The sequence below is a fragment of the Pleurodeles waltl genome, chromosome 8 (assembly GCF_031143425.1).
Source record: "Pleurodeles waltl isolate 20211129_DDA chromosome 8, aPleWal1.hap1.20221129, whole genome shotgun sequence".
Taxonomy (NCBI): Eukaryota; Metazoa; Chordata; class Amphibia; order Caudata; family Salamandridae; genus Pleurodeles; species Pleurodeles waltl.
This window is the reverse complement of record NC_090447.1, coordinates 51,848,878-51,920,966: the sequence shown is the minus strand read 5'-3', so window position 1 is coordinate 51,920,966 and position 72,089 is coordinate 51,848,878. Positions and strand designations below refer to the sequence as shown.

Genomic DNA, 72,089 nt, shown 5'->3' with positions numbered 1-72,089 from the left:
TACCCCATCAGCATCTGCTAATGTCATTATCGGGGAGTGTGAGTATCACTTGCGTGCCAGGGATGAGCATGTGTTCTTTACATTCAATGGGATCTTCATGGTACCATTTGTTGATATTTTTACTCTTGGTGTCTATTCCCTTTTAAGTGACATATGCTTAATTTATGATGAGTAGATATAGTGGATACATCTTCCTCTCTTACTCAGAAGGTGCTTGCCGGCTTCTAAAATGCACCATTACCTGTGAGTAGAAATTAAAAAAAAAACATTCGTTCATGTTTAGGCACATTCATAATTGAGTGGGTATTTACCACAAACACACGTGACAGAAATTAAGCTAAAGGTGCACTTGTATGTTCAGGGCCCTGACTGGACAAAGAATAGCACTAAACACACATGTAGATCAGGCAAAAGCATGATCCAAAGCTGGAGATGACATGGGGTTTCATTGCCAACTTAGGCATCCACACTTTGTAGTTGAAAAATGTATCTTCTCCTGTTGAGTGGATTTGCTGCCTATAATGTTAGGACAGAAGGTGTAGAAGAAAAGCCATTGTGCGTTGAATACTCTCCTTTCAAACCAATCTCTATGCATTTGTTGACCCTTGTTTACGGCTGTAATCATTCCACTACATCTACAGAGCAAAAGCCTAGCTGTCACAGCTACAGTTGGCGAGCTCTTTTGTTATTCTATGTTCATGCATGCATGCCTGTCAGGTGTTTCACCATGTAACTGTTGCAAGAAACAACTTTCAATAGAGCAATCTTGACAGGGATCCATCTCCCTGTCCCATCAGCTCTTGTGTGGATGCTCCTTAATTAACTTATAGATGGAGTTCAGGGCCTGCACATATTCCCAGCACCAATTCACAGTTAACTGTTGATGCAGACACTTATCACCCCATTTCTGTTTTGCTGTTAGCAGCAAAACCGCTTCAAAATGAAGCTACTACAGAATTGAAGGAGTTTGTTGAAATCCAACTTTTACTAAAAGGCAGGTTTATGCCCTTGTTATGGGACAGTGTCTGTGGTGACCTCAATTCTTCACAACTTAGAAGAATCATGGACAGCAGTGTGGAGTGCTGGTTTTGTTAGCACCATCAGCAGCTGTCAACATTGTCAATCACCAGACTCCCCTACGCCATCTTCATGAACTTTCCATCAAAGGTAGAGCAAATTCTATCTGAGAGATCCCAGGCAATTCAACTGGGAATTCCTCCTCCTTGCCCAGACAGGATCCTAGTAAGTTAGGACAATGGTCAGTGGTATCTTCCCTGTTGTTGAATCTTTATGTACCTCTTCTTGTGCATCTGCTGTTTGTTTTAGGTTTGTCCTTCTATGTGCATTCAGATGATACACAAATGCTACTAAGCCTGCCGGATTGTGGTGGTGGGAATGATGCTCTGCCGCTAGCCCTGGTGCCTGGCCTATATCTGATGTGTAGTCGGAGGAAGGTAAAATGTCTAAAACGCAATCTGTCTAAAGAAGAAATTCTACCTACCAAACGTTCCATTACACAGTAAAGTCTAAATATTTAACATGTTGCCATGAACAATTTGTTGTTCCCTCAAAAATACTATGAGATCTGGGGAAGTTTTAGTGAAGCCAGAAATCTTGCTGTCTCCTCATTTTGTACTAGTGTACAAAGCATGCTTCTGTCACCTCTGGGTGTTGTTATAAATAGCAGGATTCTTTCATTTCTACCAAAAGTGCATAGTGATAAATGTCTTCGCCAGCCGTGACTTGATATTTTACCTCAATCCACACCCGGCTCCAACAAAGTTAAGTTAAAGGCTGCAGCACATTCAAAATGCTGTCGTAGGCTTCTTTTTGGGCTAAAAATACTGGATTCAGTTTCTGGAAGCATGAAGACAACCCCTGGGTTGCCGGAGCATAAGAGTGACGATGCATCAGTTCTTCTCCCTAAATCATCATCCTTCTTGCTTAGCCAAGAAATTCTAAAAGTAGATGTTGAGGCCACATGTGCCTCTGCCTCAGACCTCTTCTTTGAGATTCCAGACTTGGGGGGTCATTCTGACCCCGGCGGGCGGCGGGAGCCGCCCGCCTGGAGGGAACCGCCGAATGACGGCACCGCGGTCAAAAGACCGCGGCGGCCATTCTGGCTTTCCCGCTGGGCCGGCGGGCGACCGCCAGAAGGCCGCCCGCCGGCCCAGCGGGAAACCCCCCCTCAACAATGAAGCCAGCTCCGAACGGAGTTGTAGGGGTGCGACGGGTGCAGTGGCACCCGTCGCGATTTTCAGTGTCTGCAAAGCAGACACTGAAAATCTTTATGGGGCCCTGTTAGGGGGCCCCTGCACTGCCCATGCCAGGAACAGGATGGCGGGAAGGGGGTCGGAATCCCCATGGCGGCGCTGCTTGAGGATTCCCTGGGCCAGGGGTAAACTGGCGGGAAACCGCTGGTTGCCCTTTTCCGACCGCGGCTTTACCGCCGCGGTCAGAATGGCCCAGGAAGCATCGCCAGCCTGTTGGCGGTGCTTCTGCGGTCCCCGGCCCTGGCGGTCATGGACCGCCAGGGTCAGAATGACCCCCTTGGTGGCAGATCTTTCAGTGACCCAGCTGCCATCATGTGGAGCACTCTCACTCTAGTAAAGCTAGGCATCCCTAAACCTTTCAGAAAATAGCTGAAAACATATTTATTCTTGCTGTTGTCTGTTTCTGGCAGCTTCGCCTTTGGTGACATGTGAGTTTACTTGTAGTGTCAAGAGAAGCTCTAGGATGTATCCTGCACTCTACATATAGAGCAGAATAGGCAACAGAAAGCCAGGGAGATACTTCCTGACGAGTGACTGGCATCATTTTATCTATATTTTTGCATCTGTCTAGTTCCTTTTACTAGTAGTCTGTTAGGTTGCAGTAGCTCATTTTGGGGCTCTAACTGGTGGGAAGTAAGGGGCCTGCAGGTGGGTTGCTATTCACATTAGGGGCTGTATTTATCAATTAGTTGCATCACCTTGCGCCATACAAGCAGGTGCAAGGGCAAAGCAGCTTCTAAGTCAGTTTTCCATCCATGATGGCCCTGAGTGGCTTGATAAATCTAGAGTAACACTTTGTGACGCAAATTGCTGCATTGCATTACTCTGTGAGACATTCCATAGGTGGAGCATAGGTGCTCCCACACATCTACCCATGGATTTAGGCACATATCCAGATTTACTAACACTGAAAAACCTGGGAATGCATCAAAATGTTACACCTTCCCAAGAGAGTCGCAACGAGGAGAAATATTTTCTTTCTTTCCACTGTTACATCTGCCTAAGTGTGAGGAAAATGCCTCTGAGGATTGTTTTTGTGCAGGAAGGCTGCCCTTCCTGCACAAAACAATCTTGGCTACAACTCAGGCATGGCGCTAGTGCAAGGAAAGAACAAGAATGTGCCACATAATTTTTAAATGCAGCGCATTCCTGCCCTTTGCCCTTGCTGTGCTGTACTGCATGAAATCTTGATAAATATGCCCCTAGATCTTTCCTGGCTCATGCAAGCTGACGGAAAGTCATCCTTTTTGCCCTGATCACCCCCATTTTTGACTGATACTGGTGATTTCTGGCTCTGACTGTGCCCTGGGATCTGCTAGCCAGACCGAGGGTCAATGCTCTGTTGAAAAGGTATATGGTAATTAGGCATAACTACAATTGGCATGACAACCTACCTGTAAGTCCATAGTATATGGTTGGGCATATAGGTTTAAATGCCCAGCAGTGGTGCCTTCTATCAATTTCAAAACCACTCCAACATTGCAGGCTGCTTTTAAATTAAATGTATATGCAAGTTCGACTTTGCAATTAAAGGTACTTCCAAAGTCTTAAACTACTTTTATTTACATATAAATCATCCCTAAGATAACCCCAGGTGCCTTAGGAGTGGGGTACCTTATAACTATATGCAAGGGCATTATAAAAGATGTTTTAGTTGCCCTGGTGAGAACTGCCAATTTAGTTTTTCCCCATTGTAGTGCATTACCATTAGCGCTATAGGCTAACATGGGAATACTTTATTAAAGTATAACTATAGCTAGGAAAGAGCTAGAAATTGCATTCTTGGACTTAAAATGATAGCATAAATCCAGCAACTTGCCACTGATAGTTATATTATAATTGTCACAGAAAAGGAGTTATGGAACTTGCTTTCCTGATGAGCCAAAATCCAGCAGCTCTTCTCTGATTGGCGAGCCTCTGCCAGGCTGAGCCAAGCTGCCTTAGTGAGGTGTAAAGTGGCCTGCTTTGAGACAATGGGGCATCTGGTGGGTGGAGATCTGCAAGCTGCAGAGCAAAGGCAGGAAGAGGGCTGGGTAGCCAAACTGGTCTTCAAAGGGGAAATGACCGTTAGGACAGGACACAGGCTCACCCACAATTCCTGCCATCCCAGTCAGATGGGAGCCCCAGTAATTAAATTAGCAGAAGGGCTGGAGGGGGAGTGTTAAGGAAACTTGGCCACACCAATGGGACTGGTTAGCCAGATCTTAACTCCTAGGAGAAAGTTTCTCCATATTGGATTTTGGAAGAATAGTGCTTTCTGGGAAAAGAATATACCACACTTTGGAGGAAGTGGTCATATTTCTATGTGGCACCCTGCACCCCATTGGTAAGGGATGTCCCTCTGTTTGTCACCCAGGAACACTGGATAAATATGGCAGAGTTGCTCAGCAACTCAGATCCCTGCCTGTAACTACAAGGAGAAGAAGGACTACCCTGCTGGATCCCTGGTCTGCATTCGAAATGACTGTACTCTGAATGACTGCACCTGCTGTACACTGAGGAACTACGGGGCTGATTTAAGAGCCCCTAGCTCCTCCTTGTGCCACATTAGCTTCATTATTTGACGATAATGTGGCCCTCTGATGCCAAAATTGCCACACCAAATTTACAAAATGGTGCAATGCATGCATTACGGGGGCACTAAGGGGTGCAAGAAAAGTGGCACTGCACTGGTGCAACACCACTTTTCTTAAATCTTGACCTACATCTCTAGGGACTTTATCTGGCTTCAAGAAAGTGAAGGTGTGGACTCCCTGAAAGCAACAGGTTAAAAGAGCTTCACCTGCATCATCTCCACTAAGAAGAACCCAGCAGACCATCTTCAACTGGATTTTTAAGTATTTGGCAGGTGCATTCTGTGAAGTGTAGTCCCAACATCTCAAGGACCATCTCAGACCCTTGGATTGGTGTTGTGAACCACTGCAGACCCAAAGGAGGACTTCTGGAAGGTGATCCAAAAGTTCAGAGAAGTATGGAGAAACTTTTGTATAAAGCTCCATAAGGTGACCAACCCATCGACAACAGACAAGGAGCCAACATCGAACCCAGCTGGAATTTCAGGTTCATCCCCCTGAAGGTCAGGAGCTTTTCCCTGATGATGAGACTTCCAGGAGTTGACCGGGAGCTCACACAGAGTCAAGCCACTGGCGTTAAACCACGACCCGGCCTAAATTTCAGGTTCATCCCGATGAAGCTACGGAGCTTTCCCCTGTCAATGAGATTCCCAGGAGATGACCAGGAGCTTGTGCGGAGCCCAGCTGCCAACGTTGCATCTCAAGCTGGCCTGATGGAGAGCCTCGTCCAACGACAAGAGAAAAAGCTTCAAAAAAATGACTTAGTCAGAGGGTAAAAACTTGACCAGGCCCTCTCACTAAGTGTGGCTCCATGACGGTCAACTAGAAACTTTGACTTTGTCCTGGTCAAGCACGACCAAATGTCCCAAGTGGCACTTTGGCTTTTAGGCACTAGAAAACATTTAGGAGCAGATTTAGTGCAGCATCACTTTTCTTGTGCCCCTTAGCGCCCCCTAATGCCACCACATGTGCACTGTATTTAAAATACGGTGCACCATGGTGGTAGTTAGGGAACTAGCGTCATAATTGTTATGCTAGTTCAGCGCTTTGAAGGATTGGCATAAAAAATGTTGACGCTAATTCTGCAATTTTTCATTGGTGTGGCTAAGCAGAGTTTTGGGGTGGGACTTAACATGTTGATTTATTGGGTTGAAACCATGAGAGAATGTAGGGCTAAGAAAATGATGGGAAGACAGCATCGTTTTTTTCCCCAAAATCTGTATGTTATATAACGAAAAGCCTCAGACCAGTGAAAAAGACTCCTGAAAAACAGGTCAAGCAGAGGTCTTTATTATTTTTGTTTATTTTTTCCATGAATAACAATTTATTCAGCTTATTCATGAAGCATTTCTCACAGTAGTACTGCCATTTAGGGCCAGCAGAGTATGCCTTGCCAACAGATGTCTGGGTGGTTAGAAAAGGTTACTGTTAGAAATGGGGCCTTTAGTTGGCAGTCAGGTTACCCCTTGTGCAAGCAAGGACCCTCACTCTAGTCAGGGTAAAGGAGAATCACACTAAATTAACCCCAATTCACCCCCTTGGTAGCTTGGCATGAGCAGGTAGGCTTAACTTCAGAGACAATGTGTTAAGTATTTGTACAAACACACACAGTAAGACAGTGAACCACTACAAAATGACAAAACACAGGTTTAGAAAAATTTTAAATATGACAAAACACAGGTTAAGAAAAATTTAAAATATTTTATCTAAATAAACAAGACCTAATACGATACAAATCCACAATATATAGTTAAAAATACAAATTTAGCACTTAAAAGCATGGAAACAGTGATCTGAGGTGAAAACACTGCAAGTTGATAAAACACAGCATTGTTCATGAAGTCGGTCGACCCCCAGGTACAGTGCCTTTAGAACAAGTAGAAAACAGGCCGGTGCAAGGAGTCGGGGAGAGCTGCTTTGCTGGATCCGGTGCGGTGTCGGATCTGGTGCCATGGGGTAGGAAGACTGCGGTGTCGTGCAGAGGCGTCGGGTCCTCTCTACAGGGCAGTGGAGGCAAGGCGGCGTCGGATGCAAAGTCAGTCCCTTGGTTCCAGCAGATGCAAAGTCCAGTGGAGTTACGATGCTTCAGGGTGACCTCACAGGGTCGCGATGAGGTCACAGGGCCGCAGGTGCTGCGATGGCGTCGGATCGTGTCGGACTTACGACACTCCGGTGTCAGCGAAGTCGCGCAGGATCAGTGGTTGCAGCGACGTAAGGCCTACAGGGTCGTTGGACTTCTACGAGGTCCATGACCTCGGGGCAGGCGGCGTCGCAGTTCCTAGGTAATGGCATCAGCTCACAGGGTCATCGGGTTTGCACTCAGCGAGGTCCACGGCCTCGGGGCAAGTGGCGTCACGGTTCCGGGCAGCGGCATCCTTTACGAAGTCGCAAGGTGTCGTCCAATGTCGGTAAATTGTTTTTTCTCCAGGAATTCACTTTCAGGGGTCCAGGAACTGGAATGGCATCCTCTGACAGGCTAGAGTCCACAGCCAGTAGACTGAGGTCTGGATGGTGAAGCCTTGGCTGTCTCTGAGGCTTCAAAACAGGAGGCAAGCTCTACTCCAAGCACTAAGTCAGTTCTCAAGCAGGAATGCAACAAAGTCCAGTCTCTGTCCCCTGGCACAGGCAGAAGCAGCAGCTGAAGGATAGCTCCACAAAGCACAGTCACAGGCAGGGCAGCACTTCTCCTCAGCTCTTCATCTCTTCTCCAGGCAGAGGTTCCTCTCTTGAATCCTTGAAGTAATCAAATGTCTGGGGTTTGGGATGCTTCTTATACCCCTTTCTGCCTTTGAAGTAGGCCTACTTCAAAGTAAAGTTTCAAGTGTCTGTGAAATCCTTTCTTGTCCAGGCCAGGCCCCAGCCACACACCAGAAGTTTGGAGACTGTATTGTGAGAGAGCAGGCACAGCCCAGGTAGGTGTGAATGCCCACTCCTCCCTTCCCCTCTAGCACAGATGGCTCATCAGAATATGCAGGCTACATACCAGCCTCCTTTGTGTCACTGTCTAGAGCAGAGGTCTTCAAACTGGGGGGCGGGACCCCTAGGGGGGCCTCAAGTGATCCCAAGGGGGGGGGGACATACTCTGGCCAAAATAAATATTATACAGATAACAGGCTTTGTTTTAAGAAGAAGCATGTTATTGAGTTTTAAAAAGGTAACAGTACTTAACTGAAATGTTTAAATAGGTTTAGACATATTTAAACATTGCCATGTTTATAAAATAATTTTGAAAAAGTATGAGGGGGGGCCCAATGATTTTTATTTTTCAACTGGGGGGCGCGGCATTAAAAAGTTTGGAGACCTCTGGTCTAGAGAGAGGTGCAAACAGCCAAACTGACCCAGACAGGGAATCCACAAAACACACAGTCACAGAATGGTTTAAGCAAAAACGTGCCTACTTTCTACAAGTGGCATTTTCCAACACACAATCTAAAAACCAACTTTACTAAAAGGCATATTTTTAAATTGTGAGTTCAGAGACCTTAAACTCCACATGTCTATCTGCTCCCAAAGGGAATCTACGCTTTATTCAGATTTAAAGGCAGCCCCCATGTTAACCTATGAGAGAGATAGGCCTTGCAACAGTGAAAACCGAATTTGACAGTATTTCACTATTAGGACATGTAAAACACATAAGTACATGGCCCACCTTTTACATACACTGCACCCTGTCCCTGGGGCTACCTAGGGCCTACCTTTGGGGGTGCCTTACATGTATGAAAAGGGAAGGTTTAGGCCTGGTAAGTGGGTACACTTGCCAAGTCGAATTGGCAGTTTAAAACTGCACACACAGACACTGCAGTGGCAGTTCTGAGCCATGTTTACAGAGCTACTAACGTGGGTGGCACAATCACTTCTGCAGGCCCTCTAGTAGCATTTGATTTACAGGCCCTAGGTACCTCTAGTGCACTATTCTAGGGACTTACTAGTAAATCAAATATGCCAATCATGGAATGCCAATTACATACACATTTTACATAGGAGCATTTGCACTCTAGCACCGGATAGCAGTGGTAAAGTGCCCAGAGTAACAAAACCAGCAAAAACAGAGTCCAGCACACATCAACAACCTGGAAAACAGCAGCATACAGTTAGGGGAGACCACACCAAGGATGCCAAGTCTAACAGTTACTTTTGAACTTACAAATTGTCTTGGAATTCATTTTTCCCCAGCAAGGACAGTTCACATGAAGTGGACATCCCAGAGCTTCAAATTAGCTTAAACAGATTAGTGAGGCAGAGGTTGGGTGGATAAAAAGCTACAGGATTCCAAAGGTGCCTGAAGAGATGGAAGCAGGCCATGTGATCAGTAGATCTTGAATGTAAGTTCTCAATGCATGGGTTCTCCTGCCCACCAACATCTGCAGTGGGCGAAGATCACCAGGCCTGTCCAAAGAAGTGTCTGAGTCTTAAGATCTTCGTCGCAGGAGTTTGTAGGCCAATGTCTTTGTGAGAATAAAATTACTCTGATAGAGGGGGATCAGGCAAGCATCATGAAGGTCTTCTCCTAGTGCCACCAAGAGCTGATCAGTTTAAAAAAAGTTTAACCCATGCCTTATACCTCCATTCATCTTATTATATTTCTGGCTTTTCAAAATGTTTGAACTACGGTCTATAGGTGAAGAAACAATGGGGCATATTTATACTCTGTTTGCACCGGAATTGAGTAGGGTTTTTTTACGCAATTCCGACGCAAAACTAACTCCATATTTATACTTTGGCGTTAGACGCGTCTAGCGCCAAAGTCCATGGAGTTTGCGTCATTTTTTTGCGTGGACACCTACTTTGCGTTAATGATATGCAAGGTAGGCGTTCCCGTCTAAAAAAGTGACTCGGAGGCATGTGCGCCGTATTTACACTCCCGGGCAAAATTCACGCCCGGGAGTGGGCGGGTCAAAAAAAATGACGTCCAGCCGCTTTTGCGCCGTTTTTTAGCACCTGGACAAGGCAGGCGTTAAGGGACCTGTGGGCTCGGAAGTAGCCCAGAGGTGCCCTCCCATGCCCCCAGGGACCCCCCTTGTCACCCTTGCCCACCCCAGGAGGACACCCAAGGATGGAGGGACCCATCCCAGGGACATTAAGGTAAGTTCAGGTAAGTATTTTTTTAAAAACAATTTGTGGCATAGAGGGGCCTGATTTGTGCCCCCCTACATGCCACTATGCCCAATGACCATGCCCAGGGGACAGAAGTCCCCTGGGCATGGCCATTGGGCAAGGGGGCATGACTCCTGTCTTTGCTAAGACAGGAGTCATTTTAATGGGGGTTGGGAGTCGAAATAAATGGCTCAAATCGGGTTGAGGTGATAATTTTGCCTCAGCCTGACTTGCCCCATTTTTTGGCGCCCAAGCTCCATATTCCCCTACGCCGGCGCTGCCTGGTGTACGTCATTTTTTTCCACGCACACTAGGCAGCGCTGGCGGCTAACGCCGGCTAACGTCATTGAATAAATACGGCGCCCGCATGGCGCTTCAGAATGGCGTTAGCCGGCGCTAATTTTTTTGACGCAAAACTGCGTTAGCGCAGTTTTGCGTCAAAAAGTATAAATATGGCCCAATACGTTTATATTTGGATTAAGATAAGGCAACAAGGAACCATGTGTAACCTACCATCCCTCTCTCCCCCACCTACATGTACAATCATTCATCACTCAATCCACTAGAAAAAAATCACACTGATCCCTGTAGTCTGACTCACATCATCACAGGTCTCCTACAAAGCAACATCAACCCAGTACAATGGTCTTGTTACCCACAATAACCTGGATATTCTGGGGCATATTTATCATGATTTTGTGTCACCCTTGAGCCACGCTTGGGGGAACAAGGGAAATGCAAAACCTAACTCAGATTTATCAAGAGACACAAGGCCACCTTGCCTGGCTCTGAGTGGCTTGACAAATTTAGAGCAATACAAGGCAGTGCAATTCTCTTCCTTGCGCAACTCTGCAGCAGGCAGGTGTTCCACGGGTGGAGCTTGGGTGTTCCCACGCATCAATCCATAGATTTTGGTGCAGTCCCAGATTTACCATTAGTGGTAGAACCAGGAACGCGTCAAAATAAAACACCTCCCAAGGTAAGGCGTAACTATGGAAATATCTCTATTTCTCCTTGTTGTTTCTCTTTCTATGTGTGCTGCATTCTACAGCACACATAGAAAGAGGAAATTGCCTTGCAGGATTGTTCTTGTGCAGGAAGGTGTCCATTCCTGCACAAAACCAATCCTGCCTACAACAAAGGCACCCTTGCAACATGACGCAAGGGTGCCTACGTTGGCACTAGACAGCCAAAAGTGCATCAGCACCAGGATATGACAGGAATAGGGTGCTTGCTCAGCTGCATGAAATAATGATAAATCTGACCCTCTGTTTATCACAGAAACCATGTTCAGTTTCAATTCTGTGACCGTCTTCGACATACTTATACCTAAGGGTTCATGATCATTCATCAATCTAGCAACAATGAAACAAGTAGGAAGCCATGCACAAATCCATGTTCCTTTTGAATGCATTTGCTGCCATGCACCATATCCTCAAAGTTCCTCTGCACATGCCTACTACTCACACCCTCCATCAGAATCAACATCTAAATGATTCATGGCACATTTCACAGGCAGTCAGTGGACTCAGTGGTGCACAGTCCATCCTGCACCAACATCCCTGCCCATCACAGCTGTGCTAAAAGGCAGACACATCCCCCAAAGTGCAGGACATATCAGGAGGGGGGATGAAGAGCCTGATGCACTACTTAGTCATCCAAAATCTGTGGCATACCCACAGTCCTGCCCATCACTGCCACACTAAAGGCGTATGCTTATCCTGTACTGGTGGATGCATGCAGATGCTTCTCCCACAGGTGCATCCAGTCTAAGCCCAGAAAAAGAAAGGTGAAGGCCCTTTGAAGCCCATCAGAAACTGAGAAGGCTAGGCCCCCACCTCTGGACTCTACATGTTGAATACTGGGGGGACTTTCAGTGCTTTTTATCAATATACGTAAACGGAGAACCATGCTACCCCTCTCCAAGAAGCAAACTGGTATAAAGTAACGTACTAGTGGAGACAATAAATGAGGAAATTACACATACCGATGAACAAATAAACAAGGAAAGTATCAATGTGCCAATTTGGTGAAGTTTTCCTAATGTGGCCATTAATCTACATTATTGTGCTGGGCTTGATAAGTCCTAAATTAACAGGAAATCTTTTGATGTTGTGGCTGGCGTGCATGTCTTCCATGATGTTTCAGAGCCTACCAATTTTGTAGCATTATCATATACATTGGAGGATACACACTACAGATTTAAGAAGGGTGATGTGTAGAAAGTCATTTTTTATCTGGTGAGATCCTTGATCATGTTTGATGACAGACCTTCTGCTATGATTTATGGATCCATATAAGAAGTGAGGGTTCCACTGTGAGATTATTTTTTGCAGCACTTCTAGTCACCCTCACAGCTGTGATCTGCTGTGGAAGGGAGTTTGAATTCTTCCACCCTCTGATATTGTGCGCACAGGAGTTGATTACAGTTTGTAACAAATCTCAAATTCCACTAAAAGTCTGTCACGCAAGTCACACTTTATGTTACATTGTTGTTGAATGTTCCTCCTTGTTCTCATTCTCAATAGGAAGGCTCGCCGAAGTTGAAACAGATGACTATGCATTGGTTATGTGTAAATTTGGGGGTGGGCGGGTGAATGTATTGCATTTGACGGGGTCACTAAGGTAAATTGTGTTTCACGGTTGGGTGACTCTTCAAATCAGTTTCTGGAAATTGTGTGGTTGCTAATTTCAGAAGATGCACCTTTTTGGGAGAGTTTTTGGATGTTTGTAACTGGGGCAGTTGCTCATAATCTTGGGTTAAGGTTGTCCACTTAGGTTACTTTTGTAGACCTTTGTTGACTTCTTTGATTACACATAATAGACACTGTACCCAAAGTTATTCTGATTTATGTTCTGTTTCCACCAGACTCTCTACTTTGGTATAGTTGGATTCATGAAATAGTCTTCTTGGCAAATCTTTACACCTAAATGTAATCAATGGGCCTGCCTCTTCTAGCTTTTCATCTATATAGAACTGCATCAAGGTCTTCTACATGGAGATATTAGTCATCTCGTTCATATTGCAGACATCTGCTAAAAAATAAATAATGAAGGGTGGTTTCAATTTGTTAGACAAATTATTATTATTCTGCTTCTGGAAACATGGCCAACCAATGAATATTATTTAGATGGGCATGCTCTTTTGATTTTTCCAGCTACACAACCTTTTTGAGGAAAATTTAGAGGTAGTTTAATCATTTGGATGACTGTTTCACTTACCTGTAAATGTATTACTTTGACAACAAGGACATACGCCCTTATTTTATAATTTAGGATTAGTCATAGGTGTCTAATTATCACCTTTATGCTACTTTAATCAAATGATATGGTTACTTTTTACAGGAGTTTAAGTTTTTTTATAGACGTTATGGTTGCTACTGATTTTAAGATGGATCTTTCAATAATCCTAGCTGGCAGTTTTAATATAAAAGTTGGCATGATTATTGTTGGACCTGAGCAATTGGATGAAATCTGTATGCATCCTGCAGATTGCCTGCCTTTTTGTACAATTGATTCCCAAGAAGCAGCGCATCTTGAGATGGCCACTAAGTGGAATTTACTGAATATATTTATTTAATTTACTGAATGTATTTATGCAAATGCTATGCAGCCAGTGCCCCTCCTCCTTGCTTTTACTGATAGAGGGTGCTCTAGTATTATTGATTACATTTTTTATTCTTGTGACTTGGTGGGACTATAGTGTCATATCAAGTGCTGTTAGTGATTGCAACTGTATAGATCTTGTCAAGTATAACTTGGACTTGATGGCCCTTGTTGTTCCTACAACCCTGCCAAAAATGAAGTTACTCCTACTGCATGACCTCAATTATTCTTATTCCCAGTATTTAAGATGGGTTATAAGGACGATCCCACATGTCATCACCCAACTGCCATTATAGTTTCTGTTGTTAATATGGTCGGCAGAGTTTTAATGAATAGACTTCAAACTTGAACACAAGAAAATACTATCTTTGCTGAAACTCATCATGGATTCAGAGCTAGTCTGTGGTCAGTTGAACAGCACATTAGTTTGCTTCTGTTGGTCATTAAATATGCTGTGGTCACCGGTGATCTTAACAGCTTGCCTTTATGGATATCAGCTTGGCGTTTGACCATGCAAAAGGTGCAAATGGCTCTTGGCCATGTAACAGATTCAAACTATATTCCAATTGAGTGTTTATTAGAGTGAAACCTGCCATCATCAACTTCTTCCATCGACTTTACTCCCACCGCCAGACTTAGATGTGAGACTCTAGAGTAATGCCATGAACATGCTGGGAGAGTGGAGGTAGAGAATCTATCATGGGTGTGTCTTGGCACCCTCCTTTTAACCTTACATAGAAATGATCTGGAAGTTTTAAAAGGGAGCAAGGACAGGATGCTCCTCGATTGGGTAGAAAACCTATCGCTCATTTGTTATACTTATTTTTACACTGTACTTATAGGCCAAAATGCTAATAGGCTAAAGAGTTTGATCGTTTTTTCATTTATGGATGACCTTGAGCTGGATACAAGTTTATCTAAGACCTTCATTTTAACCGTGGGTCAAAAAAACACAGCTTTAGGACTTTTTGCATTAAAAATTATAATTTTGAGGAAGTTGAGATCTTCTAAAAAACTTAGCATTATTTTTAACAATTCAGTGAGATGGACCCATTTTATTCACAAAAAGAGGCACTGATTTTTTTAGTCAAGGGACTATATTTAATTTTTTCTTTAGGTTAGGCAACAGATCATTTAGACACATTTTGGATGTAAACAGTTCTGCTGTTTCTTTTGATGATAGGTTCTCGGATTTCATCATCATCAGTTGTTTATAGGTTGAGGAAAGTTATTATCTGTGTAATATTTGGATTTATGACGAAGCAAATTCTTTTTTCATGTAACAAATCACAAAGTGCAAGTTACCTTGAAGATGCCATCAAGTTATCACATCTTCTTTTGTGGGTCTGTCTTTGGGTTAATTCTGCTACCCAGCTGAACTGTGAGATAGTACTGGATTATATGAATTTGGATGCCCTTGTTCAGACACAGTAGCTTAAATATATTAAAGATGTTTGCACTGATTTTGGAAGGCCTGAATTGTTTTTCACCTCTTGGAAACCTGAGATGAAAAATAAATTGTGTGCTATGAGTGCCTTTCTACTGGAAAAGCTTTGTTTCAGGGATACCACTGACCCTTGACTTTAGAAAGCAACCCATGAGATCTTTCATTATTCTAACAACTTTCAATGGTTGGACCCGTACTTGACTTTAGTATCTAACACCTATAGGCGGGATCCATTAGCAAGTTTAAGGATGGAGATTACTTACTATATGCTGACTTTTCCAAAAGATGTGGCTAATTCAATTCAGATGATTACACTTGAGTTCATAGTTCAACTCAAACAATGATGCACTTTCTGTTCTTTTCTAGTTTTTATAGATCTGCAGGGCTCAAATATTTTATATCCTTACTGCAATCTGAAATTGCACTGGCAGTAGATTTGCTTATGTATATTTGCTGATATCATCTGCTTCTTTGACCTACCATGCAGTGGGTTGTCTTCCACTCAATGCCGTTAAATTAAGGATAAGTATGGCCAACTGAGCAATTTGTGTGCATTTTAAAACGTGTTTTAGAGAGAATTAATTTGATGATTTCTTTTATGCTTTGATGTTTCTTTATGGCTTTACTATTTTAGCCAAAATAAACATTGACTTGACTTGGACTGATTTACAAACCACCAGTTGCAGCAATTACTGCAAAGAAAATATGCACCACCTATGCCTCTCAGCACCTCTTGACCTGCCAATGCTCTATCTCACTATACAAGTGTAATACTACAATCATATTTAGCATTATCAGCATCAATACCCCTGCACATTTGGCAACCAAAAAAACATAAATCATAACATTCTCATTGAAGAAACTCCCATCAGGAACACCCCACAAAACACCTAATTTCCAGCCCACACTATCACTGTTGCTGTTTAAAAACTTGTTTATTTAGGCCATGGCTTGAAAACACTGCTAAAACACGTTATCACACAAAAACACTACTAAGACACTTTGTCAAAAACTTCAATACGCACAATTGAATACTGTACCATAAAATACAATAAAACATGTCCCAACTATATAAATCCACAATATACAAAACCCTGCTATATGAAATAATTTTTCTCCTTCAACCTGGTAAATAAATCACATTTTTGTCTTTCAATGATGTACCCACGGAAAATAAAAATCACACACATCTAAAAATCTCATGTCCATCAATAGGTCAATCGCTTGTCCCCTATCTCTAATATCATATTTTTTTTAAATAGGCTTTAGGTACTTCATCCGTTGGGGTAAAAACCAGAAACAGTCAACCAGGATAAGGAGAGAATTCATATTCACATTAAGACCACATTGGCAGATTTCCTCTTCATTTTGCAGAACCTCCTGATTCCCTGACAGAAAAACTAAGTTTTTTCCAAACTGAAACCTTAGTACACTTTAGCGCATCTTAATGTTTGGGATCTTTTCCAAATAGGGGTAAATTTCATACTTCTTCCAGGAATTTCACAATTCCTGCCCTATCAATTCTCGTCCAGAATTTTAATATCTATACACAAGCAATCTGTGTCCACCCTTATAAACCTGTCTCTACTCTAACCACCTGCGCCAATGGTAGAGGATGGGAGGCAGAGTCGCCTTTTTAGGGAACTTCCTTCTTCCAGGTCCCAGCTCTTTATACCTCTCTAGATCCATCACCACCAACCCATACATGAACTGCAATCTTACCATAACTTGATAAGCCCGCAGTGGCAGTCGAAGAGATGGCCCCACATATCATTTGTCACATTTACTTAGCCCACAATTGATACCAGTGCCTTATCTTGTGAAGAGGCGATATGGTCCTTCCACCCTAAATTATGTGAAAATCAGCTTATTCCTTGTAAAACCATAGAGTGTACATGAAGCCCTAATAGATATACCCCTCATGTCTCAAAAAGGCAAGCCTAAACCATGACCTCCCTGGTACATAAATTAACTTAACACTAACAAGCAATGCATGCATAAAATCAAATAAGGTGGATTCTGTTCCTGAAGCCCTGATGTCTACTTAATACTCTAACAATGTGCAAGGACAGGAAACACAGCACCACCCCTGCCAACTCCATCTGCTCTCTGAAACCTACACTTCAGATGCATGAAGAAAGCAAATCCCTTTTCCAGGTTGTCAAGTACTGCACAAATCTATGTTCATCTCATCGCAACTATCACATTTCTTACAGAAGTCACCAAAATCAACCAGTAAACAAACTCAACACAATAAGATAACACACAAATAATAAAATATCTCTGTGTCACCAAATCCTTAATAGCCACTGCCTATGATAAGTACATCATCTCCTCCTTCATCATCAGAACCCATCCAGAACATTGTCAGTTTTTCCTTCCTGATGCTTTTATTTTAACCCTGCCTTTGGGATTCCACCGTCGAGCATTTGCAGGATCCCTTGAAGTTGTTTAGCTTGCCTTGCTACTGCAGCTCTAGACTTAAAATAACCCATGCACTGACAATATCCATTTATTCTACTTTCTGGTGTACCACTGCACTGCAGTACTATTGGAAGTCAATTGGCTCCCTTGCTATCACTCATTGAACACTCGCATTGGGGCATTTTTGAGTATTTATTCTGCCTAATACAGCAACTACCCTACTAATGTCCTGCCCGGCACCTGGCTTTTTAACACATGTTTGGAGTGCAGGCCTCTCATCACGATTGTAAAACTTCTCCATTACTTCCATTGGTACTCCTCACTTGTCCTTAGAAAAGGGACTACCCTACCTCAAGAGGACTGCCCTGTGTTACTGGTGGACTGGCCTGCTCCTTGGAGACTGTCTTGCTGACTGAGGAGGAAGACTGGACCTGCTTCCTTCATCCCTTCACCCCTTCATCCCAGGCTAAACTGAGTTTGTTTTATCCCTGTAGCGCAGACAGGAGACCAGCCAGCTGACCCTTAGAGTCACTCAGTTTAGCCTAGGATGAAGGGTTGAAAGGATGATCTGCTGTACTGGACCTGCCTGGACCTGCAACTGGACCTGCCTGAGCCCTGCTGGACTATGATGGAGTGAGTTCCTGATCGCTAGGTCCTGGACAGTTGGTTGGCAACAGCTGAGCTCCTCCTAGGATAAAAGGTGAAATCTTGAAGTTTTGGGATCTTCATGACAGCAAACAGGCTCATTCCTGCTAAGTCTCTACCACCCACAATGACCACCACCACAAAGCTCTGGCAAACTCAACTCTTCACGCTATAGTGCCAGGGATGACCAGCAACGTGAGATCTTCACTTCGTGCTACAACTATGACAGCCAACAGTGACCTCCAACGTGAAGCTCCAGCAACGACTGTTCATGACACCCAACCGGCTCTTTGCTCTGCAGTGATGACAGGCTGTGCCGATCTGCCTGCTCGTCGCGCTACAGAAATGATCATCCACAATGCTCTCCCTTCTCCTTGCTGCCTCCTCCACCCTAAACGGAACTCTTCGCGCCGGACTTTCAGAAGGTAACTATTTCACCAGGACTAACCTGATCCCTGTATCTGGCCTGCGTTCCGTCACAATCTGCCTAAACAGTTGACTTTTTCCCGATCTAGCGCAGCTAGACCGACAGTGACACTGTGCTTTTAGGCAGCATTTCTTTCAAAGATTTTAAACTTGTATATCTCCAGACCTACTGATTAGATTATTGCCGTTCTGGTATAATTTTATTTCATACAATGTACTCTATGTTCCTAAATAGGTTTGGGATTTTTCTTGTCTTGTGTTTTTACTTTATTACTGTTTGTGTGCTGCATAAATATTTTACACATTGCTTTTAAGTTAAGCCTGACAGCTTTTTGTGCCAAGCTACCAGAGGGTTAAGCAAGAGGTAACTTGGTGGCTTTTGTGGTTCACCCTGACAAGGCTTATGGCTGTTGCCTGACTGGAGCTTTCACCTCCCTCAACCAGTAACCCTATTTCTTACAGACCACATGGTTCTTCTATTCAAAATTCCACTTACTGAAAGATTTGAAAGTAAACAAGCTACTGAGACAGGGGCAGGCCACCCGAATTGATTGTTGACATGATGGCTCAGATTTATATCCCTGTCAATCAGGTGCAGACAGCAGCCACTCCAGAGGAATAGCTCGACAATCTAAATGCATCCTTAACTAAAATCCAAGATATATTCCTCTCTAGAACTTATGTTCAAGACTAAAGTTCACCAACTTTGGTATACAGAGAACTTACAGGAAACTAAATTGCATTTAAGGAAATTAGAACGTACTTGGAGGAGAAACTACAACCAGGTTCTTAAGACAGAATGCTGGTGTTTGATGAAATTTTGTCTCGGAAAGAGATCATATTGTTCTGAGCAGAGAATAAACGTTTGTAGACTTTCCATATAAAATTTTACATTATTATAAGATGTCAATCGCCTGTAATGTGCACTCCAGCCAGTCCATGAAAAATTTGCATCATTTTTTTAAGAGCAAAATGCACAAAATTAGAGCATAGATGGATACTGAAAGTATAGCTAAGCCCGATTGTTTAACAAATACTTCTATAATAGCTGATCTTCTCTGTAAACTCACCAAAGTGCAATCAATCACTGATCAATGACATCTTACAGTCATACATTCAATGCGTGCTTCTGGCACTCTAGACTAGGGGCTTCATTTACAAGGGGCTTGCGCTGCTGTTGCGTCATTTTTTTGACACAGAGGTGGAACAATCGGTTCTCCCCACTTCGTAGAGGCCTGCATCACATTATACCTGCACCAAGTATAATGTATGCAGGGTAAGCGATCCTACGTTAAAAGCCACACAGAGTTGGTGTAGTGAAATTTACAACTTTTCACTGCGTAACTCTGCACCTTGACTGCGTCAAAATCCTTATGCCTGCTCAGACCAGGCATAAGGATTGATGAACAGATTTCAACATAGGACTCTCCTCTGTGTTCTGAAGCATTGCTGCAGTTTAATCGGTTTTAAAATGCAACTCCAGCAATGCGTCACTTTAGCGGCAACAGATGCGTCAGCATTTCAGATGCATTTGTGAAAATGTGTGCCATGGATCTCTGTATTGTAAATACAGCACATCTACCGCTTCGTTAGGGCATTTTTAGCCAGGGCAAGAAATCTGACGCAACAATGCCGATGTGTCAGTTCTTGTAAATTAGGCCCTATGTATGTCAGGCCAGGTGGATGAAAAAGCGTATGCTAATGAGACAAAATGTATTTTTAATAGTTGTAATACCTTGTTAGAACAAAGGACTTGTCTCTTTGAGCTAAGAAACGGGGGCAGATTTATGGAAAGTGGCGCTGCACCAAGTGCAGCGCCACTTTCCCTGCGCCCCTTACCTCCCCCTTGCCGCCACCATGTGTGCGCCGTATTTAAAATACGGCGCACCATGGTGCAGGGTAGGGAGCAATAGCGTCATTCAATGTGATACTATTGATGTACTCTGCAGGAGTAGTACCAAACTGTTGGAGCTACTCCTGTAGAGTACATAGAGGCCCATTCTGAATAATGGAAGCCCCCTTCTAATGCCTGCTCTGAGCAGGCATTAAAAGTGCTGTAAAAAATGGCACAAGGAAAATCTCTTAGATTTCCTTGTGCCATTTTTCCAGCTCCCCTAATGGGGGAATGACCCTTTGCATACATTATGCCTGGTGCAGGCATAATGTAGAACAAAGGGTTACAGAGTGGTGCAATGCATGCATTGCGCCACTTTGTAAATATGACGCAGGGATTTCGGCCTCGTTGGGCCTCACGTAAACGTAAACAATAATGACGTTAACGTGGTGCAAGGTGGCACTAGGGGATTATAAATATGCCCCATACATTGTTAAGGCTCTACTAAAAAAGGTTAATTTTGATCCTGAAAGTTGATTATTTACAGACCCTTTCCCTTGCGCTCCTTTCTTGGCAAAATTCAAGAGAAGATTTCCTATTTGTAGATTTCAGAAGATGTGTAATTCAATTTTATTTTGAGTATTTTCTGGGCAGATTTCTGCCTGGGTAGGTTCCATGAACTGGTTGTGCTCTCTGCCAATGATGATTTCTGCCTAATTGGGGTTGGCACACTGGTCCTTATTCAATATCCTACAAAATGCAATCATGTTTTCTTGATTTTCTGACATAGGTATTATGGGCAAAGTTGCTGATTGGCTAGCCTCATTTTTAAAAGATCAAAAATAGACCATAGCTTTTTCTCCATTAAGAGCATAGCCAGGAAATCCCAGCCACACCATTCTGCAAGATTACATACTCTTGCCACGTCTGTTTCATGGACTTCTTAAGTATTTTGGTGGCCCTGGGCCAATTGTATTTTGGGGGCCCCTGTATGGAACAGTTTTGAATTTATAATCCATTTTCAGCTCTTTCATGCCCTCTTTGGCTAGGTCACTGACAGCGCACAGGCACGCTGTCCAAATTCTAAATGTGTTAACATCTAATATTGAGTAAAATTTACCTATGTTTTCAATATTTAACACAGCAACAGCTCACTAATATTACTGCAAATAAACTCTGTGACAGTCTCCCACTTGCCATATTTGAGATCCTGTTTTGATCTAAAAGAAACTTATTTTATGGATGTTGCATGAAACATTAACACAGTATTTCTCTGCACAATGTAACAGACTCTCACACATCACAGCACAGCCCGGGAGGCGGCAGGAGGCGGAGGCAGTTTCCTTCGGGCAGGAGCCCTTTAAAACTTTGGCAGCGCTCCCGCCTCGCGGGACGCGCACAGCACAGCGCGGGAGGCGGCAGGAGGCGGAGGCAGTTTCCTTCGGGCAGGAGCCCTTTAAAACTTTGGCAGCACTCCCGCCTCGCGGGACGCGCACAGCACAGCGCGGGAAGCAGCAGGAGGCGGAGGCAGTTTCCTTCGGGCAGGAGCCCTTTAAAACTTTGGCAGCGCTCCCGCCTCGCGGGACGCGTGCGGGCGGCGCCCGGGCCAACGGCGGGCCCGTCCTGCGCCCTTCTTCGTCCGAAAGAGGCTGGGCTGGGCCACCCCTCTTCCGTTTACAGTAAGGAGTAACTGCTCAATTCTACTTTTAATTTCTGGTACATATTTTGGAGTTTCTCTTTGCTTTTAGTGAACTTTTAAAAGCCTATTGAGTACTATCTTGTTTGTTGCCATGCTCCTGCATTGTTCTCAGCATTTTTAATATGGGCAGGAAAAAAGGAGCCCTATCTGGGCCACAGGGGAGGGGTGGTGGCAGTAGCAGACAGGGTTATGGCGCCACCACATTAGACTCCTTTCTGGCAAGAGCCATTGGGGTTGTTACAAAAGAAATTGATTTGGCAGAGAGGAGGCTATCCATGGAATTGGAAGATTGGCACCAGGCCCCAACAGATAATGGCCCTTGTGAGGCCGCGGATGTGGAGGTAGACTATCTGGGGTTGGGACAAGGTGCTGGTATGGCTGATGCTGAGCCTCTCCAGGCTGAGCCAATAGAGTCAACAGAGGATCCTGAGGGCCATGGCCCCTCCAGAAGAAGTAAAAGACTTCTATTGCCTTCTCCCCCGGCCTGTCCTGTGGAAAATTGTAGCCCTCCCCCGAGGAAAAAAAAAGCCTTAAAAAAACTGATACCAAAGACTAAAACACCTCTCCTGGAGCTCCCTAAGGATGCAAGCAGTGATTTTTCACCCTGTCAGCACTTGGGGCACGATACAACTAATATACTGCCAAAATCTCGGGAGATTATTCAGGAGCTTTTGTCTCCCGTGGTGGCGAAACTATCTGCCATAGAAAAAACAGTATCCCTGTTTTGTGCGCAAGAAGGTCAAGGAAGCCAGGGTGTAGGTAGAGGTGTGGCTTCGTCGAGGCATCCCTGCGCCAGTAAGGAGTTGTCCTTCCCAGAGGTAGCCGCAGGACCCTTAGGGCCCATGGAAAAATCTTCTTACCTTTTGGTGAATACTGTAAATACTGAGGGTCAGGGTGCCTGTGCTGAAACTGCTCCGACTGTACCAACCTCTTCATCGAGAACAGAGAGGTCAGTCAATATGGTTAGCTGCAGCAGACAGACTTATACGGTTTCTGTGGCAGCTGGAGGGGGTGGCCAACTGCTGTTTGGAAATGACAATCTGAACCAGCCAATGGCCAGGCCGACCCCGGCCTGTTTGGATCTCCCCCCTGCGTGTGTCCCTTATGTGGTAGTGCTGACGAATGTGCCTGCTCCAGGGGGCAACTGAGTCTACAAACCAACTCATAAATAAGGCTGGACATTGGCTGAGCAAAAATTGTGATTTTTCATGTAAGGACTTCAAGGATATTCTGTTTGCCAGAAGAATTGGGTGGGTCGGTCCTAAAAATAAGATGGGGAAGGGCGACTGTATTATTATAAATGTCAGATATCCCGCCCTGACTAAAGGACTTCTCTCTAGCTATTGCTCTCCTGTCTCTAGTGCCAGTTCTATGGGTATGGTTCCCTTGGGCTATTTTTATGATCACATGCGAGTGTGTACTGGGGTCTCTTCTGGATCTGGTAGGAATCTCCCCCTGGGACAATTCAGCCTGCAGGCATATAGTAGAAGAATAAATAGCAACCTATCCCTGGAAGGGGTTGATTGACAATGCGCCAAGGCACTGGCTATACAAGAAGAGGTGCCCCCACAGTTTAATCTTATCTCATGGAATATTGCGGGCTATGACGCTAAGTTATCTGATCAAGCATGGGTTGGGTGTGTGGCTAACTATGTTGTTATCATGCTTCAGGAAACTTGGTCGGTGGGACTGGCTGTGTGGGATGGGTATGATAGATATGCAATTCCAGCTGTACAGTCTCTTGGTGGTCGCTCGAAAGGTGGCCTGGTCACTCAAATTCGCCTCTCTAAGATAGTGGGTGCTTTCCAAATTAACTGTAACCATCAAGGTATATTGCTGGTATGGGTACTCTTCTCCAATCATTTTAATGTATTATTGGTCAACTTTTACAATGCTGTGTGGGGTACGGGGTGCCAAATTGGGGCCCTGTTCTCCATTCTTAAGATTATGAAATATAGAATGGAGAAGGTGGGATTGGAATTTCGTGCCATCATCTCCGGGGACTTTAAAGCCAAGTTGGGCCGGTCCAGTACTGAGGTTAATCCCTTCATCCGTGACTTTGAGGTCTATTCAGCGCAGGGTCCGCTGGACTCGAGAGGCAGAGATCTACTAAAGGAACTCGAGGAGATGGGCCTCTTGAATTTCTATGATATTGAAGCAGTAGGCACTCACCAACTTCCAACCTATGTCGGAAGAGGGTCTGGATCCACCATCGACTATATTTTTGTGTCCCCTCCTATGAGAGACTTGGTGATTGGGGGTAAAGTGTTAGGGGAGTGTTTTAGCGATCATAATCCCCTTATATTGTCCTTTAAACTCCCTGGGGCCCTACGCTCACTAGGACGAGGCAGGCCTGTAACGGTGGTGACAAAGGACCAGGGTAGGCGGCTTGGGTGGAAACAAGTAGACCCCCAAAAAGTTGTGGGAAGGGTTGTGGGGGATAACCTACATCTATTTATGGAAATACTCCTGACAGAAGCGCCAAATCCCACGACTGTTATAGATGCGATAACAGTAGTTTTTGCAGCTGTCAGAGACTGTCTCTTTTTAGTAGGCAACCACCCTAATAAACGTAAATGTGGCTGGTACGACAAAGCCTGCTATGATGCAAGGGCAAATTTAAAGATGGCTACCAAGACTCACCCTAGAGATTGGGTTCTCGTAAAAGAAGTCAGATTAAGGTATAAAAGGACCCTGAGGGATAGCAAGCTAAAATATAAAGATAAAGCCTGGGAAGAGTTAGAGCGTGCTACAGCTTTGAAAGACCCCGGCCTGTTTTGGAAGGTGGTGAATAGAGGTTCGTTTGAAACAGAAACCTCTGAGGGCCTTGGTTGTAAAATTGCCCCGGAAGCCTGGGTAACACATTTCTGTAATATATTTGAGGGCACCCCCCTAAGAAATATGCGGGAAAATGTGTATGATGTGGCTCCTAACCTAGCAATCAGATTCTCACTACAGGAGGTTTTTGATGCAATACAGAATTTGTGCGCATAATAAAGCACCGGGCCCGGACTCAATCCCGATGGACCTATATAAAGCTAACCCTCAGTTATGGGCACCCATTCTCCTAAATGTTCTCAATGCAGCCGTTACTGTGGGCATTCCTGCCTCTTGGAGATTGGCATGCATAGTCCCAGTGTTTAAAAAGGGTGATCGAAATGATCCTAAGTCTTATCGCCCTATCTCACTGTTGGATTCCTCTGTGAAGATTCTGGGACGGATTATCTTAGGCCGTCTGGAGGCCTGGATGACAGGAAATTATATTTTAAGTCGGGAACAGTATGGCTTCAGAGAAGGCCTCAGCACGCAAGAACAGTGTCTTAATTTACTGATGATAATCAACAAATACACGCAGGCCAGGAAAGGTACCCTTTATCTTGCTTTTATGGACCTTAGCTGTGCTTTTGATAAAGTGAAACAGTCTTTATTATGGGAGAGGCTAATTCAGTCAGGGTTGGACCCTAATATTGTAGAGCTTCTCCGATATCTCCATACACGGACAGTTGCAAACGTGAGGGTGGGCCCAAATGGGGAATGCTCGGAGGCTTTCAAGCTTTCAAGGGGTGTGCGCCAGGGGTGTGTCTTGGCCCCTACCTTCTTCCTTCTATACACAAATGGACTGTCAGATTTTCTGATTGAACACTGCAGGGATGTCCCGAAGGTGAAGGGTATTGATATCCCTGGGCTGACGTATGCGGATGACGCGGTCCTTATGGCCCGCACAATGAATGGTCTCCGTGTATTAGTTAGAGCTTATGTCGTTTTTATGTCAGCTTTGGGACTGGAGGTCAATTTTAAGAAGTCGCACTTTATGGTTTCTGGTAAACCTATGAGTAGGGTGGGGGAGCTAAGGGTGGAGGATCAAATTATTAGCAGAGTCCATGAGTACCCATACTTAGGGGTCATTTTTGATGAGAAAGGATCTTGGAAACCCTGTATTGCTAAAAGGATTGTGCTTTTTCATGCAACAGTTGGTGCATCCTTTGACTTTGCGGCTAGGGTAGGTAGTAAACCTATCAAACCCCTGCTTGAAATCTATAGGCGGAAATGCCTACCTGTCCTTCTGTATGGTTCAGCACTGTGGGGGTTTAGGGATACCCGAACCCTTATGGTGGAAGAAAATCATTTCTGTAGAAGGCTTCTGGGTGTTGGACAAAATATTCCTGGATTTTGCCTTCACCTGGAACTGGACCTTGAGTATGTACAGGACACTACCCAGCTGGCTCCTCTTTTGTTATGGATTTCAATTTGGAGTAACGAACATGCCTCTCTTAATAGGGATATCCTAAGGGATTGTTTGGCCTGTGACAATGTAAAGCATATTCCCTGGTTGTCGCACATAAGGAAGATGGCACATGACCTGGGGCGGCCTGAATTGTTTGATCATCCCGAGGACCTGACTAGCTATGATAAGAAATGGGTCAAGGATAACTGTCAGAGAATACAGGAGACCAAGAGGGAGGGGGAGGCTCTAAGGAAAAAATCGATGAGGGAATTTACTATGCTAAAGATGTGGGTGGGTCCGGAGCGATATCTCTCAGAAATCAAGGATGTGAGGGAAAGGTCACTCATAACTCGATTCCGCTTGGGGATCATTAGAAGTAATTTGTGCTTCCCCCTAGGTCAATATGGGGAGAATTGTATTAGACCCTGCCCCTGTGATGGGGCGTCCCATCAGACCTTGATCCATTTTACACTGTTCTGTGTCTTTTATGCACCATTTAGAACCCGATTTCTACTACCGCTCCTTAGGCCCAAGGGTTTTGTACAATACCGTCCTGCTTTCATGTGGCTGCAAATGGCCTCAGATGTACTGGTATGGAAGGGCTTGGGATCATTCCTGAAGGGAGCTACTACTTGGCGCAAAAATGTTGAATTTTCAGAATGATTTTACTTATTTCTTCTCCAGTTTTTATGTTTTTATGTTTATGTTTTCTGTTTTTTATTCATATATATATATATATATATATATATATATATATATATATATATATATAATTATATGTACTTGTTTTTATGATGGGTGCTTTTATTATACATGGTTTTTATTGGTATTTTTACAATGTTTTGGTGATTATGTGTTGTAATGGATGAATTTTCTCATACCGAATAAAGCTTCTATTCATTCAAGCTTCTATTCACCCACATTAAAAATAAATTAAAGGAAAAGGTACTTGAAACAATTTGTTTAGGAATTACTCAAGGTCATCAGGGCAGGACTCTCTGCCGAACAGAGCTGACTCAATAAAGGCCCCACTATAAGGCTGGGGACCTGCCCCAGAGCCCACTTTGCCCTTGCCCTAATACCCCTCTGGTCTGTTTAAGATCAGCTGTGTGCTGCCCCTTGCAAAACTGTTGGTGGATTATGGAGTCTTGTTATCTATGTACCCGGATGATACACAGCTGGTTGTCCTATTGTCTAACTCTGCATCCTGTCTGTCAAAAGACCAATGCACCATGTCAATTTCTCTAAGGATTATTCAATGGTGGATGTCCACCTACTATGGAATTAAATCCAAACAAAGCAGAGCTGCTATCTGCCTCCTTGCAGGCCTCACCTATGATGTCTCTGGCTTGACCTGAAATGATGATCAAATGCCACTGACCCTTTGCTGCTTCTGGTAATTTAGACTAAGCTGCTTAACTGTCTTTAAAAAACAGTCAATCATGACTCGAAAATCTGCTTTTGGCATTTGAAAATCTTACATTCTTTGTTCCTGTTTACTGAACAGGTTTATCATGTCTCCATGGTCAATCACAACAACAAGGTGATGGAGGGAATGCTTGAATTATTTTCAGCCATTCAGGATCATTCAGCCACATTCCAGTCCATCATTTTTTTCCCATCATGCCACTCCAGAAAAAGGCCCGCTTTATACAAATCAGTGTAGACCCTGCTCCTCCTGGAAACAGTCTGTCCTCAACTGCCAGGCGAGGGCCCCTCCAGAAGGGACCACAAACAAAGCCCATTAGATTTCACCCTATTGGGGGCTTGCAGGAGGGTAGAGCTTGGGCCCTGTGGTACAGTGAGCACGGGGAAAATGTATGTGCTTACCCATTGCACCTAGAGCATCAACTGAAACAGAAACAAGGTGATGAATGCAATACTTGAATTAATCTCAGTCACCAATGATCGGTTGACCACATTCCAGTCCATCGTTCTGCACCCACCGTGCTGCTCCAGACACAGGCCCACCTTATCAGTACTGACCTTTCATCTCATGCGAACAGTCCATCCCATGTTGCCAGGTGAGCCCCTTTCCGGAAGGGACCACAAGCACCTCCATATACGTTTTGCCTTATTTGTGGCTTGACAGAAGGGCCTAGCGTGTGTCCTGTGGCACAGTGAGCATGGGGAATACGTCTGTGCTTACCCATCACACTAAGGGTGTCAGATAAAAGAACAACAGGTGATGGATGGAATGCTTGATTTATTGTCATCCATGTCAGTAATGGCAATCATTAGGGGCCGCATTCCAGTCCATCATCGTATATCAAGCTATCAACATTCTATTGAAATTATTGGAAACTTTTCTGGGCTCATAAAGAAACAAAGAAAGTAACCAAATTGAAACTAAGGATATAGGTGACATTGTGGAGTTGGAGCTTATTGGAGAAGTAGAGGACATAAAATGCTTAGATGATGATAAGCAACTTAGTGAAATACCTCAAAGATGGAAGCCTCAAAAGAAGTGAGTTTCTAGAGGTGTAGGAGTCTGGGGTGTGCCCAGATAGGAGAGGAAAGGTCCCCAGGCATGGTAAAAAGGAAAGTAGGCAAGACGATGAGAAAGAACCACAGCATGCCAGGAAGACCAGTGCCAGTGAAAAGCCAGTTGTGGTCACAGTGGAAAGAAGAGGACCACAACGCATCTCCTCTGACACGGAATATCATGTATCATACTACAATAGCAAGATTAGCTGAATGATACTGGGGAAGGTGGCAGATTAGACCCAAGGAAGAAGCCTGGGACCTCCAAGCTTATGCAGATGAGAAAGGATGAGCACAGTGAGACGTAGAGAAAAACAGACAGCTATAGCCGGAGTGGGATTTCAGGCAGATGTTGTGGTGAATAGCAACAAATTGAGGGGTTGGAAGGACAGAGAGTTTCTATTTCTGTGAGAGACAATTTTTAAATAACACAATTTTCGATAACTGTCTATTGCAGAGATTTAAAGATATGCATTTACAGTAATTTTGTAAATTTGGGGGAATGCATCACAAGAAAGTTATAATCGAAACATATCCTAACGATCATCATCTTAAGGTGAGAAACAATTGAAGTACTAAACTCTTTGAAATATAGCAGTTAATAGATTAGTTATATTATGTTCTGCATTCTAAAATAAAATATTTTTGTCATGCAGTTTTTGAAAATGTGCAAGTGTCCCGCTAATGTCTCAACATCTATGCCTTCAGAGTTTCTCCTGCTAGGATTATCCTGGATCGAAGATAAGGCGTTGTGGTTGGCCATTCCCTTGACCGTCTGGTACTCTTTCTCATGTGTAGCCAACTGCACTTTGATCACAATCATTGTCGCAGAAAGGAACCTCCATAAGACCATGTTCATCTACATCGCTGTGCTGGGTGTGGTGGATCTCATGTTATCTGGCTCAGTGATTCCAAAAGTCCTTGCCATCCTGTGGTTTGAATCCTACACAATCAGCGCTGATGCATGCCTCATGCAAATGTTTCTGTTTTTTGGCATTGAAAGCGTGGAGGTATCTCTCTTCATGTTGATGTCTTATGATCGCTACGCTGCCATATGCCATCCTCTCAGATACCCTTCGATCATCACCAATTCATTCATACTTAAATCGGCATTGATCCTATTTACCCGGAACATGATCTTCCTAAGCACTATGCCTTATCTCACAATATGGATGCCATACTGCATGTCAAATATAGTCCCCAATTCTTTCTGCGAACACTTAGCTGTCATAAAACTTTCCTGTGGAGACAGGACACCTAATAATATATTTATGCTTGCACTGGTTTGCATACACACAGTGGCAGACTGTGGTCTAATTGGATTATCATACCTTTTCATCCTCCGTGTGGTGCTAAGCCTTGCCTCCTCTGAAGCTCGAAAGAAGGCCTTTAATACCTGCAGCACCCACATCATCATCATCGGCTTCTTTGTGTCAGCATGCATTTTCTCATTTCTGGTATACATGTTCGATACCAACGCCCCATTGTATATCCAAACCACATCTACTCTCCTAATTGGACTGGTTCCACCACTGTTAAATCCAATAGCATTTGGGATTAGGATGAAGGAAATTCGCCAGGGTCTCAAGAAGCTTACTTTACAGATACATCACCAGAGACTGTAGAAAATGTGACTTCACTGTCAACTTTGAAAATATTAATATATTTACAGCATGTAGGTTAACTTAACATGATAACTCATTCCTAAAACATTAAGGTGGTCATTCTAACCCTGGCGGTAAAAAACGCCAGGGCGAATGACCACGGGAGCACCGCCAACAGCCTGGCGGTGCCCCTTAGGGCATTCTGACCGCAGCGCTTTGGCCGCGGTCAGTGCAGGAAAACCGGCGGTCTCCCGCCGGTTTTCCGCTGCCTGTCAGAATCCTCCAAGGCGGCGCAGCATGCTGCGCCGCCTTGGGGATTCTGACACCCCCTACCGCCATCCTGTTCCTGGCGGTTCGCCCGCCAGGAACAGGATGGCGGTAGGTGGTGTCGCGGGGCCCCTGGGGGCCCCTGCAGTGCCCATGCCAATGGCATGGGCACTGCAGGGGCCCCCGTAAGAGGGCCCCGCTTGTATTTCACTGTCTGCATAGCAGACAGTGAAATACGCGACGGGTGCAGTAGCACCCGTCGCACCTTCCCACTCCGCCGGCTCGATTACGAGCCGGCTTTATGGTGGGAAGGTCGTTTTCCCCTGGGCTGGCGGGCGGCCTTTTGAAGGCCGCCCGCCAGCCCAGGGGAAAACTCAAAATACCCGCCGCGGTCTTCCGACCGCGGTACGGTATTTTGGCGGCTCCCGCCGGGCGCGCGGTGACCGCGCCCGGCGGGAGTCAGAATGACCCCCTAAGTACTGAACAATTAAAATATGCCTAAACTGGGAACTTTGAAGAATCTGTTGTTGGTTTATTAAACAGGGTTCAGCCACAACTGAAGACACCAACTTTATGGTAACATGGCCATTCATACATTCATAGCAGGTAAAACCTGTTCTTTCTGGGTACCACAGATTTGATTGGAGATTTTGTGACTGGTGATCAGCATCAACACAATGCTCAAGGTTTAGATAGTCCCAAAACGAATTTCCCAACATGTCCACAGATATTAAAGGATGACAAGATATAGGCACTCACACATGTAAAGGGTATAAGAAGAGACACTTCCATTTGAAGCATTGAAATCCAGGGTTTAGTCCATTACCCACAAAGCATCCATTTATTCTTTTCTACATCATAAGATGTAATACTTCATTTCCTGACTATTTGTATTATATTGCATGTCTATTGTAATATGTGTGCAGAGGTGGTACTCCAGTACATCATTCCAAGGGATGAGGCACTGTGGGACTTGAAGGTGAAGGTCATTGTGTTTTAACATGTTTGTTAAGGTATGGAAAGGCACAGCCTGGTGTTTCATTTGCTTTTCCAACGAAATAAGACTCAAAGGGTCAGATTCAGATATATAAGCAGACACAGGTATATTTACTTGTGTGTGTATTTACTACTAAATCTAGCTTTAAATCTCCACTTGTTTTGTTATTACCCATTTCTGAGGGGAGATTTACACCCAGGCATAAATTAACATGTCTCCACCCCCTCAATTGAGGAAGTGAAGTGTCCTACATAAGAAATTACAAGTAGTATCTTTTCCTTTGTTGGTGTAGATCTATATTACCAGGGCGAAAATGTCCCTATGGAAAAAGTATAGGGAAAACTATTATTTTGTTTTTATTATTTCAGAAATATTACAAATATTTCAATGGATAATATAAATGCTAACAATTTACAATATATATTATTAAACTGGAACTAATAAAATAAAATGTTACAACCCATTAACTAAAATGTAACAGCCTAACTGTGCATTGAACTAATGTAATTTAAATATACTCATTTAATTTATAATTATTAATTGTTAACAAATAATTTAAAACAAATACCCACCCACTAACACTTTTCTATGTATTTAATATTTATTAATTCTTTTTCAAATTATGTATATGCTTATTTACACTTTTTTGAAGTTCAATTATTTGTCATTATGTTTATGTCTAATCTGAAAAACTAAATGAATTAATAGTTTTATATACACCTTTTAACACTAATACATGAGTGTGTGTGCATTTTTTCACCCAAAAAAGCCCAAAGGTTACAGGGACTTCATAGTGGGGATTAGAATTTGCACGCACAATTACAGAAAATCAGCTGTTAGAGTTATTTCAAGTAATTACGGGCCTCATTACGAGTTTGGCAGTCTTTAAACCTCCAAATTCACGGTGGTGGTCGGACCGCCGCACTCCAGCCGGTACGACCACCAGATTACAACCCTGGAGGTCGGACCTCAAGGAGACCACCACCACCGCCAGGATCACTGATCCCGTTGGGGCGGCAGCGGTCCTAGCAGTGGTCAGGCAGGTGGTGCCCATGGTAGCGCCATGGAAAGGATTCAGAAAGCCAGTGCTAGGGGCTACAGAGGTGCCCCTGCACTGGCCATGCCCATGGACCCCCCCATTTTTGTCGCCCCTTGCTTGATGAATCACTCCAAAACATTCAAGGCAGCAGCTGAAGTGAGTGGCATACTAGTTTTGAAAAGTTTGTATCTATATGTAATACATGTATATATATATATATATATATATATATATATATATATATATATATATATATATATGTGTGTATATATGTATATATATAGATATATATATATATCCACACTCACATATATCTATTTAAGATGATGAACTAATTTAACTTATTTAACATTGCAATAATTCCTTTGTGGTGTTATTTTATTTCCTGCCTTATTGTTGTCAATGGGTACCCATGTGTGGTGCTTGATTTATTTTGAGGTTGTGCTGGAGTACAGCCTGTTTTGACACATGTAGAGCTGTAGTAATTATAGGAGATCTATTCACAAACTTCACTTTGTAGTATGTTTACTAGAACTATGACAGCGTTACTCTTGCACTACAAGCTGTTATTCACAACCTTACAAGTGTAAATCTCCACCTCCAACATTCTATTTTTTCTATGTTAGTTTACTCCTTGGTATTACATATAGGAGGGACCAAGGGAGTGGTGGGAAACTGGGAAATATCTACTACAAAATGTGAAAGGTTTAGAGAGAAGTCAAAGGGATTTAGGGAGGGTAAAGGAGGGGGTTAGAGAGGAACATGTACACACAAACACCAACCCACAAAAGGTTAAGTCCAACTACACTTCTAAAAATTACTACCGTCCAAAAAGCCTCAAAACAGCCATAAATGTACTTTAACCCAACCTTGGAGTTTGTCTAGCACCACATATGTCCACTTAACAGTACTGCAACACCCTCATATTGAAAATAAAGGAGACAGGCACCTCATAGGAAATAATGATAAAATAAAAATCATTTATTTTTATTTTTAAAAATATATAGACATTTCATTTAACTTGAGAATTACACTTACATATAAAAAAAATAGTTTATTTGAATAAAACATTTTAATGGGAATTTCTATTTAAAAATAAAAGTAACTATTTTATGAAAAGTTTATCTTAATTTAGATTGTTCTATACATAACTATAAAATACTTGTAAAGTTGTACTTTAATATATTTTGTGTGCTGCAGCATTTTTGTATTAACCTCTACATATAAAATACATATACATAATTTTGATCCAAAAATATTATATGTATACATGTATATAATGTATATTAATATTAAACATAAAAATAGTTTTACTACTTTTGTTAAACTTTAATAAACAATTTAAAATGTCCCTATAATTTAGCAAAAGTAAATTTCCTCCCCAGTGATGGAAAGCTCCGCCTACATGTGAAAAGTTACTAGAAGTAATTTTATATTTCATGTCTGCATATCTAAAAACAATGTGGAAGGAGTGTGGTGTTACCTACAAGTTCACCACCCCTTATCATCCACAAACTAATGGACTGGTTGAGAGGTTTAATAAAACTCTCAAAGGCATGATTATGGGACTCTTAAAAACTCAGAAGGAGATGGGATTCCTATTAACATGCCTCCTTTTCGCCTACAGGGAGGTACCCCAAAACGGAGTGGGCTACAGCCCCTTTGAACTCCTTTTTGGTCACCCTGTTAGGGGTCCCCTTGCTCTTGTTAAAGAGGGTTGGGAACAGCCTTTAAAAGCTCCAAAACAAGACATTGTGGACAATGTACTTGGCCTGAGAAGTAGAATGGCCAAGTACATGAAAAGGGACAGCCAAGAGCTCCAAAAGCAATGGTTTGACCACAAGGATGTCCTGACAGAGTACCACCCAGGACAGAAGGTGTGGGTATTGGAGCCTGTGGCCCCAAGAGCACTCCAGGACAAATGGAGTGGACCCCATCTCATTGTTGAAAGGAAAGGTGAGGTCACCTACCTGGTAGACCTGGGCACTGCCAGAAGCCCCTTTGGGGTGCTTCATGTCAATCGCCTGAAACCTCACTATGACAGGGCTGACTTTACCCTGCTCATTGCAACTGATGAGGGACAGGAAGAAGAGAGTGACCCTCTCCCTGACCTCTTCTCCTCCACTGAAGCTGATGGCTTAGTGGAGGTAGTTGTGCTTGCAGATAGCCTTACTGCTGAGCAGAAGGACAACTGTATAAATCTTCTAGGCCAATTATCTAACCTCTTCTCACTGATCCCAGGTACAACTACCTGGTGTGAACACACAATCAACACTGGAGACAGTTTACCTGTCAAAAGTAAGATTTATAGGCAACCTGACCATGTCATAGATTGCATAAACAAGAGGTACAGAAAATGCTGGATCTAGGAGTGATTGAGACTTCTGAGAGCCCATGGGCTAACCCAGTGGTGCTTGTCCCAAAACCTCACAGTAAAGATGGTAAAAAGGAAATGAGGTTTTGTGTTGACTAGAGAGGACTCAATCAAGTAACCAAAACTGATACTCACCCTATACCCAGGGCAGATGAGCTAATAGATACACTGGCTTCTGCCAAGTATCTAAGCACTTTTGACTTAACTGCAGGGTATTGGCAGATTAAGTTGTCAGAAGATGCTAAACCTAAAACAGCATTTTCAACCATTGGAGGGCACTATCAGTTCACTGTTATGCCCTTTGGTTTGAGAAATACACCTGCCACTTTTCAGAGGTTGGTGAACACAGTCCTGCAAGGGTTGGAAGCCTTTAGTGCAGCATATCTAGATGATATCGCTGTCTTTAGCTCCACCTGGGATGATCACCTGGTCCACCTATGGAACGTTTTGAAGGCCCTGCAAAAGGCAGGCCTCATTATCAAGGCTTCAAAGTGCCAGATAGGGCAGGGGAAAGTGGTTTATCTGGGCCACCTGGTAGGTGGGGAACAAATTGCCCCACTGCAGGGGAAGATCCAGACCATTATGGAATGGGCTCCCCCTACAACTCATTTCCAGATGAGAGCCTTCTTAGGCCTCACAGGGTACTATAGGAGGTTCATTAAGAATTATGGCTCCATTGCAGCCCCTCTTAATGACCTCACAAGCAAGAAGATTCCTAAAAAGGTATTGTGGACAGCTAGCTGTCAAAAGGCTTTTGATGAGCTTAAACAGGCCATGTGCTCTGCAACTGTCCTAAAAAGCCCTTGTTACTCCAAGAAATTCATAGTCCAGACTGATGATTCTGAATTGTGCGTGGGCTCTCTGTGTTGCTGAGGGCCTCCTCTGTCTCCTCTTCCAAGTGGCAACCTTCTGGTCCTTCCTGGGCCTGGGCAGCACCCTTTTTCTTCAACCGCGACCTTTGCAGCTAGCAAGGGTTGTTTGCGGTCTTTCTCCAAAGAAACATCTCTGCATCCTCCAGCACTCCGTGGGACATCTTTTGCACAAAGGAGAAGTTCCTGGCACCCTTTGTTGTTGCAGAATCTTCAGCTTCTTCCATCCGGAGGCAGCCATTTTGCACCTTCATCCGGGGTTTAGTGGGCTCCTGCCCCCCCTGGACACTTTTGTGACTTTTGGACTTGGTCCCCTTCCTTTACAGGTCCTCAGGCCCAGGAATCCGTCTTCAGTGCTTTGCAGTCTGTTGTGTTCTTTGCAGAATCTCCTATCACGAGTTTAGTGTGTTTTTGTGAGAGTAGTATCACTCTACTCCTACTTTTCAGGGTCTTGGGGTGGGGTATCTTGGACACCGCCACTGACCACGGGAGCACCGCCAACAGGCTGGCGGTGCTCCCACGAGCATTCTGACCGCGGCGGTTCAGCCGCGGTCAGAAGCGGAAAGTCGGCGGTCCCCCGCCGACTTTCCGCTGCTCGGGGGAATCCTCCATGGCGGCGGAGCGCGCTCCGCCGCCATGGGGATTCTGACACCCCCTACCGCCATCCTGTTCATGGCGGGAAACCCGCCATGAACAGGATGGCGGTAGGGGGTGCCGCGGGGCCCCTGGGGGCCCCTGCAGTGCCCATGCCAATGGCATGGGCACTGCAGGGGCCCCCGTAAGAGGGCCCCGCAAAGTATTTCAGTGTCTGCTTTGCAGACACTGAAATACGCGACGGGTGCAACTGCACCCGTCGCACCCCTGCAACTACGCCGGCTCAATTCTGAGCCGGCGTCCTCGTTGCAGGGGCATTTCCTCTGGGCCGGCGGGCGCTCTTTTGGAGAGCGCCCGCCGACCCAGAGGAAATGTTTGAATGGCCGCCGCGGTCTTCTGACCGCGGTGCGGTCATTTGGCGGCGGTACCTTGGCGGACGGCCTCCGCCGTCCGCCAAGGTCAGAATCAGGGCCTTAGTGTTTTCTTACACTCCCGGTGACCCTCTACACACTACACTAGGCCAGGGGTCCCTAAGTGGTCCGCATTCCACTTTCTTAGTATATGGTTTGTGTTGCCCCTAGGCCTATTGCATCCTATTGTATTCTACAGTGTTTGCACTACTTTTCTGTTTACTTACCTGATTTTGGTTTGTGTGTATATTTTGTGTATTTTACTTACCTCCTAAGGGAGTATATCCTCTGAGATATTTTTGGCACATTGTCACTAAAATAAAGTACCTTTATTTTTAGTAACTTTGAGTATTGTGATTCTTATGATATAGTGCTATATGATATAATGGTATAGTAGGAGCTTTGCATGTCTCCTAGTTCAGCCTAAGCTGCTCTGCTATAGCTACCTCTATCAACCTAAGCTGCTAGAACACTACTAATCTACTAATAAGGGATAACTGGACCTGGCACAAGGTGTAAGTGCCATCAGGCACCCACTATAAGCCAGGCCAGCCTTCTACATGCACCACCCCAGGGGTGGTGCCCAGAGCTCCTCCAGTGTGTCCCAGACTTCAGCCATCTTGCTTTGCAAGGTGTGGGAGCACTCTGGAGGGCTCTGAGTGGCCAGTGCCAGCAGGTGACGTCAGAGACCCCTCCTGATAGGTCCATACCTATTAAGGTAGCCAATCCCCCTCTCAGGGCTATTTAGGGTCTCTCCTGTGGGTTCTCTTCAGATTCTGCTTGCAAGTTTCCAGCAGGAATCCTCTGCAACTACTACTTCATACCCTGACCTCGGATCAACTGCAGCCTGCTCCAGGAACCGCTGTAACAGCAACAAAGTATCCACAAGGGATACTTTTCCTCTGCAACTTCAGCTCCAGCCAGCAACTGCAACAGTTTCCACGGTGTGCACGCTCTGGTGACTTCCTGTCTTCATCCTGCACCAGAAGGACCGAAGAAATCTCCTGTGGGGTGACGGAGTCACTCTCCTGCTCATGCAGGCACCTCCTAAGTCGACGACCAGTACACTTGGACTCCTCTCACAGCAACGAGCGTGCTTCTAGAAACACAGAGGGTGGAACCCATCGACACAGAGTGTCCTGAGGTCCTGCTATCCCAATTTGGAGGAGGTAAGACCTTGCCTTCCCTGAGAGCTACAGTACCCCTGTGCACCGTGTCTTCTTCACCTCCTGAGGCTTCTGTGCACTGTTTGCAAAATTCCTTCGTGCACAGCCTGGCCCAGTTCCCCAGCACTCTATCCTGCGACGCTCAACTCGCTGAGTTGACTTCCGGCGTCGTGGGGCCCCTCTTTGTAGTGCTGCACCAACCGCGTTTTGCACCTCCTCTGTCCCCATGTCCTGGGACTCCTGTGGGTGCTGTCGGCATCCTGAGGGCTCTCTAAAGTGCTTAGAGCCCCCCTCTTCCTCCTCACACTGAGTTGAGCCCCCCAGGTCCCTCCTGGGTCCAGCCAGCGCTATTTGAGGCAAAATGCAATTTTGTCATAACCAAGGCTTGTTGGCGACTTCCAACACGAAATCACGTCTGCATCCATCTTCACGTCGTGGGACATCCATTGCATCATGCAGGAACCCGCTGGCATCTTCCTAGGGTGCATTTCTGCAGTCTTCGTCCAACCGGGGACTCTTCTTTTGCACCCTCTTCTGGATTGGCAGGGGCTCCTGCCCTTCCTGGAACTTCTTTCGACTTCTGGACTTGGCCCCCTTCTTTTGCAGGGCTTCAGGTCCAGGAATCCAGCAGTTGTTGTTTGCAGACTTGGTTGGTTATTGCAATAATCCAAATCACGAGGTGTAGTTTGTTTAGGAAACTTGCAGTACTTTAATCCGGCTTTTCTGGGCTCTGGGGTGGGGTAATACACTTACCTTTACCGCATTCTTACTCTCCCAGCGATTCTGCACACACTACACTTGTCTAGGGGGGAATTCGTGATTCGCATTCCACTTTCTTAGTATATGGTTTCTGTTGCCCCTAGACCTATTTTCTCCCATTGCATTCTATAGCATTTCCTATTGTTTGCACTATCCTAGGTCTAATTACTTACCTTATTTTGGTGTCTAGTGTATATATTGTGTATAATACTTACCTCCAGAAGGAGTATTGTCTCTAAGATATTTTTGGTACTGTGTCACCCAAATAACTACCTTTATTTTTGGTAACACTGAGTATTGTCTTTACTTGTGTATAAATACTGTGTAACTATAAGTGGTATTTATGAGCTTTGCATGTCTCCTAGTTCAGCCTAAGCTGCTCTGCTATCTGCTAGAACACTACTATGTCACTAATAAGGGATAACTGGACCTGGTATAAGGTGTAAGTACCTAAGGTACCCACCACAAACCAGGCCAGCCTCCTACAAGGCCTCACTATGAAAGCTTCAAAGTGCCAGATAGGGCAGGGTAAGGTGGTTTATCTGAGACACCTAGTAGGTGGGGAACAGATTCAGCCACTACAGGGGAAAATCCAAAACATTTTGGACTGGACTCCCCCTACCACACAAACCCAGGTCAGAGCCTTCTTAGGTCTCACTGGGTATTACAGGACGTTCATTAAGAACTAGGGCTCCATTGTTGCCCCTCTTAATGACCTCACCTTCAAGAAAATGCCTACAAAGGTATTATGGGCAGCCAGCTGTCAAAAAGCTTTTGAGGAACTCAAACAGGCTATGTGCTCTGCAGCTGTTCTAAAGAGCCCAAACTATTCTGTAAGAGGCTGGCCTGGTTTGTAGTGGATACCTAAGTTACTTGCACCTTATACCAGGTCTAGTTATCCCTTATTTGTGAATTGTAGACAGTGTCTAGAAGCCAGGCTCTCTAGGGATAGTGTGGATGAGCAGCCAAGGCCTAACTAGGAGACATGCAAAGCTCATACAATATCATTGTAGTCACACAGTACTCACACATAAAAGAAAATACTCAGGGGGTGATTCTCACCCTGGCGGCCGGTGACCGCCAGGGTCACCGGCCACGGGAGCACCGCCGACAGACCGGCGGTGCTCCCACGAGCATTCTGACCGCGGCGGTTCAGCCGTGGTCAGAAGCGGCAAGTCGGCGGGCTCCCGCCGACTTACCGCTGCTCGGGGGAATCCTTCATGGCGGCGGAGGATTCTGACCCCCCCCTACCGCCATCCTGTTCATGGCGGGAAAGCCGCCATGAACAGGATGGCGGTAGGGGGGGTCGCGGGGCCCCTGGGGGCCCCTGCCGTGCCCATGTCAATGGCATGGGCACGGCAGGGGCCCCCGTAAGAGGGCCCCGAAAAGTATTTCAGTGTCTGCCTTGCAGACACTGAAATACGTGACGGGTGCCACTGCACCCGTCGCACCTTCCCACTCCGCCGGCTCGATTACGAGCCGGCATCCTCGTGGGAAGGGAGTTTTTCCCTGGGCTGGCGGGCGGTCTTCAGGAGACCGCCCGCCAGCCCAGGGAAAAACTCATAATACCCTCCGCGGTCTTCTGACCGCGGAGCGGTATAATGGGGGCGGAATTCCGGCGGGCGGCCTCCGCCGCCCGCCGGAATCAGAATCACCCCCTCAGTGTTACAAAAATAAAGATACTTTATTTTGGTGACACAAATGCCACAAATACCATAGAGACTATACTCCCTTAGGAGGTAAGTAATACACAAATTATATACACTAGTATGCAGAAATAGCTGTAAAAACAGTTAGAAAACAGTGCAAATAGTAAAAATCAAGTTAGAAATGGGCCTGGAGGGAGAACACAAAACCATATACTAAGAAAGTGGAATGTGAAAGTTGGTTTCCCACCTAGGCAAGTGTAGTGTGTAGAGGGGCGGTGGGAGTATTAGAAAACACCAAAGGTAAGTATTATAACCCACCCCACAGCCCGAGAAAGCAGGAGTAATACACAGTAAGTTTCCTAAAACACACTAGAAGTCGTGATAGAAGATAAAGCAAGAACCAGAAGAGACTGCAAGACACCAACAATGGATTCCTGGACCTGAAGACCTGTGGAAGAAGGATACCAAGTCCAAGAAGCACTGAAGAGTCCAGGGAGAACAGGAGAACCTGCTAACCCGGATCAAGATGCAAAAGAAGAACCACCAATGAAGAACAACAGTCAGTAGTGCATCCAAGAAGACGGATGCTGGTTCCTGGTTAGTGCAGATGATGCCCAACGCCGTATGGATGATTGCAATCTGGTTTGCGTTGCTGGATTCTGCCAACAAGCCTTGGCACATGTAAAGCTTGCAGTTAGCGAGAAATGGAGCTGCACAGGACCAGGATGGACCTGGTGGACTCTACCCAGGAGAGGGAGTCTAAGGGGGCTCTCAGCAACTCAGAGAGCCCTCAAAAGACCAGGCAGCGCTCACATGACTTCCACAGCACGGGGACAAAGAAGGTACAAAAGGAGGCCCATGCAGCACTACAACAAAGGGTCCCACGCCGCCGGAGAACCACGCAGAAAGCTGTGCGTTGCAGGAAGGAGTGCTGGGGGCGGAACCTGCACGGTGCATGAAGAACTTCGTGGAAGGATGCCAACAAGCCTTGGCTACTGCAAAACACGGTGGTGCATGGGGGTACTGTCTTGCGTGGGGAGGCAAGCTCTTACCTCCACCAAAGTTGGACAGTTGGACGTCAGGACCATTTCAGTCCACCACCCATGATGCAGGATCCACGCAGCTTGTCAGGAGAAGGGTCCCACACAACCGGTCATCGTTGCAGAGAGGTGCCTGCTGAAGCAGGGGAGTGACTCCTTCATTCCAAGGGAGAGTCCTTCGTTCTTCTGGTGCAGGCTGAAGACAGGCTGTCCTCTGAGGATGCACAACCAGGAAACAGTTGCAGTTGCTGGCAGGAGCTAAAGATAAAATGTTGCAGAAATTGTCCTTGCTTCTTTGTTGCAATTTGTAGAGTTCCTGGAGGGTCCATATGCAGTTTCTCCGGTATGAAGGTGAAGTAAACTATGCAGAGTATTCCTGCTGGAGTCTTGCAATCCGAATTTGAAGAACCACCCAAGAGAGCGACCCTAAATAGCCCAGAAAGGGGGATTGGTCAGCTACACAGGTAAGCAGCTATCAGGGGAGGTCTCTGACCTCACCTGCTGGAACTGGCCACTCAGATGCTCCCAGAGTTCCCTGCCACCTTGGAATTCAAGATGGCAGAACCCAGGGACTCTCTGGAGGAGCTCTGAGCACCACCCTGGGGGTGGTGATGGACAGGGGAGTGGTCACTCCTTTTTCTTTGTCCAGTTTCGCACCAGAGCAGGGACTGGGAGTCCCCGAACTGGTGTAGTCTGGATTATACAAGGAGGGCACCATCTGTGCCCTTCAAAGCATTTCCAGAGGCTCTGGGAGGCTACCCTTTCTTTACTTTACTTTATTCGGTAAAAAAAGACCATAAAAGACATCAAATAAATAAAAAATACAAATTTCTCAATCATAAAAATTTCTAAAAAACGTTATTAATACATTTTCCGAATACCATGAGCAGCATATATAAAATTTGACACAGCCTGAATTATGTCCATATTTCCCAAATCATGTAAGTGGGAGTAAGCAAGCTGGCTAGGTCTAATACTGTTAGACAGAAATAACGGACGTAAAAACCTTTTTCCAAAGGAAGAGGGAGTAACACCCCTCTCCCAAAGGAAATCCTTTGTTCTGCCTTCCTGGGCTTGAGCTGCTCAAGCAACAGGAGGTCAGAAACTGTCTGAGAGGTGTCAGCAGCTGGCGATGCCTGGAAAACCTCAGAAGGCATTAATGGCAATACTAGGGGTCCTCTAAGGAGCCCCGAGAGTGTGTGGAATCATACAACCAATGCTTGCAAAAGCCTTGGGGTATGATTCCAACATTTGTTATACCAAACATGCCTATGTTCGGAGTTACCATTGTGTAGCTGGACATAGGTGGTGACCTATGTTCAGTACACGCATAAAATGGCGTCCCCTGTGAGAAGCTGGCCTGACACAGGGGTACTGTCTGGCATGGGGAGGCAAGCTCTTACCTCCACCAAATTTGGACAGTTGGACCTTTGGACAGTCAGGGTCACTTCGGTCCACCACTTGTGTTCCAGGAATCATGCTTGTCAAGATGAGAGGGGACCCAGAGTACCGGCTGTCGCTGCAGAAGGATGCCTGCTGAAGCAGGGAAGTGACTCTGTCACTCCACGGGAGATTCCTTCCATTCTTCCAGTGCAGGCTGAAGACGGAGATCCTTCTGAGGATGCACAACCTGGAAATTGTTGCTGTCAGGGGCTGAAGTTACAGACTCGCAGCAGCCGTCTTGGATACTTTGTTGCGATTACAGGGGTTCTGGAGCAGTTCTGTGGTTGATTGGACGGTAGAAACTGAAGCAGAGGATGCAGAGGAGTCCTGCTGGAGTCTTGCAATCTGAATCTGAGGAAACACCCAGAGGAGAGACCCTAAATAGACCTGCTAGGGGGATTTGCTACCTAACCAGGTATGGGCCTATCAGGAGGGGTCTCTGACGTCACCTGCTGGCACTGGCCACTCAGATGCTCCCAGAGGGTCCAAACACCTTGGAAACCAAGATGGCTAACACCAGGGACACTCTGGAGGAGCTCTGAGCACAACCCTTGGGGTGGTGATGGACAGGGAAGTGGTCACTCCCCTTTCCTTTGTCCAGTTTCGTGCCTGAGCAGGGACTGGGGGTCCCTGAACTGGTGTAGACTGGATTATGCAAGGAGGGCACCATCTGTGCCCTTCAAAGCACTTCCAGAGGCTCTGGGAGGATACCCCTCCCAAGCCTGTATCACCTATTTCCAAAGGGAGAGAGTGTAACACCCTCCTCCCAAAGGAAATGCTTTGTTCTGCCGTCCTGAGATTAGGCTGCCCAAGCCCCAGGAAGGCAGAAGCCTGCCTGTGAGGTGGCAGCAGCTGGGGCTGCAGTGGAAACCTCAGAGAGCTGGTTTAGCAGCACTGGGGGTCTATAGTGGAGCCCCCAGGGTGCATGGAATTGGTCCCCCAACACCAGAATCAGATTGGGGGTACAATTTCACAATCCTAGATACCTCATATGGCCATATTCGGGGTTACCATTGTGAAGCTACATATATGTATTAACCTATAAGTAGTGCACACTTAGAATGGCGTCCCCGCACTCACGAAGTCTGGGAAATGGTCCTGGATAACGTGGGGCACCTCTGCTAGTGCAAGGGTGCCCTCACACACAGTAACTTTGCACCTAGACTACAGCAACTGAAGGTTAGGCATACTGTATAGGTGAACTGATAAGTTACCTGGTGCAGTAAAAATGGCTGTGAAGTAGTGCTTGCACTATTTCACTCAGGCTGCAATGGCAGTCCTGAAGAAGTGTTTGTATGAGCTCCTTATGGGTGGCAAAATAAATGCTGCAGCCCATAAGGATCTCCTGGAACCTCAATGCCCGGGGTACCTAGGTATCATATACTAGTGACTTATAAGGGGGGTCCAGTATGCCAATTGTGGGTGAAATATGGGGTCACTAGGCTATAGTGACAAATTTAGAAATAAAGAGAGCATGAGCACTGGAGTTCTGATTAGCAGTACTCCAGTGACAATTTAGAAAACAGTAAAACATACTGACAAGCAGGCCATAAACCATAGGCACTGGGGTCCTGGCTAGCAGGATCCCAGTGACACAGTCAAACACACTGACAATCAGGCAGAAATTAGGGGTAACATGCCAAGGAAGAGGGTACTTTCCTGCCACCCCGCACTCACGAAGTCTGGGAAAATGGTCCTGGAGGTAGTGGGGGCACCTCTGCTAGTGCAGCGGTGCCCTCACACACAGGTACTCTGCACCCTCCCTTCAGGGCTGGAAGGCCTGCAATATGGGTGACTTATAAGTGACCTGGTGCAGTGTAAATGGCAATGAAAGGGTGCATGCACCTTTTCACGCAGGCTGCAATGGCAGTTCTGAACAAGCCTTTGCATGTGCTCCCTATGGGTTGCAAAAGAAATGCTGCAGCCCATAGGGATCCCCTGGAATCCCAATGCCCTGGCTACCTAGGTACCATATACTAGGGACTTTTAAGGGCGCACCGGTATGCCAATTTTTGGTGAAATACTGGGTTACCAGTATGCAGTGTCAAAATTTAGAGGAGAGAGAGCATAATCACTGGGGACCTGGTTAGCAGGATCCCAGTGAACACAGTCAAACATACAGACATCAGGCAGAAAATGGGGGTAACTATGCCAAAAAGAGGGTACTTTCCTACACAACCCACTCCCCCAAATGAGGGACAATAAGGCTAACCTTGCCCAGATGAGTCTTCATTGTCTAAGTGGAAATATCTGGAGAGTCCATCTGCATTGCAGTGGTTACTCCCAGGTCTATGTTCCACTGTAAAGTCCATCCCCTGTAGGGCAATGGACCACCTCAACAATTTAGGGTTTTCACCTTTCATTTGTTTTAACTATAAGAGAGGTGTGCCGTCTGTCTGAACTATGAAGTGAGTCCCAAAGAGGTATGGTCTCAACTTCTTCAAAGCCCAGACAACAGCAAAGGCCTCTCTCTCTATGGCTGACCAACGCTTTTCTCTAGGGGTCAACCTTCTGCTTATAAAAGCTACAGATTGATCCTGGCCCACCGAATTTAGTTGTGATAGAACTTCCCCAACCCCTACCTCTGAAGCATCAGTCTGGACTATAAACGTCTTGGAGTAGTTTGGGCTTTTTAGGACAGGAGCAGTACACATAGCCTGCTTTAGCGCCTCAAATGCTTTCTGACAGCTAACTGTCCATAATACAATTTTAGCCATCTTCTTAGAGGTGAGCTCATTAAGGGGAGCAACAATGGAGCCATAATTCCTAATGAACCTCCTTTAGTACCCTGTGAGACCAAGAAAGGCTCTGACCTGGGCTGTGTTGTAGGGGGAGCCCAGTCTAAAATAGTCTGGATCTTTCCCTCAAGTAGTTCAATCTGTTCTCCACCTACCAGGTTGTAGGAAGGTGGCTTTCTTCTAGCATGGTTACCCCCATTGTTGGCCTCTTTGTCAGTGTGTTTTTACTGCTAGTCAGGACCCCAGTGCTTATAGTTTGTGGCCTATATGTCAGTGTGTTTTACTGTTTTGTCAGCATGCTTGACTGTGTCACTGGAGCCCTGCTAATCAGAACTCCAGTGTGTATGCTCTCTCTGATTCCAAATTTGTACTTACATACTGGTAACCCAGTATTCCACTCCAAGGACTGCCTGTCTTCATCCTACACCAGAAGAACTGAAGGAATCTCCCGTGGAGTGACAGAGTCACTTCCCTGCTTCAGCAGGCACCTCTCTGCAACGACGACCGGTACTCTAGGTCCCCTCTCCCGATGATGAGCGTGGATCCTGGAACACAGGTGGTAGACTAAAGTGACCCTGACTATCCAAAGGTCCAGCTGTCCAAATTTGGTGGAGGTAAGAGCTTGCCCTCCTGAGCGAGACAGTACCCCTGTGCACCGTGTGTTTTGCAGCTCCTAGGGTTTCTGTGTGCTTCTCCAAAAAATCCTTCATGCGCAGAGTAGCCCAGGTTTCCAGCACTCTATCCTGTGATGCTCAACTCTGTGAGTTGTTCCCTGGCAGCGTGGAATCCCTTTGCGTAGTGCTGCAACCACTACCATTTGCAACTCCTTTGTGCCCATGCTGTGGGACTCCTGTGTGCGCTGCCTGGTCTTCTGAGGGCTCTCTGAGTTGCTGAGACACCCCTCTGTGTCCACCTCCTGTGTAGAGTCGAACTGGTCCTTCCTGGGCCTGGGCAGTGCCATTATTTACGAAATGCCAGTTTTGCAGGTCTTCAGGTCCAGGAATCCATCATTGGTGTCTTGCAGTCTCTTCTGGTTCTTGCATTATCTTCTATCACGGCTTCTAGTGTGTTTTAGTGTGTTTTAGGAAACGTGCTGTATTTTACTCCTGCTTTCCTGGGCTCTGTGGTGGGGTATTGCACTTACCTTTGGTGTTTTCTTACACTCCCAGCACCCCTCTACACACTACACTTGCCTAAGTGGGAAACCGGCATTCACATTCCACTATTTTAGTATATGGTTTGCATTCCCCTAGGCCTATTGCAACCTATTGTGATTTTCACTGTTTGCACTATTTTATGACTGTTTACTTACCTGATTTTGGTTACTAGTGTATATATTGTGTATAATACTTACCTCCTAAGGGAATATAGCCTCTAAGATATATTTGGCATTGTGTCACTAAAATAAAGTACCTTTATTTTTGGTAACACTGAGTATTGTCTTTCATGTGTGTAAGTACTGTGTGACTACAGTGGTGTTGCAAGAGCTTTGCATGTCTCCTAGCTCAGTTTTTGCTGCTCTGCCTATAGCTACCTCTAGACAGCCTGGCTTCTAGAAACTGACTATATTTCACTAATAAGGGATAACTGGACCCAGTATAAGGTGTAAGTACCTTAGGTACACACTACAAACCAGGTCAGCCTCCTCCACAGGTGTTCCAGATAAACCACCTTCCCCTGCCCTATCTGGCACTTTGAGGCCTTGACAGTGAGGCCTGCCTTTTGCAAGGCCTCCAGGACTTTCCACAGGTGGACCGGGGGGTCATCCCAGGTAGAGTTGAAGACTGCAATATCATCACAATATGCTGCACTAATAGCTTCCAGACCTTGGGGGACTGTGTTCACCAACCTCTGAAAAGTGGCAGGTGCATTAATCAAACCAAAGGGCATAACAGTGAACTGATAATGTCCTCCAATGGTAGAGAAAGCTGTTTTGGGTTTTGCATCTTCTAATAGTCTGATCTGCCAATACCCTGCAGTCAAATCAAAAGTGCTGAGATACTTGACAGATGTCAGTGTATCAATAAGCTCATCTGCCCTGGGTATAGGGTGAGCATCAGTCTTTGTGACTGTGTTGAGCCCTCCGTAATCTACACAGAACCTCATCTCCCTTTTTCCATTCTGAGAATGAGGTTTGGGTACAAGCACCACTGGGCTGGCCCAGGGGCAATCAGAGTGCTCAGTCACTCCTAGGTCAAGCATTTTCCGAACCTCTGATTTAATGCAGTCTCTGGCATGGTCAGGCTATCTATAAATCTTACTTTTGACAGGTTCATTGTCTCCAGTATCAATGGTGTGTTCACACCAAGTAGTCTGACCATGTGGCAGAGAAAATAATTCTGAAAACTGACCTAAGAGGTGTAGGAAAGTACCCTCTTTTTGGCATCTTACCCCCAATTTCTGCCTGATGTCAGTGTGTTTTTGACTGTGTCACTAGGATCCTGCTAGTCAGGACCCCACTGCTTATGGTGTATGGCCTGCTTGTCAGTGTGTTTCACTGTTTCCTAAATTGTCACTGGAGTCCTGCTAATCAGAACTCTAGGGCTCATGCTCTCTGTTTCTAAATTTGTCACTACATACTGGTGACTCAGTATTTCACTCCAAATTGGCATACTGCCCCCCCCAATAAGTCCCTAGTATATGGTACCTAGGTGCCCAGGGCATTGGGGTTCCAGGGGATCCCTATGGGCTGCAGCATTTCTTTTGCCACCCATAGGAAGCCATTGCAAAGGCTTGTTCAGGACTGCCATTGAAGCCTGAGTGAAATAGTGCATGCACTATTTCACAGCCATTTTTACTGCACCAGGTCACTTATAAGTCACCTATATATCAGGTCTTCCAACCCTGAAGGCTGGGTGCAAAGTACCTGTGTCTGAGGGCACCCCTGCACTAGTAGATGTGCCCCCACATCGTCCAGACCCATTTCCCCAGACTTCGTGAGTGCGGAGACGCCATTTTACGCGTGCACTGGACATAGGTCAATACCTATGTCCAGCTTCACCTTGGTAACTCCGGATATGGCCATGTAAGGTGACGAACAACTGGGAATTGTACCCCAATACTGATTCCAGTATTGGTTGCACAATCCCATGCACTCTGGGGGCTCCAGTATGGACCCCCAGTACTGCCATACCAGCCTTCTGAGGTTTTCCAGGCAGCCCCAGCTGCTGCCACCTCACAGACAGGCTTCTGCCCTCCTGGGGCTTGAGCAGCCCAATCCCAGGAAGACAGAACAAAGCATTACCTTTGGGAGAGGGGTATTGTAGGAAGGTGGCTTTCTTCTAGCAAGGTTACCCCCATTTTCGGCCTGTTTGTCAGTGTTTATCAGTGTGTTTTTACTGTTTCACTGGAATCCTGATAGTCAGGACCCCATTGCTTATAGTTTGTGGCCTTTATGTCAGTATGTTTTACTGTTTTGTCAGTATGCTTGACTGTGTCACTGGATTACTGCTAACGAGAACTCCAGTGCTTATGCTCTCTCTGATTCCAAATTTGTACTTACATACTGGTAACCCAGTATTCCACTCCAAATTGGCATACTGGACCCCCCCTTATAAGTTCCTAGTATATGGTACCTAAGTACCCAGGGCATTGGGGTTCCAGAAGATCCTTATTGGCTGCAGCATTTCTTTTACCACCCATAATGAGCTCATACAAACACTTCTTCAGGACTGCCATTGCAGCCTGAGTGAAATAGTGCAAGCACTATTACACAGCCATTTTCACTGTACTAGGTAACTTATGAATCACCTATATATCTAACTTTCAGACCTTGAAGGCTAGGTGCAAAGGTACTGTGTGAGAGGGCACCCCTGCACTAGCAGAGGTGCCACCACATCATCCAGGCCCATTTTCCCAGACTTCGTGAGTGCGGGGACACCATTATAAGTGTGCACTACATATAGGTCAATACATATATGTAGCTTCAAAGTGGTAACTCCGAATATGGCCATGTGAGGTGTCTAGGAACTGTAGATTTTACCCCCAATCTGATTCTGGTTTTGATGGGCAAATTCCATGCACCCTAGGGGCTCCACCATTGACCCCCAGTACTGCCATACCAGTCTTCTGAGGTTTTCACTGCAGCCCCAGCTGCTGCCACCTCACAGAGAGGCTTATTCCCTCCTGGGGCTTGGACAGCCCAATCCCAGGAAGGCAGAACAATGCATTTCCTTTGGGACAGGGGTGTTACACCCTCTCCCTTTGGAAATAGGTGTTACAGGCATGGGAGGGGTTTCCTCCCAGAGCCTCTGGAAGTGCTTTGAAGGGCACAGATGGTGCCCTTCTTGCATAATCCAGTCTACACCGGTTCATGGACCCCTAGCCCCGGCTCTGGCATGAAAATGGACAAAGGAAAGGGGAGTGACCACTCGCCTGTCCATCACCACACCAGGGGTGGTGCCCAGAGCTCCTCCAGAGTGTCCCTGGTGTTAGCCATCTTGGTTTCCAAGGTGTTTGGACCCTCTGGGAGCATCTGAGTGGCCAGTGCCAGCAGGTGACGTCAGAGACCCCTCCTGATAGGCCCATACCTGGTTAGGTAGCAAATCCCCCTAGCAGGTCTATTTAGGGTCTCTCCTCTGGGTGTTTCCTCAGATTCAGATTGCAAGACTCCAGCAGGGATCCTCTGCATACTTTACTTCATCTTCTACTGTCGGATCAACAGCAGAACTGCTCCAGGAACTCTACAACTGCAACAAAGTATCCAAGAAAGCTACTGCAACTCTGTAACTTCAGCTCCTGCCAGCAACTGCAACAGTTTCCATGTTGTACACGCTCCAAGGACTGCCTGTCTTCATCCTTCACCAGAAGAACTGAAGGAATCTCCCATGGAGTGACGTAGTCACTTCCCTGCTTCAGCAGGCACCTCTCTGCAGCGACAACCGGTACTCTGGGTCCCCTCTCCCAATGACGAGCGTGGATCCTGGAACAAAGGTGATAGACTAAAGTGACCCTGACTGTCCAAAGGTCCAGCTGTCAAAATTTGGTGGAGGTAAGAGTTTGCCTCCCGAGCCAATCAGTTCCCCTGTAGACTGTGTTTTTTGCAGCTCCTAGGGTTTGTGTGCACATCTCCAAGAAATCCTTTGTGGGCAGCGTGGCCCAGGCCCCAGCACTCTATCATGTGAGGCATAGCTCCATGAGTTGTTCCCCAGCGGCGTGGGATCCCTTTGTGTAGTGGTGCGACAACCACCATTTGCAACTGGTCCTTCCTGGGCCCGGGCAGTGCCATTTTTTATGAAACGCAAGTTTTGCATTTACCAAGGCTTGATGGCGGAATCCCGCGACGCAAAACAGACTGCACTCATCCATCTGGCGTGGGACATCTTCTGCAAAGACCAGGAACCCATATCTGTCTTCTTTGGTGAAATACTGACTTTGGCCCTCATTACAACCCTGGCGGACGGTGTAATGTTTACGGTAGGACCGGAAACAGGCTGGCGGTAATTACCGCCACATTATGACTGGCGGTTTGGCACATGCCAAGCCGCCAATGTACCACACCGCCCGCCATGGCAGTAACGACCGCCAGGCTGGAGACAACGGTCTCCAGCCCAGCGGCCATCACTAGTCTGCCTGCGGGATCATGACCCCACATACCGCCATGGATTTCGTGGTTTTTGAACCGCCATGAAAACCATGGTGGTAGGCACTAACAGTGCCAGGGAATTCATTCCCTGGCACTGATAGGGGTCTCCCCCTCCCCCCTAAGAGTCCACCCCCAACACCCACGACCCCCCTACCACCCCCCAAAGGTGGTGGGCCCCCCAACCTGCATGGGCCCCCTCAGACATATCCCCCACCCCCCCCCCCACTCACACATGCACACACCACTCACACACATACACGTGCACATACATGTATACATGCACACATGCAAACATGCACACATACATATACTATACATCTCCCCTACGCACATCACACCCCCCACATACATACACGCAATCACACACCCCCTCTAAACACTCACACTCACACCCCCATTCACACACACACCACACAACACCCCCCAGCCCCCTCCCCTGTCGGACGATCACCTTACCTATCTCTGTGGTCGTCCGGGAGAGAACGGGTTCCATGGGGCCTGCTCCGCCGCCAGCACCCCGTCACCAGAACACCGCCACGCCGAATACTGAAATGTAATTCGGTGGGCAGTGTTCTGATGACGTGGCGGTGACGGAGGAGCAACCTCCTCTGCATCGCCGACCGCCAGTATGGCTGCTGGCGGCTCTCCGACCAAAATATGGTGGAGGGTCGCCAGTAGTCATAATTTGGTTGGCGGAAGACCGCCAGCACTGGTGGTCTTCAGTCTGGCGGGACCTCGGTGGTCTTCTCTGAAGACCGCCAAGGTCATAATGAGGGCCTTTGTCTTTTCACCCGTGCTTCCTCTTTTGCACCTTCATCCGGATTAGCAGGGGCTCCTGTTCTCCCTGGACTCTTCAGTGCTTCTTGGACTTGTTTCCCTTCTTCCACAGGTCCAGGAATCCATCATTGGTATCTTGCAGTCTCTTCTGGTTCTTGCATTATCTTCTATCATGACTTCTAGTGTGTTTCAGGAGACTTGCTGTGCTTTACTCCTGCTTTCCTGGGCTCTGGGGTGGGGTATTTACCTTTGCTGTTTTCTTACACTCCCAGTGCCACTCTACACACTGCACTTGCCTAGGTGGGAAACCGACTTTCACATTCCACTATTTTAGTATATGGTTTGTGTTTCCCCTAGGCCCATTGCAACCTATTGTGATTTTCACTGTTTGCACTATTCTATGACTGTTTACCTACCTGAGTTTGGCTACGACTGTATATTTTGTGTATAATATTTACCTCCTGATGGAGTATAGCCTCTAAGATATGTTTGGCCTTGTGTCACTAAAATAAAGTACCTTTATTTTTGGTAAAACAAATGTGCTTTTTACGTCACAATGGCACTGGCTGGACCCAGGAGGGACCTGGGGGCCTCAACTCGGTGTGAGGAGGAAGAGGGGGCTCTCAGCACTTTAGAGAGCCCACAGGATGCCAGATAGCACCCACGGAAGTCCCAGGACACGGGGACAAAGAGGTGCAAAATGCGGTTGGTGCAGCACAACAAAGGAAGGTCCCACGCCGTCGGAGGTCAACTCAGCGAGTTGAGCGTCACAGGATGGAGTGCTGGGGACATGGGCCAGGATGTGCACGAAGGAATTTTTCAAATAGTGCACAGAGGCCTCAGGAGGTGAAGAAGACACAGTACACAGGGGCACCCTCACTCTCAGGGAAGGCAAGGTGTTACCTCCTCCAAATTGTGTCAGCAGGACCTCAGGACAGTCTATGTCGATGGGGTCTACCCTCTGTGTCCTTAGGAGCACGCTCGTCACTGTGAGAGGAGTCCAAGTGTACCGGTCGTCGTCTTGGGGGGTGCCTGCGTGAGCAAGGGAGTGACTCCGTCACCCCACGGGAGATTTCTTCGGTCCTTCTAGTGCAGGATGAAGACAGAGAGTCCTCAGAGCGTACACACCATGGAAACTATTGCAGTTACTGGATGGAGCTGAAGTTGCAGAAGGAAAGTATCCCCTTGTGGATACTTAGTTGCTGTTACAGCAGTTCCTGGAGCAGGCTGCAGTTGATCCGAGGTCAGAGGATGAAGTAGTGGTTGCAGAGGATTCCCGATGGAAACTTGCAAGCAGAATCTGAAGAAAACCCACAGGAGAGACCCTAAATAGCCCTGAGAGGGGGATTGGCTACCTTATCAGGTAAAGACCTATCAGGAGGGATCTCTGATGTCACCTGCTGGCACTGGCCACTCAGAGTCCTCCAAAGTGCCCCCACACCTTGCAAAGCAAGATGGCTGAAGTCTGAGACACACTGGAGGAGCTCTGGGCACCACCCCTGGGGTGGTGATGGACAGTGGAGTGGTCACTCCCCTTTCCTTTGTCCAGTTTCGCATCAGAGCTGGGGACAAAGGGTCCCAGAACCGGTGTAGATTGGTTTATGCAAGGAGGGCACCATCTGTGCCCTTCAAAGCATTTCCAGAGGCTTGGGAGGCTACCCCTGTAACACCTATTTCCAAAGGGAGAGGGTGTAACACCCTGGTCTCAGAGGAAATGCTTTGTTCTGCCTTCCTGGTACTGAGCTGTTCAGTCCCCAGGAGGGCAGAACCCTGTCTGTGAGGTGGCAGCAGCTGTTGCTGTTGTGCAAGCCCCAGAGAGATGGTTTGGCAGTACTGGGGGTCCATAGTGGAGCCCCCAGGATGCATGGAATTGGCTCCCCAATACCAGATTTGGAATGGGGGGACAATTCCATGATCTTAGACATGTTACATGGCCATATTCGGAGTTACCATTGTGAAGCTACATATAGGTATTGACCTATATGTAGTGCACGCGTGTAATGGCGTCCCCATGCTAGTGCAAGGATGCCCTCACACACAGTAACTTTACACCTTTCCTTCAGTAAATGAAGGTTAGGCATATAGGTGACTTATAAGTTACTTAGTGCAGTGAAAATGCCTGCGAAATAGTGTGTGCACTATTTTACTCAGCCTGCAGTGGCAGTCCTGAAGAAAGGTTTGTATGAGCTCCTTATGGGTGGCAAAAGAAATGCTGCAGGCCATAAGGATCTCCTGGAACCCCAATGCTCTGGGTACCTAGGTACCATATACTAGGAACTTGTAAGGGGGGTCCAGTGTGCCAGTCAGAATTGGAATATGGAGTCACTAAACTATAGAGACAAATTTGGTTAGTAGAGAGAGCATAAGCACTGGAGTCCTGGTTAGCAGAACTTCAGTGACACAGTCAAGCATTCTGACAACACATATAGGCCACAAAGTATGAGCACTGGGGTCCTGGCTAGCAGGATCCCAATGAGGCAGGCAAAACACACTGACAAACAGGTAGAAATTGGGGGTAACATGCCAATAAAGATGGTACCTTCCTACACGTACCCACTACAAACCAGGCCAGCCTCCTACATTGGTGGTGCAGTGGCGGGATAAGTACTTGCAATTGCCTTATCACTCTGTCACTGGTGCTTTCCACAAGAAAGTGTACTCCAATACTTAGAGGTATATATAGAGTCTCACTTGCACTCTAAAAAATGTTTTTCTTAAAAAAAATCTCTAAAAGTTAGATAAAGTAGGTCTTCTTCTTTCCTCAACTTTATCCTAACTTTTTCTATCACTATGGCCCTCATTACAACCCTGGTGGTAAATCCTGCTACAGGTATTACGACCCACATCTCGTAATCCGCCACAATACAGACACCCACACAAGTCCGCCACACAAGTCTGCCACACTTCCTGGACCCTGCACAGCGTACATGAGGCACGACACCCAGCACTGTTTGTACCTGAAGTTGGCAGGCAAAGTCGCAGCAGGGTGGTGTGTCTCTGCCTCCATGGAGTTTCATGCTACCTGTTCCCAGGCAATCTCATGGAACACACACCCAGGTGAGGGAATGGAACCTGCCACATTGCATGTGACGCACTCTGGGCACAATGCCCCCTCCAGAACCAGTGGAGAAAAGCATCCACAACCCCAATCCTTGGCAGGATGAAGCACTCAGGGCACAAAGCCCCCTCCAGAACCAGTGTAGAAAAGCATCCATTCACACAGTCCTTGGCAGGATGAAGCACTCTGGGCACAAAGCCCCCTCCAGAACCAGTGGAGAAAAGCATCCACAACCCCAATCCTTTGCAAGATGAAGCACTCTGGGCACAAAGCCCCCTCCAGAACCAGCGGAGAAAAGCATCCACTCACACACTCCTTGGCAGGATGAAGCACTCTGGGCACAAAGCCCCCTCCAGAACCAGTGGAGAAAAGCATCCACTCACACAGTCCTTGGCAGGATGAAGCACTCTGGGCACAAAGCCCCCTCCAGAACCAGTGGAGAAAAGCATCCACAACCCTAATCCTTAGCAGGATGAAGCACTCTGGGCACAAAGCACCCTCCAGAACCAGTGGAGAAAAGCATCCACAACCCCAATCCTTGGCAGGATGTAGCACTCTGGGCACAAAGCCCCCTCCAGAACCAGTGGAGAAAAGCATCCACTCACACACTCCTTGGCAGGATGAAGCACTCTGGGCATAAACCCCCCTCCAGAATCAGTGGAGAAAAGCACCCACAACCCCAATCCTTGGCAGGATGAAGCACTCTGGGCACAAAGGGGCTCATTCTGAGCCCGGCGGGCGGCGGGAGCCGCCCGCCTGGAGGGAGCCGCCAAATGACCGCACCGCGGTCAAAAGACCGCCGCGGCCATTCAGACATTTCCTCTGGGCCGGCGGGCGCTCTCCAAAAGAGCGCCCGCCGGTCCAGAGGAAATGCCCCTGCAGCGAGGACGCCGGCTCAGAATTGAGCCGGCGTAGTTGCAGGGGTGCGACGGGTGCAGTTTGCACCCGTCGCGTATTTCAGTGTCTGCATTGCAGACACTGAAATACACAGTGGGGCCCTCTTACAGGGGCCCCTGCAGTGCCCATGCCATTGACATGGGCACTGCAGGGGCCCCCAGGGGCTCCGCGGCACCCCCTACCGCCATCCTGTTCCTGGCGGGAGACCCGCCAGGAACAGGATGGCGGTAGGGGGTGTCAGAATCCCCATGGCGGCGGAGCGTGCTCCGCCGCCATGGAGGATTCCCCCGAGCAGCGGGAAGTCGGCGGGAGACCGCCGACTTTCCGCTTCTGACCGCGGCTTCTGACTGGCTTTGCAGTCCACAGGATAAAGCAGTGGGCAAACCACCCACTTGTGATACTTGAGAGACTGTGGCTTTGCACTCCCCAGGATAAAGCAGTGGGCAACCCACCCACTTGTGAGACTTGAGAGACTGTGGCTTTGCACTCCCCAGGATAAAGCAGTGGGCAAACCACCCACTTGTGAGACTTGAGAGACTGTGGCTTCGCACTCCCCAGGATAAAGCAGTGGGCAAACCACCCACTTGTGAGACTTGAGAGACTGTGGCTTTGCACTCCCCAGGATAAAGCAGTGGGCAACCACCCACTTGTGAGACTTGAGAGACTGTGGCTTTGCACTCCCCAGGATAAAGCAGTGGGCAAACCACCCACTTGTGAGACTTGAGAGACTGTGGCTTTGCAATCCCCAGGACCAAACTGTGGGCATGGAGCCCCCTCGTGGAGCAGTGGCACCGTCCGTTCATCCGGCTGAGGTGCCCCAACTCCCCCTCCCCCTGAGGTGCCTGTTTATTTTCGATCTGATGCCCCAGCAGTGTTCTCTCCGTTTCGAGTCAGGTATCATGTGTGGGCTTCACCCATGCATTTTTGGACCACTGGTCCACGGACAATGATTGCATTACTATCCGGACTTGTGTAGTTGGTGTACATATTTGTATATACTGATGATTTAAATTTTGAACTATCTGATTTTTCGATGATTACACTCATTACAATCATTTCATTTTGTCCTCACGTTCTTCCAGAGGGTGACGGGTGTAAATGTCAAGTTGCTGCATGTGTTTGTGTGTATATTGTTGTGGGTGAGGGTGGGGGTGTTGCGTGTTGCGTGGTGCATGTGTGTGTGTCACTCTCTTTCCTCCCCCCCTCCCCTGTGTGCTAGGTGCAGTACTCATTGTGGTCGTCGCCGGCGTCTTTGCTGCTCCTGGTAGAAGAGAAGGTAAACCAACATGGGCAGGACCTGTAACTCGGGCTCCATGGTGTCCTGGTTCCTCGTTGGGAGTCGAGAGGTGAGTGGTTTCCCTTCCAATTCCTGGTTCCACCGTGCTTTTGATGCTGTTGGTACCGCCCCGGAAAAGCTGGTGGATTGGTGCCTTGTAATACAATGGGCGGTACATTGTCTTCCGCCTGTCTGTTGGCAGTTACCGCTGAGGTGTTTGTTTCTACCGCCGTGGCGGTCGGAGTGTTAAAGTGGCTGTCTATGTTGGTGGTTTCCGCAATGGTCATGATTCCATTTTTTTAACCGCTGGCCTGTTGGCGGTATTACCGCCGCTTTAACACCGACCGCCAGGGTTGTAATGAGGGTCTATGTCTTCTATTGAGGCCACCTCTAGGGTTATCAAGACAACTTATGAGAACCTTAACTTTAAAAGTCTGAGGGGGGTTGTGCTTAGAAAGAAGCTCAGGGATTGGGAAGAACCCCAATAAGGATTTCCTTTTCAACCTCCTCTTGCAGGATGATCAGGAACAATCTGATAACCATGTAGAACCAGAGGAGGATGTAGAGGGGGATTCTGACCAGGTAGATTCAGGAGAGGGTCCGGAAAATGCAGGGGAGGGTCCTCTCACAGATCTTTCCATTAACAAACCTCCTAGTGTAGCTGGTAGTAGGAAGGGGTCACAAACAGGTAGGGCACCCTTCACACCTAGAGGTCAGGTCACTAGGGTTACACAAGTTAGGGAAAGATCTACCTCTGCTCATTCCCACATCACCTCAGTCTCTGAAGGGTCTAACACATCCAATCCTGAGGATAACTTCCTAGATAGGGAACTCAGACAGATGAGATTGGAAGAGGCTAGACTGAGGCTGAAACAGCTAAGGCTGGCCCTATATAGGGAAGCCTTAGCTGTAGAAAGGGAAAGACAGAGGTTGGGGTTAGTTCCCCTTGGTGGCAGCAGCACTGAAAGTTTCAGAAGTTATGAGGTCAGGGAGGGCAACATTAGCTCCAGAAACTTACATAAGATTGTTCCCCCATACAAGGTGGGGGATGATATTCAAAAATGGTTTTCTGCACTTGTTCAAAGGGTCCCTCAGAAGCAGTGGGCAGCTATACTTTGGCTGCCCTTCTCTAATAAAGGGAGGGACAGACTCCTCACTGTTAGGGAAGAGGATGCATACAACTACAACATATTGAAAAATGCACTCATTGATGGTTTTGGGCTCACCACAGATCAATACAGAATCAAGTTCAGGGAAACAAAAAAAGAATCTTCTGTTCTGTTAAAGCTTTAAAAGGTTGGTTACATGGCAGTAAAGTGTCTGATTACCAGGGTCTGTATAATCTGATTTTGAGAGAGCATATATTAAATAGTTGTTTGTCTGATTCGTTACACCAGTACCTTGTAGACTCAGATCTGACCTCTCCCCAAGAATTGGGTAAGATGGCAGACAAATGGGTCAGAACAAGGGTGAGCAGAAAAGCTCATACAGGGGGTGACAAAGAAAAGAAGTAAGATGGCGAAAAGTCTCAGGATAAGCATGGGGATAAAAGTAAACATAAAGATCCTTCTTCAGGTCCACAATACTCTTATGGGGGTGGGGATAAATCATATTCCTCCTCTTCACACTCTACACAATAAAAAGCCCTGGTGCTATGTGTGCAGAGGTAAAGGCCATAGACCAGGGGATAAGTCCTGCCCAGGTAAAGCCCCTGAGCCTACCACCACTAATACATCCACTTCAACTTCTAGTGCCCCTAGCAGTAGCAGTAATAGTGGGGGGGACTACTAGCAATAGTCAAACAAAAAGTGTAGTTGGGTTCACTTTTGGGTCCACCATAGAAACTGGGGTAGGTATAGAAACTCCCAAGACAGTTTCTGTCACACCTGGTGGCATTGGCCTTCCCACCTTGGCTGCTTGTCCCCTTAATATGGACAAATACAAGCAGTCAATTTTAATAAATGTTGTTGAGGCCCAGGCCTACAGGGACACAGGTGCCAGTATCACTTAGATGATTGAAAACCTGGTGTCACCTGCACAACACCTCCTTGGACAGAAGTACCAGGTTACTGATGTCAAAAACTCCACTCAGTCTCTCCCCTTAGCTGTAGTGCAACTTAGCTGGGGTGGAGTTACTGGCCAAAGCAGGTGGTAGTAGCACCTAGCTTACCTGTAGACTGTCTCTTAGGTAATGATCTAGAGGCCCCAGGTTGGGCTGAGGTAGAGTTTAGGACCCATGCATCCATGTTGGGTATCCCTGAGGTATTGCTTCCTCTCATTTCAAGTGAAATGAAAAAACAACGTAGAGAACGAGCCCTGAAGCCTCAGGATCCTCCTCACCCAACAGGTAAAAAGGGTATCAAAGTATACCTTCCCCACCCTGCCACAAAGGATACCATTCCTGTGGAGGGAGATATTTCTCCTGGGGTGGAACCTGTACCAAGGGAGCCCACAGCTGCCACAGCTGAACTCCCACAGGTAAAAGTACCTCTGTGGAACCACAAAAACAGATAAGCAAAACTGCACTGTTTTAGTAAATTTGGAGCAACCCTCCAACCCTCCCAGAGAAACTTTAGTGCAGCAACCCTGCACTGCCTCACAACACTTAGGACAGCAGCCCTGCGCTAGTGTGGAGCTTATAGAACAGCAGCCCTGCCCTGCTCCAACTCAAGAGAAACAGCAACCCTGTTCCCTCTTACAGCCATATGGATCAACTTTTTGCCCAGCAATGGCTTTATTGAGACAGCATCCCTGTCTGGCATTCTCATCACTTGATATAGGCCCAGTGGACCAATCCCACTGCTCTAAACTAAAACATACTAATAGGAACTCTGAGAATATAACTTCACATTGTTGGCTAGCTAAAAAACTCCAAACAGGGTGGTTCACATCCCCACAGGGAAGTAACCATACAGTGGATGATAAAGGGAGTAACCAATCTATTGCAGAGATACTCTCCACTTATCACCACTTAGACAATAAAGACTCAACTGGCCAAGGTTAGCCTTATTGTCCTTCGTTTGGGGGGGGTTGACAGATGGTGCCCTCCTTGCATAAGCCAGTCTACACCGGTTCAGGGATCCCCCAGCCCCTGCTCTGGCGCAAAACTGGACAAAGGAAAGGGGAGTGACTACTCCCCTGTCCATCACCACCCCAGGGGTGGTGCCCAGAGCTCCCCCAGTGTTTCCCAGACCTCTGCCATCTTGAATGCAGAGGTGTGAGGGAACAATGGAGGCCTCTGAGCGGCCAGTGCCAGCAGGTGACGTCAGAGACCCCTCCTGATAGGTGCTTACCTGACTAGGTGGCCACTCCTCCTCTGAGGGCTATTTAGGGTCTCTCCTGTGGGCTTCTCTTCAGATAACGAATGCAAAAGCTCACCAGAGTTCCTCTGCATCTCCCTCTTTGACTTCTGCCAAGGATCGACCACTTACTGCTCCAGGACGCCTGCAAAACTGCAACAAAGTAGCAAGAAGACTACCAGCGAAATTGTAGCGCCTAATCCTGCCGGCTTTCTCGACTGTTTCCTGGTGGTGCATGCTCTGCAGGCTGTCTGCCTTCACCCGGCACTGGAAGCCAAGAAGAAATCTCCTGTGGGTCGACGGAATCTTCCCCCTGCTAACGCAGGCACCAAACTTCTGCTTCACCGGTCCTCTGGGTCCCCTCTCATTGTGACGGGCGTGGTCCCTGGAACACAGGAGCTGGATCCAAGTGACCCGGACAGTCCAGTGGTCAATCTGTCCAAATTTGGTGGAGGTAAGTCCTTGCCTCCCCACGCCAGACAGTAATCCTGTGTACTGCGTGAACTGCAGCTGCTAGAGCTGCTGTTCACTTTTGCAAGGAATCCTTCATGCACAGCACAGCCCAGGTCCCCAGCACTCCGTCCTGCATTGCTCAACTCGCTGAGTTGGCCACCGGCTTCGTGGGACCCTCCTTTGTAGTGTTGAGACGACTACCGTGCTCACTTTTCTTGAACCCGTGTTCAAGTACTTCTCCGGGTGCTGCCTGCTTCTGCGTGGGCTCTCTGTGTTGCTGAGTGCCCCATCTGTCTCCTCCTCCAAGGGGCGACCTCCTGGTCATTCCTGGGCCCGGGCAGCACCCATTTTCTTTGCAGTTACCAAGGCTTGTTTGCGGTCTTTCTGGGTGGAAACATGTAGGAAAGTACCATCTTGCCTGGCATGTTACCCCCATTTTTACTTGTGTGTCAGTTTGTTCTATCCTGTGTCACTGGGATCCTGCCACCCCAGTGCTCATAGTTTGTGGCCTAAATGTGTTCCCTGTGTGGTGCCTGTAGGAAAGTACCATCTTGCCTGGCATGTTACCCCCATTTTTCACTGTATATATGTTGTTTTAGTTGTATGTGTCACTGGGACCCTGGTAACCCAGGGCCCCAGTGCTCATAAGTGTGCCTGAATGTGTTACCTGTGTAGTGACTAACTGTCTCACTGAGGCTCTGCTAATCAGAACCTCAGTGGTTATGCTCTCTCATTTCTTTCCAAATTGTCACTAACAGGCTAGTGACCATTTTTACCAATTTACATTGGCTTACTGGAACACCCTTATAATTCCCTAGTACATGGTACTGAGGTACCCAGGGTATTGGGGTTCCAGGAGATCCCTATGGGCTGCAGCATTTCTTTTGCCACCCATAGGGAGCTCTGACAATTCTTACACAGGCCTGCCACTGCAGCCTGAGTGAAATAACGTCCACGTTATTTCACAGCCATTTTACACTGCACTTAAGTAACTTATAAGTCACCTATATGTCTAACCTTTACCTGGTAAAGGTTAGGTGCAAAGTTACTTAGTGTGAGGGCACCCTGGCACTAGCCAAGGTGCCCCCACATTGTTCAGAGCCAATTCCCTGAACTTTGTGAGTGCGGGGACACCATTACACGCGTGCACTACATATAGGTCACTACCTATATGTAGCTTCAAAATGGTAACTCCGAATATGGCCATGTAACATGTCTATGATCATGGAATTGCCCCCTCTATGCCATCCTGGCATGGTTGGCACAATCCCATGATGCCAGTGGTCTGTAGCACAGACCCTGGTACTGCCAAACTGCCCTTCCTGGGGTTTCACTGCAGCTGCTGCCAACCCCTCAGACAGGCATCTGCCCTCCTGGGGTCCAGCCAGGCCTGGCCCAGGATGGCAGAACAAAGAACTTCCTCTGAGAGAGGGTGTGACACCCTCTCCCTTTGGAAAATGGTGTGAAGGCAGGGGAGGAGTAGCCTCCCCCAGCCTCTGGAAATGCTTTCTTGGGCCCAGATGTGCCCAATTCTGCATAAGCCAGTCTACACCGGTTCAGGGACCCCTTAGCCCCTGCTCTGGCGCGAAACTGGACAAAGGAAAGGGGAGTGACCACTCCCCTGACCTGCACCTCCCCTGGGAGGTGTCCAGAGCTCCTCCAGTGTGCTCCAGACCTCTAACATCTTGGAAACAGAGGTGCTGCTGGCACACTGGACTGCTCTGAGTGGCCAGTGCCACCAGGTGACGTCAGAGACTCCTGCTGATAGGCTCCTTCAGGTGTTAGTAGCCTATCCTCTCTCCTAGGTAGCCAAACCCTCTTTTCTGGCTATTTAGGGTCTCTGTCTCTGGGGAAACTTTAGATAACGAATGCAAGAGCTCATCCGAGTTCCTCTGCATCTCTCTCTTCACCTTCTGATCAGGAAACGACTGCTGACCGCGCTGGAAGCCTGCAAACCTGCAACATAGTAGCAAAGACGACTACTGCAACTCTGTAACGCTGATCCTGCCGCCTTCTCGACTGTTTTCCTGCTTGTGCATGCTGTGGGGGTAGCCTGCCTCCTCTCTGCACCAGAAGCTCCGAAGAAATCTCCTGTGGGTCGACGGAATCTTCCCCCTGCAACCGCAGGCACCAAAAAGCTGCATTACCGGTCCCTTGGGTCTCCTCTCAGCACGACGAGCGAGGTCCCTGGAATCCAGTGACTCTGTCCAAGTGACCCCCACAGTCCAGTGACTCTTCAGTCCAAGTTTGGTGGAGGTAAGTCATTGCCTCACCTCGCTGGGCTGCATTGCTGGGAACCGCGACTTTGCAGCTACTCCGGCCCCTGTGCACTTCCGGCGGAAATCCTTTGTGCACAGCCAAGCCTGGGTCCACGGCACTCTAACCTGCATTGCACGACTTTCTAAGTTGGTCTCCGGCGACGTGGGACTCCTTTGTGCAACTTCGGCGAGCACTGTTTCACACATCCTCATAGTGCCTGTTTCTGGCACTTCTCCGGGTGCTACCGGCTTCAGTGAGAGCTCTTTGTCTTGCTCGACGTCCCTTCTCTCTTTAGGTCCAATTTGCGACCTCCTGGTCCCTCTTGGACCCCAGCAGCGTCCAAAAACGCCAAACGCACGATTTGCGCCTAGCAAGGCTTGTTGGCATCCTTTGGGCGGGAAAACACTTCTGCACGACTTTCCAAGGCAAGAGGGATCCGTCCACCAAAGGGGAAGTCTCTAGCCCTTTTCGTTCCTGCAGAAACCTCAGCTTTTTCTGTCCAGTAGAAGCTTCTTTGCACCCGCAGCTGGCATTTCCTGGGCATCTGCCCATATCCGACTTGCTTGTGACTTTTGGACTTGGTCCCCTTGTTCCACAGGTACCCTAGATTGGAAATCCACAGTTGTTGCATTGCTGGTTTGTGTCTTTCCTGCATTATTCCTCTAACACGACTTCTTTGTCCTTAGGGGAACTTTAGTGCCTTTGCACTCACTTTTCAGGGTCTTGGGGAGGGTTATTTTTCTAACTCTCACTATTTTCTAATAGTCCCAGCGACCCTCTACAAGGTCACATAGGTTTGGGGTCCATTCGTGGTTCGCATTCCACTTTTGGAGTATATGGTTTGTGTTGCCCCTATCTCTATGTTTCCCCATTGCATCCTATTGTAACTATACATTGTTTGCACTGTTTTCTAAGACTATACTGCATATTTTTGCTATTGTGTATATATATCTTGTGTATATTTCCTATCCTCTCACTGAGGGTACACTCTAAGATATTTTGGCATATTGTCATAAAAATAAAGTACCTTTATTTTTAGTATAACTGTGTATTGTGTTTTCTTATGATATTGTGCATATGACACTAGGTGGTACTGTAGTAGCTTCACACGTCTCCTAGTTCAGCCTAAGCTGCTCTGCTAAGCTACCATTATCTATCAGCCTAAGCTGCTAGACACCCTATACACTAATAAGGGATAACTGGGCCTGGTGCAAGGTGCAAGTACCCCTTGGTACTCACTACAAGCCAGTCCAGCCTCCTACAGTGCCTAACTGTGTCACTGAGGCTCTGCTAACCAGAACCTCAGTGCTGATGCTCTCTCTGCTTTTAAAATTGTCACTGCAGGCTAGTGACCATTTTCACCAATTCTGATTGGCACACTGGAACACCCCTATAATTCCCTAGTATATGGTACCTAGGTACCCAGGGTACTGGGGGTCCAGGATATCCCTATGGGCTGCAGCACTTCTTTTGCCACCCATAGGGAGCTCAGACCAATATTACACAGGACTGCCACTGCAGCCTGAGTGAAATAACGTCCACGTTATTTCACAGCCATTTTACACTGCACTTCAGAAACTTATAAGTCACCTATATGTCTAACCCTAACCTAGTGAACGTTAGGTGCAAAGTTACTAAGTTTGAGGGCACCCTGGCACTAGCCAAGGTGTCCCCACATTGTTCAGGGCAATGTCCCCAGACTTTGTAAGTGCGGGGACACCATTATACACGTGCACTACGTATAGGTCAATACAGATATGTAGCTTCACAATGGTAACTCCGAACATGGCCATGTAACGTGTCTAAGATCATGGAATTGTCCCCCCAATGCCAAATCTGGTATTGGGGTGCTAATCCCATGCATTCCCGGGGCTCCAGCATGGACCCCGGGTGCTGCCAAACTAGCTCTCTGGGGTTTTCACTGCAGCTACCGCTGCTGCCAACACACAGACAGGCTTCTGCCCTCCTGGGGTCTGGGCAGCCCAGTCCCAGGAAGGCAGAACAAAGGATTTCCTCTGGGAGAGGGTGTTACACCCTCTCCCTTTGGAAATAGGTGTTAGGAGCCTGAGAGGAGTAGCCTCTCCAGGCCTCTGGAAATGCTTTAAAGGGCACAGATGCTGCCCTCCTTGTATAAACCAGTCTACACCAGTTCAGGGAACCCCCAGCCCCTGCTCTGGTGCAAAAATGGACAAGGGGGAGGGGAGTGACCACTCCCCTGTCCATCATCACCCCAGGGGTGGTGCCCAGAGCTCCTCCAGTGTGTAACAGACCTCTGCCATCTTGAATCCAGAGGTGTGAGGGCACAATGGAGGCCTCTGAGTGGCCAGTGCCAGCAGGTAACGTCAGAGACCCCTCCTGTTAGGTGCTTACCTGACTAGGTGGCCAATCCTCCTCTGAGGGCTATTTAGGGTCTCTCCTGTGGGCTATTCCTCAGATAACGAATGCAAGAGCTCACCAGAGTTCCTCTGCATCTCCCTCTTCGACTTCTCCCAAGGATCGACCACTGACTTCTCCAAGACGCCTGTAAAACTGCAACAAAGTAGCAAGAAGACTACCAGCGACATTGTAGCGCCTAATCCTGCCGGCTTTCTCGACTGTTTCCTGGTGGTGCATGCTCTGGGGGCTGTCTGCCTTCACCCTGCATTGGAAGCCAAGAGGAAATCTCCACTGCGTCGACTGAATCTTCCCCCTGCTAACGCAGGCACCAAACTTCTGCTTCACCGGTCCTCTGGGTCCACTCTCATTGTGACGAGCATGGTCCCTGGAACAAAGGTGCTGGATCCAAGTGACCCTGACAGTCCAGTGAGCCATCTGTCCAAATTTAGCGGAGGTAAGGACTTGCCTCCCTTCACCAGACAGTAATCCTGTGTACTGCGTGAACTGCAGCTGCTAGGGCTTCTGTGCACTTTTGCAAGTAATCCTTTGTGCACAGCATAGCCCAGGTCCCCAGCACTCCGTCCTGCATTGCTCAACTCACTGAGTTGACCACCGGCTTCGTGGGACCCTCCTTTGTAGTGTTGAGACGACTGCTGTGCTCAGTTTTCTTGAACCCATGTTCAAGTACTCCTGCGGGTGCTGCCTTCTTGTGCGTGGGATCTTTGTGTTGCTGAGCGCCCCCTCTGTCTCCTCTTCCAAGTGGTGACCTCCTGGTCCTTTCTGGGCCCGGGCAGCACCCATTTACTTCAACAGTGACCTTTGCAGCTAGCAAGGCTTGCTTGCGGTCTTTCTCCAAAGAAACAACTCTGCATCCTCCAGCACACTGTGGTGCATCTTCTGTGCAAAGGAGAAGTTCCTGGCATCTTCCGTTGTTGCAGAATCTTCAGCTTCTTCCACCCGGAGGCAGACATTTTGCACCTTCATCTGGGGTTTAGTGGGCTCCTGCCCCCCCCTGGACACTTTTGTGACTCTTGGACTTGGTCCCCTTCCTTTACAGGTCCTCAGGTCCAGGAATCCGTCTTCAGTGCTATGGAGTCGGTTGTGGTCTTTGCAGAATCTCCTATTACAACTTTAGTGTGTTTCTGGGGAAGTAGGGTCACTTTACTCCTACTTTTGAGGGTTTTGGGGTGGGGTATATTGGACACCCTTAGTGTTTTCTGATACTCCCAGCGACCCTCTACACACTACACTAGGCCTGGGGTCCATTCGTGGTTCGCATTCCACTTTTAGAGTATATGGTTTGTGTTGCCCCTAGGCCTATTGCATCCTATTGTATTCTACAGTGTTTGCACTACTTTTCTAACTGTTTACTTACCTGATTTTGGTTTGTGTGTATATTTTGTGCATTTTACTTACCTCCTAAGGGAGTATATCCTCTGAGATATTTCTGACACATTGTCACTAAAATAAAGTACCTTTATTTTTAGTAACTCTGAGTATTCTGATTCTTCTGATATAGTGCTATATGATATAAGTGGTATAGTAGGAGCTTTGCATGTCTCCTAGTTCAGCCTAAGCTGCTCTGCTATAGCTACCTCTATCAGCCTAAGCTGCTAGAACACTACTAATCTACTAATAAGGGATAACTGGACCTGGCACAAGGTGTAAGTACCATCAGGTACCCACTATAAGCCAGGCCAGCCTCCTACATTGGTGGTGCAACGGTGGGATAAGTACTTGTAACTGCTTTACCACTTTGTCATTGGTTCTTTTCATAAGAAAAACATATTCCAAATACTTAAAAATATACACAGTTAACCTAAACAGTTTAACTCTCTTTCTAAAAACTTTCTAAAACGTTTCTAAAGAGTTTTCAAAAGTTTGAAAAATGTGAAAAGTTTGAAAAGTTTTCCTCTTTTCTTTAAAAGTTCTAAAAACGTTTTTCTCTCTATCTCAAACTCTTTCTTCCAACTATATCTGCAGTAGAGCTCTCTCCCACAGTTGTTCAGGCAACCTATGGTAGTTTAAACTTTAAAGGTTTGAGGGGTCTCTGCATAGAAAGAGGTTTAAGTACTGGTAAGAACCCTACCAAAGATCTTCTCCTTAGCCTTCTCCTAGAAAGTGACCAGAACCAGTCTGGCCCATCCCAGGATCAGGAGGTAGAGGAGGAGGGGAACCAGCAAGATTCAGGGGAGGGCCCTGAGGACTCGGGGTAGGGTTCCTCCAAAGACAAAGGATTTCTTCTGAGAGAGGGTGGACAAGGAAAGGGGAGCTATAGCTACCTCTATCAGCCAAAGCTGCTAGAACACTACTAATTTACTAATAAGGGATAACTGGACCTGGCACAAGGTGTAAGTACCATCAGATACCCACTATAAGCCAGGCCAGCCTCCTACATTGGTGGTGCAGCAGTGGGATAAGTACTTGTAACTGCTTTACCACTTTGTCATTGGTGCTTTTCATAAGAAAAACATATTCCAAATACTTAAAAATACACACAGTTAAGCTAAACAGTTTAACTCTCTTTCTAAAAACCTTCTAAAAAGTTTCTAAAAAGTTTTCAAAAGTTTTGGGAGTCAGACACTAGCAGGGCACATTTCACTCCAAAAGGCCAGGTAACTAGAGTCCAGCCAGTTAGATACAGGTCCACTTCTGCCAATTCCCACATTTCATCTGGGTCTCGGAATTCCCAAGCCTCCCACCCTGAGAATGACACCCTAGACAGGGAACTCAGAAAGCTGAGGTTGGAAGAGGCCAGACTGAAGCTGAGACAGAAACAGTTGGCCTTAGACAGGGAATCTCTACATATAGAGAGGGAGAGACAGAAGTTGGGGTTAGTTCCCCATGGTGGCAGCAGCAGTGTTCTTGATAGTAATCCTGTAAGAGAACAAGATTCTAGAAACCTGCATAAGATAGTCCTCCCTTACAAGGAGGGGGAAGACATTAACAAGTGGTTTGCTGCACTTGAGAGGGCCCTGTATGGTACAGTTGGTCCCTCAAAGGAAGTGGGCTGCTATCTTGTGGCTATCTTTCACTGGCAAGGGTAGGGATAGGCTCCTTACTGTCAGAGAAAGTGATGCTAATAACTACAAGGTTTTGAAGGATGCAGTCTTAGATGGATTTGGCTTAACCACTGAACAATACAGGATAAAGTTCAGAGATACCAGAAAAAAGTCCTCTCAAGACTGGACAGACATTGTAGACTGTTCAGTGAAGGCCTTGGAGGGATGGTTACATGGCAGTAAGGTGACTGACTATGAAAGCATGTATAATCTAATCCTGAGAGAGCATATTTTGAATAATTGTGTGTCTGACTTGGTAGACTCAGATCAGACCTCTTCCCAAGAATTGGGAAAGAAGGCAGACAAATGGGTCAGAACAAGAGTGAACAGAAAAGTTCATACAGGTGGTGACAAGGATGGCATGAAGAAGGATGGTAAGTCTTCTGACAAGGGTGGGGACAAAGATAAAAAGCATTCTGAGTCTTCATCAGGCCCACAAAAATCCTCTGGGGGTGGTGGGTCCAAATCCTCTTCCGACAATCAGAAAAAGCCTTGGTGTTATTTATGTAAAAGTGAAGGTCATTGGGCAAGTGATTCCACTTGTCCAAAGAAAAACACCAAGGCTCCCACTACCACAACCCCAACTGCATCCTCTAGTGCCCCTAGTAATAGCAGTGATGGTGGGAAGTCTACTACAAATAGCCAATCAAAGGGTGTAGCTGGGCTCACCATTGGCAGTGTTGTTGGGGTTGGTGTTGTTTGGGAGACCACAGCCTTGTTTTAGTCTCTGATGGTGGTATTGACATTGCCACCTTGGTTACTTGTCCCCTTACTATGGGTAAGTATAAGCAACTTCCCCTAATAAATGGTGTTGAGGTTAAGACCTACAGGGATACAGGAGCCAGTGTCACTATGGTGATTGAGAAACTGGTTCACCCTGATCAACACCTACTTGGTCAGCAGTACCAAGTGACTGATGCTCATAACAACACTCTTAGCTACCCCATGGCTGTTGTGAATCTCAACTGTGGGGGGGGGGGGGGGGGTGGGTTACTGGTCCAAAGAAAGTTGTGGTGGCCACTGATTTACCTGTAGACTGCTTACTAGGCAATGATTTGGAGACATCAGCTTGGACTGAAGTGGAGTTGGAGGCTCATGCAGCAATGCTGGGCATTCCAGGGCATATCTTTGCTTTGACAAGGGCTCAGGCCCAGAAGCAAAGAGGACAGGGAAGCTTGGATCCTGGAACAATGGACCAAGTGCTCCCAAAAGCTAGGGATAGTGAGGGTAAATCCTTGCCTACTATCCCTCCCTCTCCAGAAGATTCCCCTTTTGAGGAAGAGGAATCCTCTCCCTGTGCAGAACCTACACCAGATGAGCTGGCAGCAGACACTGCTGAGCCTTTGTGTGCAGGGGGCATGCTAGGGAAGAGCTGAGTGTGGCACGTCAGACCTGTCCCACACTAGAGGGTTTAAGACAGCAAGCTATCAAACAGCAGAATGGGGATATCACTGATAGCCACAAGGTCTATTGGGAAGATAACCTCCTTTATACTGAGTCAAGGGACTCTAAACCTGGAGCTGCCAGGAGATTGGTCATCCCTTTGCAAGAGACTAGATTCCTGCACTAGGTACGATGAATGTTTGTAGATACAGAGTGGTCTTTCCTGTGGAAAGTACCATGTGACAGAGTGATAAGGCGATTGCAAGTACTTATCCCACTGCTGCCACCAATGTAGGAGGCTGGGCTGGTGTGTGGTGGGTACCTATGGTACTTACACCTTATACCAGGTCCAGTTATCCCTTATTAGTGTAGTGTAAGCAGTGTCTAGAAGCTAGGCTCTCTAGAGGTAGCTGTGGATGAGCAGCCAAGGCTTATCTAGGAGACATGCAAAGCTCATGCAATACCACTGTAATCACGCTTAGTACTTATACACATCAAAGAAAACACTCAGTAGGTCCTTTATTTTGGTGACACAAATACCAAAAATACCATAGAGACTATACTCCCTTAGGAGGTAAGTAATACACAAATGATATGCACTAGTATGCAGAAATAGGCATAGAAACAGTTAGAAAACAGTGCAAATAGTGAAAATTACAATAGTTAGAAATGGGCCTCAGGGGAGCATAAACCATATACTAAGAAAGTGGAATGCAAAAGTCGGTCCCCCACATAGGTAAGTGTAGTGTGTAGAGGGGAGCTGGGAGTACTAGAAAAGCCCAAAGATAAGTACCACAACCCACCCCAGCGACCAGGAAAACAGAAGTAAATCACAGTAAATGTCCCAGAACACACACAGAGAAGTAAAGAAGAATATTGCACAACCCAGAAGAGACTGCAAGACACCAAGACTGGATTCCTTGACAAGAAGACCTGTGAAAGAAGGGGACCAAGTCCAAGAAGAACAGCAGAGTCCAGGATGAAGGTGCAAGAAGTGAACCACTGGTGAAGATAAGAGTCAGCACTGCACCCAAGAAGACGAAGTTGGGTTCCTGGAGGATGCAGGGGATGTCCCATGCCGGAAGGAGGATTGCAGTTGGGTGTGCGTCTTCGGGTTCCGTTAACAAGCCTTGGCACACGCAAAAATCACAGTTAGCGGAAAGTGGAGCTGCTGGGTACCAGGAAGGACCAGGTGGACTCTACCCAGGAGAGGGAGTCAGAGGGGGCCCTCAGTAACACAGAGGCCACAGAAGACCAGACAACACCCAAAGGAATCCCACAGGACAGGGACAGGAGAGTCGCAGAAGAGGCCCATGCAGCACTACGAGAAAAGCTCCCACGCCGCCAGAGAACAACTCAGGGAGCTGTGCGTTGCAGGAAGGAGTGCTGGGAGCCAGAGCTTCAAGATGCATGAGGATCTTGGAGGAAGGATGCCAACAAGCCATGGCAGCTGCAAATGAGGCGGTGCAGGGAGGTACTGTCCTTCATGGGCAGGTAAGGGCTTACCTTTACCCAAGGTGGATAGTTGGAAGAGAGGTCAGTCGGGACCACTTCAGTCTACGACCCGTGATGCAGGATCCACGCAGTTTAGCAGGAGAGGGGATCTACGCAGCCAGTCGTCATCGCAGATGGTACTTGCAGAAGCAGAGGAGTGACTCCATTCACTCCAAGGGAGTGTCCTTCTTTCTTTTGATGCAGGTTGAAGATGGACTGTCCTTAGAGGATGCACGACTGAGGAAATGTTGCAGTTGCTGGAAGGACCCGGAGATACAATGTTGCAGAAGGTGTCTTACTTCTTTGCTGAAGCTTGTAGGGTCCTGAAGAGTCCAGATGCAGTGGAGGGTGCAGAGGATTCCTGCTGGAGTCTTGCAATCCAAGTCTGAGTAACCACCCAAAGGAGAGACCCTAAATAGCCCTGAAAGGGGAATTGGTCAACTAGCTGGGTGACCACCTATCAGGAGGGGGCTCTGACATCACCTGCTGGCA

General features: G+C 46.9%; 1 protein-coding gene across 1 annotated transcript; it reads left to right on the top strand.

Annotated features, from left to right (window-relative positions):
• Positions 1-23,980: 23,980 nt before the first annotated feature.
• Positions 23,981-30,355, top strand: LOC138249386 (olfactory receptor 52K2-like). The gene is made up of 2 exons (XM_069203345.1): positions 23,981-24,181; positions 29,387-30,355. Exons 1-2 carry the CDS (start codon positions 23,981-23,983, stop codon positions 30,353-30,355), a joined length of 1,170 nt encoding a protein of 389 aa, XP_069059446.1.
• Positions 30,356-72,089: the final 41,734 nt, after the last annotated feature.

Bases quoted from the DNA above. Each gene is read 5' to 3' on its own strand.
- LOC138249386 (XM_069203345.1), top strand. From the start codon at position 23,981: ATGGAGAAGGTGGGATTGGAATTTCGTGCCATCATCTCCGGGGACTTT. The intron at 24,182-29,386 runs GTAGGCACTCAC...TTTGTCATGCAG, and splicing joins ATTTCTATGATATTGAAGCA to TTTTTGAAAATGTGCAAGTG.